The sequence below is a fragment of the Phaseolus vulgaris genome, chromosome 9 (genome assembly GCF_051622355.1).
Source record: "Phaseolus vulgaris cultivar YP4 chromosome 9, ASM5162235v1, whole genome shotgun sequence".
Classification (NCBI taxonomy): Eukaryota; Viridiplantae; Streptophyta; class Magnoliopsida; order Fabales; family Fabaceae; genus Phaseolus; species Phaseolus vulgaris.
This window is the reverse complement of record NC_143506.1, coordinates 13,485,732-13,556,033: the sequence shown is the minus strand read 5'-3', so window position 1 is coordinate 13,556,033 and position 70,302 is coordinate 13,485,732. Positions and strand designations below refer to the sequence as shown.

The 70,302-nt window shown below is 31.3% G+C and overlaps 9 protein-coding genes across 15 annotated transcripts; 4 read left to right on the top strand and 5 right to left on the bottom strand.

Annotated features, from left to right (window-relative positions):
* Positions 1-4,551: 4,551 nt before the first annotated feature.
* LOC137820037 (DCL-like protein) lies at positions 4,552-8,942 on the bottom strand. Its single transcript, XM_090294995.1, has 3 exons — positions 8,400-8,942; positions 6,726-6,840; positions 4,552-4,995 (listed from the first exon to the last, which is right to left on the bottom strand). The coding sequence occupies exons 1-3, from the start codon at positions 8,762-8,764 to the stop codon at positions 4,819-4,821; spliced, it is 657 nt and encodes a 218-aa protein (XP_090151121.1). The 5' UTR covers positions 8,765-8,942; the 3' UTR covers positions 4,552-4,818.
* A 3,378-nt stretch (positions 8,943-12,320) lies between these two features.
* Positions 12,321-17,020, top strand: LOC137821870 (Polyketide cyclase / dehydrase and lipid transport protein). Its single transcript, XM_068626661.2, has 4 exons — positions 12,321-13,191; positions 13,774-13,969; positions 16,247-16,378; positions 16,705-17,020. The coding sequence occupies exons 1-4, from the start codon at positions 12,905-12,907 to the stop codon at positions 16,813-16,815; spliced, it is 726 nt and encodes a 241-aa protein (XP_068482762.1). The 5' UTR covers positions 12,321-12,904; the 3' UTR covers positions 16,816-17,020.
* A 623-nt stretch (positions 17,021-17,643) lies between these two features.
* On the bottom strand, positions 17,644-20,413 carry LOC137820035 (Thioredoxin superfamily protein). Of its 3 annotated transcripts, none has more exons than XM_068623810.2 (4): positions 20,275-20,413; positions 19,032-19,938; positions 18,285-18,338; positions 17,644-17,973 (listed from the first exon to the last, which is right to left on the bottom strand). In XM_068623810.2, the coding sequence occupies exons 2-4, from the start codon at positions 19,485-19,487 to the stop codon at positions 17,845-17,847; spliced, it is 639 nt and encodes a 212-aa protein (XP_068479911.2). In that variant the 5' UTR covers positions 19,488-19,938; positions 20,275-20,413; the 3' UTR covers positions 17,644-17,844. The 3 variants fall into 3 exon arrangements, with proteins under 3 accessions (XP_068479911.2, XP_068479913.2, XP_068479915.2); XM_068623812.2 differs by having other exon boundaries at positions 20,031-20,287; XM_068623814.2 differs by lacking the exon at positions 20,275-20,413 and having other exon boundaries at positions 17,644-17,990; positions 19,032-20,272.
* Positions 20,414-21,615: 1,202 nt separating this feature from the next.
* Positions 21,616-24,746, top strand: LOC137822815 (Tetratricopeptide repeat (TPR)-like superfamily protein). Its single transcript, XM_068627817.1, has one exon. The coding sequence runs from the start codon at positions 21,731-21,733 to the stop codon at positions 23,819-23,821; it is 2,091 nt and encodes a 696-aa protein (XP_068483918.1). The 5' UTR covers positions 21,616-21,730; the 3' UTR covers positions 23,822-24,746.
* An 11,219-nt stretch (positions 24,747-35,965) lies between these two features.
* LOC137821642 (Vacuolar import/degradation, Vid27-related protein) lies at positions 35,966-39,696 on the top strand. Its single transcript, XM_068626328.1, has 2 exons — positions 35,966-37,825; positions 39,158-39,696. Exons 1-2 carry the CDS (start codon positions 36,209-36,211, stop codon positions 39,437-39,439), a joined length of 1,899 nt encoding a protein of 632 aa, XP_068482429.1. The 5' UTR covers positions 35,966-36,208; the 3' UTR covers positions 39,440-39,696.
* A 307-nt stretch (positions 39,697-40,003) lies between these two features.
* On the top strand, positions 40,004-41,525 carry LHCA5 (photosystem I light harvesting complex protein 5). The gene is made up of 6 exons (XM_068626329.1): positions 40,004-40,273; positions 40,354-40,486; positions 40,628-40,740; positions 40,836-40,940; positions 41,059-41,147; positions 41,239-41,525. Exons 1-6 carry the CDS (start codon positions 40,062-40,064, stop codon positions 41,379-41,381), a joined length of 795 nt encoding a protein of 264 aa, XP_068482430.1. The 5' UTR covers positions 40,004-40,061; the 3' UTR covers positions 41,382-41,525.
* A 1,648-nt stretch (positions 41,526-43,173) lies between these two features.
* Positions 43,174-49,307, bottom strand: LOC137821641 (protein WEAK CHLOROPLAST MOVEMENT UNDER BLUE LIGHT 1). 4 transcript variants are annotated; one of them, XM_090294772.1, is made up of 4 exons: positions 49,224-49,307; positions 48,716-48,792; positions 46,492-47,573; positions 43,174-45,514 (listed from the first exon to the last, which is right to left on the bottom strand). In XM_090294772.1, the coding sequence occupies exons 3-4, from the start codon at positions 47,533-47,535 to the stop codon at positions 43,640-43,642; spliced, it is 2,919 nt and encodes a 972-aa protein (XP_090150898.1). In that variant the 5' UTR covers positions 47,536-47,573; positions 48,716-48,792; positions 49,224-49,307; the 3' UTR covers positions 43,174-43,639. The 4 variants fall into 4 exon arrangements, with proteins under 4 accessions (XP_090150898.1, XP_068482426.2, XP_068482427.2 ...); XM_068626325.2 differs by lacking the exon at positions 49,224-49,307 and adding an exon at positions 48,908-49,134; XM_068626326.2 differs by lacking the exons at positions 48,716-48,792; positions 49,224-49,307 and adding an exon at positions 48,365-48,690.
* Positions 49,308-54,420: 5,113 nt separating this feature from the next.
* PGSIP3 (plant glycogenin-like starch initiation protein 3) lies at positions 54,421-59,216 on the bottom strand. The gene is made up of 3 exons (XM_068624570.2): positions 58,773-59,216; positions 58,018-58,648; positions 54,421-55,459 (listed from the first exon to the last, which is right to left on the bottom strand). Exons 1-3 carry the CDS (start codon positions 58,962-58,964, stop codon positions 54,510-54,512), a joined length of 1,773 nt encoding a protein of 590 aa, XP_068480671.1. The 5' UTR covers positions 58,965-59,216; the 3' UTR covers positions 54,421-54,509.
* A 714-nt stretch (positions 59,217-59,930) lies between these two features.
* Positions 59,931-63,945, bottom strand: TIC22-IV (Tic22-like family protein). 2 transcript variants are annotated; one of them, XM_068624571.2, is made up of 8 exons: positions 63,486-63,945; positions 63,351-63,413; positions 62,646-62,720; positions 62,380-62,427; positions 62,028-62,087; positions 61,831-61,902; positions 60,488-60,523; positions 59,931-60,391 (listed from the first exon to the last, which is right to left on the bottom strand). In XM_068624571.2, exons 1-8 carry the CDS (start codon positions 63,816-63,818, stop codon positions 60,302-60,304), a joined length of 777 nt encoding a protein of 258 aa, XP_068480672.1. In that variant the 5' UTR covers positions 63,819-63,945; the 3' UTR covers positions 59,931-60,301. The 2 variants fall into 2 exon arrangements, with proteins under 2 accessions (XP_068480672.1, XP_068480673.1); XM_068624572.1 differs by having other exon boundaries at positions 62,041-62,087; positions 63,486-63,880.
* Positions 63,946-70,302: the final 6,357 nt, after the last annotated feature.

Genomic DNA, 70,302 nt, shown 5'->3' with positions numbered 1-70,302 from the left:
AAAAAAAAGATATTATTGTGTTGCTTGAAGAGTATATTATGCAGGAAGTCTGGAAAGGTCGAAAGTTGTTAGAACAGCTCATCAGTTTTTGAAGCAATGGAGTAAAAGACAGTGACATGAAGGGTACAGGTGTTGCAAAGAGAAGAGAGAAAGGGAAATTTAGTTGATTCTCAATTCTCCATTACCTTGTAATATTATGTTGGGACCAACAAAATGGGAACACAAACACGTGTCCAACCAACACTCTTTGCTACCTCAACCCATGAGTGCACGCCACATGCACAACCAACAAAACAAAGAATCTCAAATACTCAAATCTGTTACTTTTTATACCATTCTCCTCTCACTCCTTTTTTATATTTTCATCATTTAAAAACACACTTCTCACACTTTACAAGCTATTATTAACAAATTTAATATCTTTATTTATTTTATATAAAGTGGTTATTAAAATAGTGGTGAATAATTTGATCTTCACCATTTCTCTTAAATGTCAACATATGCACGTCATGAGTTGAGTAAGTCACATTCTGTATTTAATTGCATAGATGCTGAGTGGGTGTTCAAACTTGGGAACCAATCACAAGTGGACACTCAAGTCTTGCAGATTATAAAATCTGTTGCATAGTTTATCTCAAACACCAAAACACATTAAAAAAAGTAAACACTAAGTCAAGGATGCCAAAAGTGCTAAGCACATGAATGTTGAGATTATGAGATCATTTCTTACAAAAACATCATGGGTTTAATGTTTATTAGGTCCAAGTTACTATCTCAAAAAAGTCTTTTTAATAAACTTTATTGTAATTTTAATTCAATCAATATAAGGTGACACACTTTATTTAAAAAAATGTATGAAAAATATAAAATAAAAATCAATTTAAAAAAAAAAAATTAGTTGTTTTAGTAACTAAATTAGAGACTATTTTAGAAATTAAAAAAATTAATTTCTAAATTAGTTTCTATTATTGTTAAATAATTTTTAAATTATTATCTAATTAGCAACCAAAGTTTTAACTACCAATTATTTAATTTTTAAATGCGAGATTATTTGAATAAGTTTATAAAACATCTTACATTTAATTTCTTATATATCACAGTTATTTAAGAATTTTTTTCCAACTAATTGTATTCTTAAATATTAACCTACTTTAATTAACGAAATATTTGTGGTATTTTTTTAAAGTAAAATAAGATTTAAGACTTCACTCAAATTCAAAAGTTTAAATTATTTTTAAACATTATCAATCAATAATGTAATATTTGTTATCAACCAAACAATTTTATGAATAGAAACCTAACATATGAAGAGACATTGTAAACATTTTACCATTAACTCTCTCTTAAATACTGTAATAAACTCTAACGTAACATTTATAAACTATCTGAAAAGAATTGTAGATAAAACTCCTCCATATGAAATATGAAAATGCTTGAAATATATGAATTTGAATAGTTATTTTTTTAAAGTTATGAAATTCTAACTAAAATACTTTTGTATGAATATTTTTAGAAATATAAAAGGAAACCATATGTTATATGTTTTTTATAACTAGTTTTTAATTATGAGTTATTTATCATTTTTTTTTATAATTACGTCAAGATTTAATTTTAATTAATTATTCATAAATTAAAAAATTGAAAATAATAATAATAATTTTTAAATATGTGTGTTTTTTATAGTTATAATTCTATTAAGTTATATATTATTTTTGTAGTGTCCCAAAATTATTAATCAATATTCGTCCTTGTAAGTATCATTATACAACATTGTTATACCAAGTTGAATATAGACTAAGAGAAGAAAAAACACAAATAAGTTAATCAGTTGTGTTTGATTAGTAGATATGTCCACGTTTAATATTTGATAATTCTTAGAATGAATAAAAAAAATAAAAAAAGTGGATACCAACAAATTTTTAAAAAATATATATACATTTTGCTAAAGATTTTGAAGTTAAAAGAAAAGTGACAAATAAAAGTAAAAAATAATAATTTCAATTTTTTAAAATTTTCTTTCAGTTCAAATTTTAAAGTTGGTACTTTCTATTAATGGTTCCAGACACTCAGTTCATTTAAGAAACATATATTGTATAAACAATTTGTAAATGTTGCCATAAGTCTTCAATGAAACTTATGATTCGTTTTGGAATTAAAACATGATAACAGTAGTTATCGTAATGTTTTGTTTGAATATAAGGTGGAATATAAATGATAAAAATAGGAGGGAGGTTTAGTAAGAATATTTGTTGTTTGGATTGTGAAAAATAGAAAAAAGGGAAGAAAATATTTTCTTCATAGTTATTTAGTTTGATGAAAGGATGAAACAAAAATAAGTTGGATAAATTTTTGGGATTGTATTGTGGAGTGGAGCTGAAGTCAAAATTAAAAAAAATTGGTTCTTTAATTGGTAATAAATTTTATAAATTTGTAGTAAAAGTATCATGAAAAATTGATGAGGATAATAAGGTGGTGGAGGCTTCACGGATACTGAAAGTGAAGTTAGGTAAGTGGACCACTGTGATTCCTATAAGTCAACAAGTGAATGAACTTGTGAAATAAATAGATTAGGAAAATTGGTGGTTTGTGAGTTGGCAAGTAAGAAAAGAAAACAAAAAGTTAAATTGTTATTTTGAATTTTTTTAATAATTATTTACTACTTGAAATCATAAACAAGAAAACTATAAATGATTTCATGTTAAATAGGTTGACATATTAATATTATGTAAAATATAAATAACATGTGGTCTCATCCCATCTTTTACAATGATACTTTGAAGAAATTATTGATAGTGATTTTTTCACATAAGTTCGTGTAATGTGAATAGTGATATAAATATCATCAAATAAACCTATATGCTTTCTCGAAACATAAGCAAATATTTTGTTTTAAATGATATTAAATAAACACTTAATTATATTTTAAATACTTTATGAATTTAAGTATACTTTAAGTTCTTACTAAAAAATCATTCTATGTTCAAAATATTTTTTTAAAAATTTATTCTATTAAGTATTTAAAAAAAATTGTTTTCATTTAAATTAACGAGATATCATGATTGTTACTTCGATCTAAACAATATATCATTGTTACTTCAATCTATCTATATGAAACTCATAAATCAACTCATACTTTGTCTCTCAATCTCAATCTTTCAACTTGCAAGTCAACTTGTTTGTTAAAAGAAAATTTTCAGATAATTGACTGCTTCTTTATCTACCTCCTTACATTCTTGTGCCACCCCATACCAAATGTAAAAATACTTTTTATCCTTTTTGTGTCACCCCATACATAATATGGAAGATGTTTTTGAATTCAGAAATGTTTTTTTTACATTTATGAAATCCGAAAATCCTTTAATCTAAGATAAACCTATGAATTATGTAATCCAGAAGCTAATTACATGTTTGAAAAAACTACATTATCAACTTAGAAAAGACTTTCGGATTATGTAATTCGAAAGCTAATTGCCATCTAAAAAAATGGCTTTTAGATTACATAATTCGGAAGCTAATCTCATGTATAGAAAAGACTTTCAGATTATGTAATCTGAAAGCTAATCACAAAAGGTTTCTAAATTACATAATCTAGAAGCTCATTACAAAAGACTTCCAAATTATATAATTCAAAATATTAAAAAATGATATTTTTAGAATAAAAAACTTATAGAGATGACACAATAAAGTATGAAGGTACATGAAAAAACAGTCAAATCATTATATAAGTTAAAAAAGAATGGATAAGTTAATCGAGTATTAAGAAAAAGTTAAAAAAGATTGGGAAAGAATGGATGAGTTAATCATCTAATTGACGAATTAGAGAAGGAAAGACAAAAGTAATAATCCCATAAAAAAATCATGACAGAATACTAAGACAGCTAAAAAATATTTTAAACATCAATAAAATAACTTCCTGAAAATCTCAATTAAAAATATCGAATTTATAAAATATTTAAAATTTAATTAAATATTAAATAAATTAAACAAGTTAATCTACAAACTCATAATCAAATCTATGCAAAAATCTATGCAAACCCGCATTTAAATGATGGGGGTAAAATTGAACTCCAAGAGCTCTAATTGAGTCAGTCCATAAACCTAATCAATAAACATAGACATTAGTCCAGTATACTCATATCTTCAAGTCATGGTACACTTCCGCACGAAAAAAAATGTGACCCAACTTTCCCAATCCCATAATTTCTTTGTTCTAACACCTTCTATTCATTTTGAAATCAACATTATAAAATATATTTTTACATTTCAAAAATTCTATTCCAAAATAAATAAAAAGTGCAAAAATATATATGTAAGCTGAAAAGTAATGAACACTGGACCAAATAAGTAAACTACAATTCCCATTCCATTCCTAATTTCACTTCTAAACAAATAATAGAAGATTTATTTTTACCTTTTTTCTCTTTCTCTAAGAATTTATTCTTTATTTTCCTCTAAGCAAACAGGTTGTAAACGGTATAAAATAAACTTCAATTCTACAAAATTGAAAAAATATTTGAGCTGAAAGGTATACTATCATCAAGGTCTACTATATACATAATCTACATTCCCATATTTTTATATCACTACGAATATTGTCAATAATAAAACAGGAATGAAGTCCCTCATTGATGGCAATCTTTTGTATTGAGTCGCTAAATGCCAACCACTCTTCTCATCTCCAAAAATATTTGGACTCATTTTTCTGAGACCTTTAAAATAACATACCAGCAATAAGAGATCACAAAAATCAAAAGGATTTAAAAAAAAGAAGCGAACTCTAATATAAAATGGTCCAACCAGCAGAATACAGTGTTAACTTCACAAATTACGACTCTTCTTCCTGAAATGTCTGAGAATGAAAGTGTCTGCATATAATGGATAGTTCTTTCTGATCAAGCCCTTTATACATTTCCAATATGAAAAATCAACCACCTGTCCATCTTGTCGAACTATGAACAAACACCTAGAGCGCTCAAAATCAGGATGATATCCAATCTGTCATTTTTAAAGAGAAAAATAAACTTTCAGCAACATGAAAGATCACAAACCAAGTGTTATAGTTACCCCAAGAAAAACAGATTGGATGTAATTCAATTCGAGAGACTATGAATGCAATGAATACATATTTTATTGATTTTTATAACTGTTTTTTCAAAAGCTAATATTGGAAAGTGATGGAAGACAGTTAGAGAGCATAGGCCAGTCAAAGCACTATGCACAGGGACAAATATAATGCTTTCATTTTACATGCTTTTCATCACCTAAGACAGGAATAACATTATTACACGTGATGGTAACACCAAGGCCATAGGACCTATTTTGGCTAGCCAGGGAGGGCTTTATATAATGTAAAACCAGTTGAAATCCAACAAATTATATGAATCGGATTTTAAAACTGGTTTGGTTTTGGTCGAACCAGTTTTAAACTAATTTTGAACTGGTTTTGATCCCAATTGAGTTTTTAACGAAAATTAGTTTTCAAACTGGTTTTAAAGTAGTTTTAAAATTTGTCTAGGATCTGCTTTGGCTAAAATATTAGCCATAACCAGTTTTAAAAGCCAACTGTTAGTTAAAATCAACTTTGAAAACCAGTTAACTGAATTATTTTCTAAAAAGTAAAATTTTTTGTTTAAAATCCTATTTACAATATTTGGAATTTTTTAAAATATGATTTAAATTCAGGTTTATTTCGGTAGAATTAATTTTTTACACGCCTCAGATGGCTAGAAGCAAAAGACTTTACAGGGCTAAAAATTTCTAAATGCATTTATTACGTGGATTCATAACTACCATGGAATGAGAAAAAGATTGAACAAAGCAGCCAAATTTGGAGCACTAAATTTATTGGTCTAATGGAAAGGGGGAAATCAATACAACTTTAGTATGAAAATCCTGAAAGAACTTATCTGTACCAGAGGCTGAGAGACAGAAGAGATACTTAAGTTCAGTTATTAACAAATCAGGTGGTGTAAAAACTATCCAATTAGGAAAATAGATTACCAATATTAAGGATGAAGTCCTCTAATCGCAAGGGATCATTTTTTTGCCAAATGAAATGTAGAGTGGATCACCAACGATGAACAAATCAGTGGCATAAATTTTCATAAAACAAAATCAATCAGATAGCACTCCATGAATTAACAAAAGCAAATTACTTCGTTTCCCCATCAATAACTATCAACTTGCACTATTGCACTCTGCATTTCATCCGAGACAGATCCTACTATTAGTGGGGCCCCACTCTTGGAATTTAAGCTTAGGACCAAACTCAATTCCAAATCCAACTTATCAGTTGAAAATTATCCAAAACTTATAATCACAACTTAAGATACATCACTAGATGACATGGGACTAAACACACCGTCTCACATCCAACACAATGAAGGTGATGGACGCTACAAATGCAATGAAAGCATCCCACCTTCTCCCATCAACCAAGGCAGACTAGGGGTAACCACAATTAAGCTGGCTTTCCAACACCCACCATAAACCAGAGCCATTTTAATTATTTTAATGGATGAAGATGAAGGGTGAAATATTTGCAGTAGGTCACAAATGATGTAATGACCATATATCTAATCTAGGAGACTGCTAAACTAAACATACAAAATTTATCACCATTGGACCCAACTGAAAGAAAAGTAATATTGAGAAGGCCTTTTGTCAACAAAAAATAGTGCAAATATTGTGTGTTGAGAGAAGAAGAGTGGATGTGAGAGAGATACCGTGATATAATCAACTCCACAACCGATCTTTTTCTCAGATTCTGGATGAAAGGGAAGCAGCTTCTCGATAATGGTTTTCTCATGCTCTTCACTTAGTCTATCTCCACTTTCATATCTATGAAAGAATTTGCAACAAGGTATTATCAGAATTCCAACAGAAATGAAACCAGGACATGTATGTCCAAATCTGAGGCAAGAATTTGTAACAAGCTATCATCAGAATTTCCAAGATAAATGAAAACAAAGCATGTATGCATATCCATCAGTGTTTTAAATCGCAAATAGCAGCGCATAGCAACTGGCCTCAAAAACTCTATAGAGGAGGGATAACAAATAGTGGGATAGCCACAACTCTGAAAATTGTTGTATAGTTTATATAATGTAAACTATGTACATAAATTATCAAAAATTATAGAAATTACTCAAAATTCGTGCATTTATAAAAAAACAAAAACAATAAAAAGTTGTATGTATCTAAACATACAAGTAACTACCAACAAAAGTCAAATACAAGTTTCCTAGATAAGTTTCATTGATCATCATCTTCTATATCCAAGTCTTCTTCTTTATCATTTTCACTGCTATTACAGCTATAGATTTCGTTTTGGAAATTGAAATCCCCTGAAAGGCCAAATGTGGTTTGGAACTTTGGGTAAAAAAGATTCCCACTTGCCTGGCACTTTTCATATAGCCAAGGTTCTGTGTTTGAAACCCAGACAATATTGAAAATGGCAGAGCGCTAAAAAAACAATCTCAAAATTTAGGCCTGAGACACAAGACAATATCCGTCAGTTACCAACAAAGAGGGCATTTCCAGCACCCATATAAAAGTACCCGCTCCTTGATTTTCTTGTTTGTAGCTATATTGTTATGCACAGAACCCTAGATGCATGCAGTGATGGGATTCGTCAGTTCAAACACCCAGTATCATCAATTGTGGATAGCAGAAAATGGTGGAAAGTCAATAATCTGTTATATCCTGTGGTGGATACCATTGTGTGCAAATAGTGAAAGTCACATAATAGGTTAAATATACTATATATAAATATATATGTGTGTGTGTATGAAAAATTAAGATGTACGTAAATAAAAATTGGCATAATATTAACTTAAAAGTTCAATAGCCCAGAGATAACAACAGGATGCATGCCACAACCATGACACCCTAGCAGCCACAGTAGCAGACGGAGTACAATTGCGAATCCAGGGAGACTCACAAAGCAATATCACAACAATAGTAGCTATTTAAGAACTCTGAACACCCAGATTTAAATACAAGAGGTGACAAGGAATTAAGTTGGAGAATGAAATTGAAGACTCCCATGATACATGAATCTCCCAACTTCCTTAAACACCCTGCCTATATCTTGTTTATGCATTTTTGCAGCTCTTTCTGAACGTATAGTTCTGAATTCATATCACAGGAATCAATATGAAACTTCAGAGCAGGTCTTGAGAGTGCTCGCTGGTAATTGAACTGTTTATCGTGATGAGTCGAGGTTAAGACAATCAAATGGTAGAGTTAGACTGTTAGTATATGATCTGCATTGGATTTGAGTTAGACTGACCTACATATTGGTAGTTTCATTTGCAATTGCATAATAGAGTAATTCAATGTAAATATAGGTGTAAAGCAAAGTAAAGCAGGGAATTGGTTAGATGAGAGAAACATACTGTCCAGAATGAAGAATCATCCTGACGAAGCCAACGAGAGGAACTGTATCCTCCAAAATCTGGTCCTCCCAGTCAATCCATTTGTCGTCGTCGTCGTCTTCCTCGGAGGCGTGGCTTCCGTGTTCCTCCAAAATCCCCCTTCTGTGAGACACGAGGGGCTTGCTGCGCAAACTATCGCCGTCGGAGGAAGCGGCTTTGAGGGGGGAGAGAGGAGGAAGGTGAGGAGAGACGTGGAAACGGAAAGGCAAGATGAGAAGAGAGGGAGAGGAAGAGGAAGAGGAAGAGTAGGGGTTTGTGAGGGAAAGAAGATGCGGTGCCGTTTTGGGCAGTAAAGAAGGCAAAGCCATGGTTGAAGTCAAATTCATCACTCACTTCACCCAACCAACTATCCAACTAACATCGTATTCTATTATTCATCACTCACTCACTCTCTCTCGCTCTGCGGGGAACTCAAGTTTAGGATAAAGAAGCAGTCTCTCCTCTACCCATTTCCTTCGCTCAAAGGGGTTATCACTATCTCGCTTATCGTTTAAATCTAATATTTCATACTTTTTTATCTTTCCAACAAATACTAAAACCAAAATTAAGAACTCTGGATTACATGCAATAAATTACTGCAAATTACATCAAAAATATTTAGTCTAAAATGATATATGAATACAAAAAAAAAGCAATTAATTTTATATTTATTAAATATATTTGAATTTTAGCAAACATAAATAGGTAATTTAAATACATTTTAATTAGTTGTTTTCTAAAATGAGTATTTTTAATCATAGTATCTTTCAATTAATACTTGGATAAATTATTTTATTATGGACAAAAAATTATCTAAAGGGAACCGGTTTTTATTCTATTCTCCAATGTAATATACTCTTCCAACTAGGTAAAATGTTTTGCATTTTAATTTTCTTTAAAATGAAAACATGTGAAAAACATGAAAACAATAAAAGGTGTTGAATTGTGTCGTCACAACTTTTGTAAATTTTCACAAATATTCTTTGATACTTCGTAGTCAAAAGATAGATTTAGTATTTTATCAGACGAACAAATAAGAATTTTCACTAACTTGATTTGAAAAGTTTTGTCTTATTTAATTAACATGAATAACATATAAAGTAAGATATTAAAGTAAGAATAATTACTCAATATTTTTATACTAATTTTGTCTAATAGCACAAACTATGTATAATTCTTGACCAACCAGTTAAGTTTCATTAAGTACACTACCGTTGCGAAGTACAAATAAGTATTATTTCATCAAGCCACTCCTGACTCAACTCAAGTATTATTTCCACAAGTCATTTTTAGCTCAATCTAAGTATTCTTTCCACAAGTCATGTGTGGCTTAACTCAAGTATTATTTTCACAAGTCACTTGTGACTTAGTAACAAAATATTATTTGTCAAAGAGTCACTTTTGGCTAATACAAGGATTTTATCTATGAAGTGGTAAACATATCACTAACTTTACTGACTTATAGCTAGCCCACCCCATCCCTCTTGTGGTCCACTGGGCTTGACCTACTTTGTCATCCTTATTCTCATCTTCAGACAACATCTTTTATAATTGGTAGTACTTATATTTCCAGGTAGAACCAAACTATGTAAAAATGCACACCGTTCTAAACAAATAGATAGGCAAAGGTTGAAATGCGCTTATGTCAAAATAGTTGATGAGCAATGCAACCTTAGCTCGAATTCCGAGAGACATTGATACTGACTTGTCTTGAGCGCATATCATATTGACGACAAATGATGAAGACATTCTTCGCAATACAAATTCAAGCTATGGCAATATACTTTATGTTTATATTACCTTTAAGATTTTTTTGCACTTATCCTCTTATGTTCATCATCACCTCCTAATCAAACGAAGTGGAAAGTCTGTTGAGTGCTCTTATCACTTGTCAAATGAAGCACTTACACTTACATGATATTTGTCAAACACAACTACATACTGATTTGTGTTTTGTTGGTTTAAGCACTTAGTCAAAATCATAGGGTTATTGCAATTTTGCTCTAGGAAAATATTATCTTTCCTCTTGGTCACTTACTATCACATTGTCCATGCATTGCTTATAATTAGGAGGAAAATAAGTTATTCATTATAAACATAAAGCACACTAGTAGCGTGTGTTGTGTGATTCTACTATATTTTTTACACTTCATTGGATAAACATGGTAGGTGTGTGGTGACAATGTTGATTTTTACTAATTATTTGTGTATGAAACATAATGTTGATCATTAATGAATTATTTTGGTAATTTGTAATATTTCCAATGTCTAAACAAGTGAAAAAAAAATTAGTTGTATTGGGTTTACCACTTACACAGGGAAGTATGAATGCCTCAAACTTATGCCACAATAACATCCTCTTAAGGTCCTACTCAATCTCTACCATTTGAAGTTCAATCACAATCGAAGCTAGAGGTTCCTACACAACTACAACCAACTGAATCATGTCAATGATTTAAGAGAAAACCTACAAATGTTTCTTCAAATATTTGAATTCATTATAATAGGATAGATGATAACACAATTTGTAAAATATGATAGGGCATATAAGCTAGTAGTAACTAGGAATTGGAAAATGATGTGAGAGTGACCTAATGCCATGAATTTGAAACTTGTTGATTCAACCAAGAAAAACTCTTCTTGCACTTGTTAGAATGATACTATTAATGAACTTCCTTTTATATTTATTGAAAGTTTAACCCATTTCAAAAATTCCCTCCCATACGTAACTATAACTAAATATTACATGTTTACATTTAATGATGAAAATATAGACTTATATTATTTGTTTTGTGGAATTATTTGTTGTGGAGACTACAAATATTAAAATGTATGTCAACTCTTTCTACAAGGACAATTTATTTTGTTTCTAAATTTTCCACATTCCATTCATAAGTTTATCTTATTAACAATTGATGATATGTTTGTTTTGTTTGGTAATGTTTAACATTTTTTAAGACTTTATGTATTTAAATATTGTGACTTTTATTTAAACTTTAGATTATATTTAATTTATGTTAATGTTCATTTTGGGATTATAATTTATTATTTTAGACAAATTATATTATGTTTTTTTTTCATGTTTTGAATTAATTTGAACGAACTTAATATAACTTGATTTATGGACTTACTTAAAGCCTTAAAACTTATTTTATTTTTTAAATTTACACGTTTCATTTCATGTTTTGAATTAGTTTGAATAAACTTATTATAAATTGATTCATTAGTTTATTTAAATCCTTAAAATTTATTTTGATTATAAATTTTGCACATTTCATTATTTATAAACTTGATCTTGATTATATTTTTTTTTTCTTTCTTTTTTAGTATTTGATATTTTGAGAAGATTTTATTATCATGGTATTGTGACTTTTTATTTAAATTTTAAATTGTATTTACTTTATATTATGATAATTTTGTGATTATAACTTATTAATTTAAAAAAATTATATTATAAATAAATTGTGATATATTTTTGTTTTTATGTTTTAATTTAGTTTGAACAAATTTATTATGACTTTATTTATTAGTTTACTCAATACATTGAAACTTATCTTATCTTTAAATTTTACACATTTGAATAATAAACTTGATCTTACTAATAACTTAACTTTAGATTATATTTATTTTATATTGATGTTGATTTTATGGTTATAATTTATCAATGGTAGATTAGTTATTTAAAGTCTTAAAATAATTTTTAAAATTGTATTATTTCTTTTATTAAATTAATATTTAAAAATTACAACTATTAATATTTTTTTAAAGTGGATTAAACAAACTCAATTACAATTGTTTAATTAATAGTAAGTTGAAGAGTGAGTTAGATTAGATTCTGATTAACATAAACAAAAATTGTAAAAATCCGATCTTATATGCTTTTAGTGGATTAAACAGTATATTAGTGTGCAAATTCTATCTAACCGAATCGGAAACACTCTCGAATTGGTATTCTGATTTCAGACGAAAATAGGAAAATTTTTCAAACTTTCGATATCCAACATTGGACTAACAAAAAAGAGAGAGGGCGAATTTGAGGCGTGGACGACGGGTTTCCCTATTTTCAGTGACGCTGCCGTATCTATAAACGACGTCGCGTGGCGGTTCACAGAATATATGAAAAAATCAACCACGTGGCGCGGTTTCATGTTTGAATATTTTCTTGCAGGAACAACAATCATCAAATTTCCCCTCAAATTTGTTGTTGTTCTATACAATAAATTCGCAAACACATCCCATTCTCTATTTCCGTTTGAATTTCTTCTCAGGATATCGCGTATCCTTCCATTGGAATATTCTGCTGTTCTACGGTTTATGGTATCCTAGGGTTTCGCATTCTGGATCCGCGGTTCTCATTCCATTGCTTTTCCAGATAAGCCGTGGTTCTAGCTGCATCCTTATTGCAATCGTGGAAGGTGCATACTTCTGATTTTTCTCATAATTCCGAGTTTAATTAGTTAGGTATCCCAATTTTTTTCGGAGTTACTATGCCGCCGTTTTTGTCGACCTCGAAGGCCCTTTGCTCCTTAGCATCACGAAAAAGCGGTGCGAGTCAATTGATCAGGTCGAGCAAGAGCAGATCAATCACTGCGATTATCGGCCATCACATTCAGCCTTCTGTCTCTCGCATCGGCTTTTCCTCCGTCACAGGAGGATCTAGTAACAATAACAATAATAACAATTATAATGCTGTTCACAGTAGACAGTTTCTTGGATGTGGAGATGGTGAAGAAGGCATTCTATCCAAAACTTACGAGGAGCGACGCGTTTTGGGGTAATGGAGCATGTTTATGGTTGTGTTGTTTTTGGTTGTAGATTTTTCCAACGTTACTTTTCTACACAGTCAATGATTTAGAATATGTTACATTTTGTAAATATTTTCAAGTTAGCTCAAGTGGTTTCTTCTTGTAGGATTCATTTAAATTCTTAAAAGAAAGTTAGCCTCTTCTTTTTCTTATTTTCTTTTATGTCAGACTAGTTTCGTTTTGTTAGAATACATTCTAATAGTGACTGAAAGCTTGCTTTAAATTTTTTCTTTCTGTACGGAAATTATATGATAAATATTATGTGTTTGGATTCTAAAAGAAGCTTTATAAACTTGAGTTTGTCAAATCTTATTCTAGATAAACTATTATCCCCGTTACATGCAATCAAGTGTTGTTAATTTCGTTGTGTAAATGGAAAAACTTGAATACATGTTAATGAGAGATTGTTCGGGACCACTGGTGATTTGGAATAACCTAATAATCTGTCATTATCTTGGCCTTGCATGTAATTATTGCTGAATTCGGAACATTTATACTTGTCTGTCACTGTCATTCTTTGTGTGTTAACTGGTATATTTATTTATTATTAGGTACTCTCCGGAGCAATTATTTGATGTTGTCGCAGCTGTTGAGTTCTATCATGGTTTTGTTCCGTGGTGTGAAAGGTCGGACATAGTTAGACACCATCCAGATGGATCATTTGATGCCAAGTTGGAAATTGGATTTAAACTCCTCTCTGAAAGTTATATTTCTCATGTGCAAGTGGACAGACCAAAGCGAATAAAGGTATTCAATCTCCTGTAGTGTATGTATGCTAGTTATCTTTTGCTTGCATTCTGGAGTATCATGTTGTGATATTTTTTGGTTGGTTGTTGTTAGCTGTTAGTGCATTGCTTAAAATTCCGTAGGTAACAAGGTATATCCAAGCCAATGTTTGGTAATGAGTTGGCATTATTTTTATCTGGAAAATTTTGCAGCTTGGTGGTAAAAGCATTTTAGTGCTGATGGTAAATTGGAAATTATGATGGCTTTTACTGGCAATGGGTTCCAACTCCACATGTGTATTTTTAATTTCCTTTTCTTAACTTGGACTTAATTGCGCATGCAGAACAACTCTAGTGTAAAAAAAGTTGCATCCTTCTAGTTCAATCTGACCAATGTTGCTTGTTATCATTCAAACTGATGTAATTGAGTCCATTCACCAATGTCATTGCCATGGAGACGTTACACAGTTCCTCATAAACAATACAATTTCCCTGTGACCATCACTCTGAGGGACGGACTTATTAGCATCAATTTGAAATTTGGAGGGGAAAATGAAACATTTTTAAACTAAATAAAGTAAAACTTTAACTATGTCTATGAATTAGAAACTTACATTTTCTGTGGTTGGTCAAGCTGTCAAGTAGGATCATGCTCATTTTGAAAAAGATGTTGCTGAGGTTCAACTCATGTCTTAATGAGTGAAATTTTGAGCTTAATCTCAAAGGAGTGTAATAGATACTGATTTACTGTAGACATGGTAGGAAAAATTAAGAGAGCCAAGTTCAGATTAGAATGGAAATAGTAGAAAACTTAAATACAGAGGTAAATTACCTACGCCATTCCTTCTCTTCCCTGTGCCATCATCCACACCAAAACATACTGAAAGATGACACTACCCTTCACACATCCCTCCATTCCCTTCATATTCATGTCCCCTTTCATGATTGCTGCTTAATTTCCTGCTGGCGTGTGTCCCTTCTGCTATGTAATGCACAACATATTCCTCACTCAATCTCCCAAACTGCCTTTATTCCTCCTTTCCCTTGTACAGTATACTTTAATTGAAGGTCTATGATTTTGAGTTCCATCCGAGTGTCCATGCAAACTCTTATATGTAGAATAATATGTTGAAAAAATAAATTATTCAGACGAATTCTGTATGTGCTGCATGTTTGATCCTGTCTGTAGCCTGATTGCAATCAAGTTGTCAGGGGGCAGTTAAGAGTTAATCAAATATAACTGCATTTGAGTAATCGATAGTTAACTAGTACCCTAACCAGTAGCGGACGCGTATCAACACAATTAAGGTTATTATATATTCTAAGATCAATTATAATATTTAGTATTCTAACGTCGTAAAATGTTTTTGACATCTATGTCAGAGCTATTGATGCCTCATTGACAGATTTATTTCATAATTAATAGGCTATATAGTTAAAGTATCTGTTTCCAATTTTGCTCTATTTTGTTTCCTGTTTTCCTGATTATTAGCTTTAAGTGTGTGGTAATTTATTTGATTATTAGGCCCTTAGTTTAAGGGAGATATTTGAGGAAATACATTGTTTATATATTGAATACCCAGTAACAAAATTAGATATATCACTGAACAAAGACTTTTTCTCTGGTTTTTACATGTAACTTATATATTGTTCTGGCCTCGTTTATTTTAGCATGATAAAGCTATGAGCCTGGTAGTAAAAGTGTAAATTCTCAAGCTTGACTTGTTCATTAAATGAATTTCTCACATGTCTCAGTCTCTGTTTGTTCGGAGACGAGACAAGCCAAGCCTGGACATTTTTTCCTTGGTAGTTTCTGATAGTATCTTTTCTCTGCAACTTTGGCTAGGTTTAGAGTATATTTTTGTAATATCATTATGCGATTGTGATGCTTGAGCATAATACATTCGATCAGTGGTATGATACTTCTGGAGTAGTAAATCCTTCGGAGAAAACTTCAACCTAGCTACCATGATGTATGTGCTGAAATGAGCATTGGCATATGAAATTCAGATTTTGGACAGCTGAGTTTAACGTTGCTAAATACTTTGATCGTTCTCATATCAAATAAATCTTTATAATTACTTGAGTGATTGGTTCTGATCATTTTTAGTAGAAGATTGAATGATTGGGTTTTAGATTCTTTACGCACAAACCAGTTAGATCAGTTAAATATGTTTTGATCATGAACCTAGATCTTTGCGTTTCTCTTCATTTCTTAATCTCTTTTTAAGTTTTTGTAGCAGAGTTCTGCTCATTAATACTTTGTTGTACTTATACTCTATCTTTATTTTGTTTTCAGACAACCGTGTCAGAAAGTGCCTTGTTTGACCATTTGATAAACATATGGGAATTTAACCCTGGCCCTGTTCCTGGAAGTTGCAATCTTTATTTCTTGGTGGATTTTAAGTTTCACTCTCCACTTTACAGACAGGTATAACTGTGTTATAATATATATGCTCTCCACAACTTTCTTTTGTGTCTTTAAAGTTGTCCTCACTTTTCCTTTTCTAGCACTGAACCGTGTACTTCGTTAGTGGATAAGGCTTTATTAGTAATACTTCTCAGTAGCATTACTAGTATTTTGGCATAGCTTTCCCTCCTATGCTCATGCATCTGCATTTCTATTCGTACAATTACCTACGCAAAATTCAATGCATCAAAACACTGCTAAGATTACAGAGGTTTTAGTTATATAACTTATATTTTGAACTTTTATTTTGTTTATGGCTAATCAAATGTTCTTTTATGGGTGATCAGATTGCTTCTATGTTCTTTAACGAGGTAGCCTCTAAGATGGTTGGTTCATTTACTGATCGTTGCCGTTTGATATATGGACCGGAAGTGCAGGTTCACGAAAACTCGTATTGAAAAAGGGCATAAAGTTGTTCTCACCAGTTCTTGTCTTGAACATAGTTGAGGTCAATTAACAGTTTCTACAGAATTGGGCGTCTTTTTATTATTGGCCGCTCAATGCCAAATGGTTGATCATTTCTCTTTTTGTAATTTATGATAGATGAATTATGCAATAGTCTGCGGACAATCTCCAAATTGACATGAATGATTTCTTTAAAAATGTCTTCTGCTGTTACAAACAGCTACCCCCCCCCCCCCCCCCCCCCCCCCAACTATTTTTGTCCATTAACAACTTATTTTCAATTAACTTGTAAATAACGGATAACATTCTAGAACATAATAAATTCTATAATGCTGCCTTAATAACTTAATCAAATTTTTCTCTCTAATGAAAAATCTCTAATAATTTAAAAAAATCTTCAATTTTCTCATAGCTCCTATTTTTTTATCCATGTAAGAATGATCTCTTAATTCTTGTATAAAAACTGTCACGTGAATCGCTGCTACACTAATAGGTTTGCATAAGAATATGTCTTAATTGCTTTTTTTTTCTATTATTTATTCTATTTTCATACTAATAAAAGATTTAGTTACATTTTTTTTATCTTGAAAGACGTAACAACGTAATTTCCCCCCACTAAATTATCAATTATGGTAAATGAGTATAAATCATTTTAAGTTTAGAATAGTTAGAATTTAGAACTAATGTATATTAGTAATTCATAAAACTAATACTGTATTTCAACATTGTAATGCAGTTTTAAGATTTAATTATTATAACGAAAGCTAGATAAGTAAATTTTTTATTTATAACCTCTACGGAAAGTAAAGGGTGTATCATAGTGGACAATAAACTCTTGAGTAGATACTTTGCAAGCAATATCATCCCAACAAAGTGAATTAGGGCAGATATGATAGGACTGAGGTGTTTTGTTGAGTATACAGCATGCTGTTTAATGAACTTTGTCTCGTACACAAAATTGACTAATTTCCCTGCAGTGCACAACCATCCCAGAGGGTACAATGATCCCATCCCTTTCCAAGTTAAGCTAAGATATCTTCAGCTTCAAGAGTTGAGTACTTGAGAATGGCTGCAATAATCCTTTCTTTGTCCCTGGTTGGGAATGCTTCCAACAGCACCCCATCTTTGTAGAAGTGGAAAAGAGGCACGGCCTGCATCAGTTTGTTTCCTTTTCAAATTCATCAGTAGCACAAATGATGCACAACATATCTATTGCCGATTGGAAGAAGATTGAATTAACCATAAAAGTGGTGAAGAAAGACAAGACCAAAACGAAAATGACATGGTGCACCAGCTAAATAGAGTAAACTAGAGAAATCATGCAAATGGAGACTAACCACAAAACATTGAAGAGAAGTTGGACAACAAACGTTTAGATTAAACCCATGGTTGATGCTTAGCTGTCTCAGTTTATAAAGATTAAGTTCCATTTGATAATCAGTAATCAATAAAAGAGAAATACCCTGATTCTAAGTCGATCAGCAACCTCGGATTGCTCATCATACTCATCCATTACCTGCAAGCAATAGCGTATAAGAGTCTTTATGCATGAACCTTTGACATGTTTAATCTAATTATAAATCAAATAAAACCTCTGTAAAGAAAAAAAATCAATTTCTTTGTAAATTAGAATTAGTTTATGTATAAATTATAAATTAAATTTTAGAAAATCTATAAATAGATTATATAGGATAACATTGATATATTTTATTTAGTTTTTTATCCTAAAATGATGATGAATTTTTGTGTGGAGACTGTTTAAAAGTAAATATTAGTTTTTCTGAATTTCTTTTCCAGAAACCGTAGGGAAGTTTGTAAATTTTATGCACTTTTTGCTGTACAGAATTTTCCATAACGCTATAAACTAAGTAAAAATTTCATAACCGTTTCTGATTGGGCGACAATATAGAGATCATTCAAATGGTCACATACATTGTTTACTCAAAAATAAAATCTGAAAAGGACCTGAAACAAAAAAAATACATTCATAGTGTAAAGGTTAATGACACTGACCTCCAATTACGTACAACCGGGTGTATAAACTTGTCTTTTTATAATAATTACATTAAAAATCAAACATTAACAACTTTTGATTAATTAATAATCTAAAAATCTTTGCCATATATGTGGGAATTAATCTAAAAAAACTATTGTACAGGAGATAGGAACATAAATATTTGTCTGTAACTAAGAGAAAACAGATACTTACATTATGCTTTAGAAAGATTACGGGAGCTTCATGATTGCCAGATTTCTTGCACAACTTTGCAAAACCCTGCTCTATATACTTGCAGCTTCCACAAGAAGTGCGGAAGAAATCTACCACTACCAAAGATCCCCTTTCTTTAGCCTTCTCCAAAATTTTGCTGAACTCTTCATCACTGGTGAATTCTCTTACACATTCAACGGGACAGAGATCTTCGTCTTCATCAGACAACCCTTCTTGATATTCTTCAGCAACTCTTATCCTACTAGACCAGAATGTGTGCCTGATTTTCACTAGAGGTTCAACTTTTGTCTGACCAAGACATAGTTTGCTATGACTGTCCCTAGCAAATAAGCTGAAAACAACATTGGAAATTCTACACTTAACTGATTTCTGTATCTCTAGTCTAACACTGGCAAAGGACTTGCTAATCTGCCCGGAAATGACAACCTGCGGCATCTTTCGTATGCAAAATCTTACAATGCTCGTAACCAAGAGTTTGGAATAGAATTTTTTGACAAGTTAGCTGGTAAGCAATGCTGCCTCATACAAAAGGATGCTGAGTTTCAATTGATTCATGCACTTCCCAGGTACTTGTATGAGATAAGGGATAAGGTATCAATACTGTACACAAGCATCATAAAGTGAAAGGATAAAATAATCGATAACGAAAGTGACTTTCCCAAGGTATAGAGGTTACAGAAAAAAATCTCTAAAATGTGGACAATTTGGGAAGTGGAAAAAATGATTATAAATGGTTGTGATACAATGGACACAGATGTTTACATAAAAACACAAAGATTAGACATAGCCATGATAGTGTAAGGATTTCAAACAGGAAGCCAGAGAGAGTCCTGAAGGAGCAGATATCAGAAATGAAATCCCTATGACATTGCACATCCACTCAGCCCTGCTTTTGACAGCAAAAGGAAGATCATTCCATTCCAAAGTAAGAACAACAACATGTTATATAAATATATTGTAAATAATAATAACACCTACCATTGAGTGCAATTCAAGCATTTTTTTTAACTAAGTATTCATTATAATTCTAATTTTGAAGCTGAATTATAAATAAACGAAATCAATGAAGCAAAATTTGAGGCAAAGGAAAGAAATAAATGGTATGAAGCACTGGAAATGAATCAGAAAGAAAAATTATAGGAAAATGAGAGAGGAAGGGATAAGATTTGATTTTGATCAGTGGATAAGAGAAGAGATGAAGGAAGGAGAAAGAGTGAATTACCAAAAAGAGAGACACAGAGGAACTGTCCAAACCAAAAGCGCGCTTTTGCCATATCTCTCTCTGCAAATCAAACCTCGAATGAGGAGAAGACACGCACTCCCCATATCCACTCACTGTGGTTTCTGATTTTTTTAAAAATATTTATTTTAGTTATAATTAAGTAGGACTTATTGTCTCAAAATTTATTATTAATTATTAGTAAAAACGCTTACATCTTTGTTTATAAATTTTTTTATCATCATAAAAAAAATAATTACCACAACCGCATCATACTAAATTAAAAAAAATAATTACCCCCACATAATTCAATAAGATTAAAATAGTACTTTTAAAGAGAAGGAAATATATTTTATTACTCAATATGTCAATACACCAAATATCCCCTTCTTTAATTTCACTTCAATAATCCATAATCCATGTGTTCATGATAAGAAGTTAGGACCTAGAGAACTATTGAAAGTTTCATCTTCCTCCTTCTTTTGAGCAGGTTGATAGGACTCTACTGTGATCCTTCGTGTCGTCATGCTACTCATTCAGCTCTCAGTTTCGGGTGAATGCCAAATGGGGAGGTACAGGTAGAAGACACTCCGACGCTCAAGCAAGTAAAGAGGGTGTTCGACACTCGGTATGTGTACAGTAATAATGATGTACCTTATTTCTTAGAATGTGTGTTATTTATATTATTTTAATGGACTTACTTTATCGGACATGATTAATGGAATGAATCACACTTATGGTTACATTTATGAAGCTCAGACACTTCTCTTAAATGACGTGTCGGTGTCGGATACACGTATCGGACACCGACACTCTCGTAGGACACGTATCCATGAAATGTCCAATTCAAAAAATATTTGTTGAATTTTTGACAATTATAACACAATTTTAAAAAAGAAAAATACATTAATTTTCTAAAACTCAAACTTATTGTATGAATTTTTATTATGATTATAAAAATAAGAAACAAATCATTTTGAACCAGTCATAAATCATTTTGCTCAAAAAAAAATCTGAAACATACTTGTGCACATAAATCTTTGTTGTCAATTTATATAATTCATAATTATACAATATATAGATCGTGTCTTACATTTTAGAGATTATACGTATTTCTATGTCTCTATCAGTATTTGTGTCGGTGTCTGTGCTACATAAGGTTACATTAGCTAATGGTAATTTAATTTCATTGACCCTGATTTGAACATTAATAGTTATATGTGTCGATCGACTGGACCGATTAGGAAGACCGAGTATTGATCACCAGTACACCATGCATCTAAGTTTATTCCTTTTCAATTGTAAATAAATAAATAGCCTCCGGAGATCCAAATCTCTGAATTACAACTTTGAACATCATAATCTGATAATTGAATGGAGCAAAACTATTCTACAAAATTTGAGACTTTATCTTTTAAATTACTCTTCACTGATCGATGTAGTGTAGAAGGATAATGAAATGAAATTGCCTTCTAAACTCAATCTTTCTCTCTTTCACTCTCTCTTCCAAGATGCAAGTTGTCCGATCCTTATCTTCCGACAACTGTTACAGGCCAATGCCACCCCCAACGATGTTACCTTTTCGTTACTCATCAAAGCGTGCCTTTCCTCCCATTCTTTTTCTCGCGCTTCACCCTCTACGGCCCTACAAGCCAACCAGATTCAAACCCACTTGTTGAAGCGGGCCACTTACCAGTTTCTGTATGTAAACACCGCTCTCATTGACTTTTACATGAAACTTGGGTTCACCACCCACGCACGCCAACTGTTCGAAGATATGCCTTTTAAAGATGTTGTTTCATGGAACGTGTTGATTTGTGGATATTCACAAAATGGGCTCCCTCGTGATGCTTTTCAACTCTTTGTGCACATGCTGAGAGAGAGTTTTAGGCCTAACCAAACAACAATTGCTAGTTTGTTGCCCTCATGTGGTCGTCGCGAATTTATTCTTCAAGGTGGATCCATTCATGGGTTTGGGATCAAAGCTGGCTTTGGTTTGGATCCTCAGTTGAATAATGCCCTTACCTCGATGTATGCTAAATGTGATGACTTGGAAGCATCCCTACTCTTGTTTGTAGAAATGGGTGAGAAGAACGCTGTCTCTTGGAATACCATGATTGGTGCCTACAGCCAAAATGGTTTTCCGGACAAGGCGGTTTTGTGCTTTAAAGATATGCTGAAGGAAGGTTTGGAACCCAGTCCTGTGACCATGATGAACCTTACGTCAGCTAATGCGGTTCCGGAAACTGTCCATTGTTATATTGTCAAATGTGGCTTTACCAGTGACGCTTCTGTTGTAACCTCCCTAGTTTGTCTATATGCAAAGCAAGGGCTCGCAGATATGGCAAAATTGCTTTACAAGCGTTATCCCACAAAGGACCTGATTTCGTTAACTGCGATAATCTCTAGCTATTCGGAAAAAGGTGATGTAGAGTCTGCGGTAGAGTGTTTTACCCAAACTCTGCTACTAGACATAAGACCAGATGCAGTTGCATTAATTGCTGTCCTACATGGAATTACTAATCCTTCTCATTTTTCCACTGGATGTGCTTTCCATGGTTATGGGTTGAAGAATGGGCTGACTAATGATTGCTTGGTTGCAAATGGGCTAATAAGCATGTATTCAAGATTTGATGAGATAGAAGCTGCATTATCTTTGTTTTTTGACAGGAGTGAAAAACCACTGGCCACTTGGAATTCTGTGATATCTGGTTGCGTTCAGGCTGCAAAGTCAAGTGATGCTATGGAGTTATTCTGCCAAATGAACATGTGTGGACAAAAACCAGATGCCATTACTATCGCTAGTCTACTATCAGGATGTTGCCAACTTGGGTACCTGCGGATTGGAGAGACACTGCATGGATATATCCTTAGACACAATGTGAAAGTGGAAGATTTTACAGGAACTGCTCTTATAGATATGTATTCAAAGTGTGGAAAATTAGATTATGCTGAAAAGGTATTTTATAGCATCAATGATCCATGTTTAGCAACATGGAACTCCATCATATCGGGTTATAGTTTATATGGACATGAACACAATGCTTTCAATTGTTTTTCTAAACTGCTTGAACAAGGGCTAGAACCAGATAAAATCACCTTCTTGGGAGTTTTAGCAGCATGCACCCATGGCGGACTTGTCTACGCAGGAATTGAATACTTCCGTAGCATGACAGAAGAGTATGGTTTGAGGCCAACTTTGCAGCATTACGCATGCATAGTTGGTCTCCTGGGTCGGGCAGGGTTGTTCAAGGAAGCAATGGAAGTTATTAACAACATGGAAATTCGGCCTGATTCTGCTGTCTGGGGAGCACTGTTAAGTGCTTGTTGCATTCAACATGAAGTAAAGCTTGGGGAATGCTTTTCAAAAAAATTGTTTCTGTTGAATTACAAAAACGGTGGATTTTATGTTTTAATGTCGAATCTTTATGCTATTGTTGGGAGGTGGGATGATGTAGCAAGGGTGAGGAATATGATGAGAGACAATGGAGGAGATGGATGTTCAGGTGTTAGTGTTATTGAAGTGACACCCCAAAGAGAAAATAAGTGAGGTCTATCTTTTCATGCATCAGAATTTATAAACAAATAAAAGTATAAGAGGCCTTGTCCCTAATATACATGACTCCCATTTTGTCTCCAAGCAAAAAGCGAGCAATCTGGGGCAGGACAATGATTCCGGACTAAAAGGGAGTCCTATGAGTGGCTTCAAATTCAGCTAACCAACCATCACACGCATTTTCTTCTCTAAGAATTTGCTTGAATGGAACACTCTGAATCCCTGCTAAGAAAGCTGTTGAATAAGACAAACCAAAGGAAAATATGGATGGAAATCTCCATGTGATTGGCTGATGAGTTCTGCTAAGCTTTAGACAGTTTCATAGATTACAAAATGAAACCCATGATTCCGCGCTTGTTGGAGACCATGATATATGGCAAGAAGCTCTGCTCTAAGACTCCTTGTAATCCCGCAACTTCCAGCAAAGCAGCGAGACTATTTCCACAATGGTCACGTATAGTCCTTCCAAAGGAGCTCGAATCAGAGTTGAGTTTGACCATATTTTGCTTGGGTGGTTCCCAGCCTTGTTCAAGGTGGTGACGTGATTGAGAGGTTCAGCTAAAGCAGGTTGAATTGTCAGAGTGTAGAATTGGGATCATATTTATTACTTGCCATATCTTCAAATATGGCTTTCTTTCTTGCATTCCACAGTATCCAACAGACCACAATGACAACATGCCAGAATGGCCTTGAGAATTTTCAATCATCCAATATAAGTTGTCTGCAGTGTAGAAGTTGTTGCTACAATCTAAACGAAGGTGATGCCACACTCGATGAGACAAGCTACAGTCACACAACAATGAAACAATCACTTTGATAACTTATTTTTAAGGATGATATGGTCATTAAAAAAACTGTAATCATGAAGAAAAAAGAGAAAAAAAATATATCAACGGATGATAAAATACCGTTCCTCTTATAATTACTTTGCAACTTATACAAAGTGCCACCGTGTTTAAATTTTATGAAATTGAGTAAAATTTCGAAAACTAACAAAGGTTAATAATCAAATCCATTGAGACTCATTAATCTAAAACTCAACCAACATCTCCATATTAAATAAAAAATTAATCTAAAATCTCACAAATTATTCTTCACAATTCAGTATCAGTCATCATAACCTAGTTAGAGGCATTACATTCACAAAGATAACATTTAATTCAAATAAAAAATACAATGAAAATTAAGAAAACTTCAAATAAAGATATTTATTCTTCAAATTTTGTTTTAGCCAATGATGTCATTAGAGGAATAATGGGAATTATTGTATCATTTTTTTTTATAACAATTTTGATTAGAAATGAACTTTTGCGACATTTCACTTCCTACTACTCAAAAATTTTGTAGAATACTTAAAAGATAGCTTAAAAAGTGAAATGAATAGTGAGATAAATTATTTATATAGATTGTTTCTCGTCCAATTCAAATATAAAAATAACATTGTTATAAATATAAAAAATAGTATTTTCATTTATTTATCAAAAGAGGAGTATTCTTTAAAATTCTTGATACCTGACATAATGGATGAAAGTATGCTTAAAGAAAAATAAGTATATGAACAATTCTTTGTATATATTTTTACAAGATGTTTTATTTTTTTATAGAAAAAAATTCGCTAAAAAAGGCAAAAAAGTTTTAAAATGTAAGTGAGAGGATTTGTTAAGTAGAAAAAGATAGATTTAAACCATCAAAGATTTGAACCAAGATTTCTAGATAGATAGAATAAGGTATTCATATATCTAATTTATAATTTAAATATTTAATTTATCTTTGAAAAGGGAAAAATTGAATGAATTGATTGTAAATTTTTATAAGATTTTACTTTTTCTAACTAATCCCCTCAAACTTAGGTTGTTTGGATTGAGAGATGATAGAGTGAATTTGTGAGGATGATTTATTGTAAGTTTACAAATTTATCTTTGTTATTAAAAAATATTTGAATAATGAATTATGATTTTTTTGTAGGTTTGAATTAATTAAATTTTTTTTGGACATATAATATCCATAATTATTTATATTTTTTAAGGAAAAATTAAAAATATAATATAAAATATTTTTGTGTTAAACTCAAATAAATTTATTAAATACATTAAAATTTATACAATATTTATTATTATATTCATTTGTTACTTTATATAACTATATATATATATAGTTGATATTATAATTTTATTTTTTATTTTATTATTTTCATTATTTATAATTACATGTTGTTATTAATAGTATAATTAAATATTTTTAAAATTATAAATAGTAAATAAATTTATGTAATATTTAATTTTGTATATTGTAATAAAATGCTTACACAAAAATATTTAGGTAAAATACAATAATTCTACATAATTCTCACAAATCTCTTCATTTTGTGAAGAGTGAAAAAAATCATTCACCCACTCCCCCAGATTGATCTTTCTCTTTGAAAGGGAGCGTTCAAATAAATTTCAATAATTTATTTTATTAAGTTTTTCCTCTTTATAAGAGAAAAGACTTCTCACATCTGGAGAATTGAAAGAACAATTTCCAAAAATCACATAGAATTTTGATGAGACTCCTCAAAATACGTTCAAGGAACTTGATATATCATTATCCTATAAGTCAATCCAAGAGATTAATTTATTAAAAAATAATCACTAAAAATCAACCTTCATATGATAGCAGACTTATTGTAGAGAAAATAAAATCTCCATGAGGACACTAAAACCGGGTAAATTCCCTATCTAGCATCATTTACACTTTTATTTCTCTAACTAGCACCCTTTTGATTTTATTCCCTTATCTAACACCCTTTTGATTTTATTTCCATATCTAGCACCCTTTTATTTTTTATTTTCCTATCTAGCACCATTTCAAAAATAAATAAATAAATAATAAATTATTATTTTTTTGATAATTTTAATTTTGAATGCATTAAAAAATAAGTATTTTTAATGTTTAAAATAGTTAGAAATATAATTAATAAATAAAGAAATGAGTTTTTACAAAATAAAAAAAAGTAATAAATTAAAATTATTTAGTTTAAAATTATTTTTTTAAGAATGAAGAAAATAAGAAATTAAACCCTACAACAAAGTTGAATCTATAAACATAAATTAGTCTTTCATAACATGAAAGATCTGTTGCAATGTTGCTGTTTTTATTTTCTATATATATTTATTTTTACATTTTTCTTTTTCTCATTTTTAAGCATTAAGTGTAGCAATTGCATTAGTTTTTTTTAAGATTTTGCATTTAGGGTAGATCACTTCAATATTATTTGTGCGTTCAATATTAATTAATATTAATTGACTTTGATTTTTTTATAATTATGTCCTGCATTTTTTATTTGAAATTAACATGATTACATTATCAATAATAACAAAAATAAATACTAATTTATATTTATAAATTCAACTTTTATGTTGTTGTATAGTTTAATTTTTTATTTTCTTCATTCTTACAAAAAAAATTAAACTAAACATTTTTAATTTATTACTTTTTTATTTTTATTTTGTAAAAAATCATTTCTTTATTCATTAATTATATTTCTAACATTTTAAACATTAAAAATACTTGTTTTTTAATATATTCAAAATTAAAATTATAAAAAAAAAATTATTTTTTATTTATTTTTGAAATGGTGTTAGATAGGGAAATAAAAAATAAAATGGTGCTAGATAGGGAAATAAAAACAAAAGGGTGCTAGATAGGGAAATAAAAACAAAAAAGTGCTAGGGAAATAAAAGTGTAAATGGTGCTAGATAGGGAATTGAGCCCACTAAAACCTTCTAATATTATTTAAAAATAAAAATTATAATTATAACCCACAAAATATTTTTGTTAATGATGTTTAAAGGATTGCGCTTTCTCTTTGAAAGCAAAAGTTTAAATAAATTTCAATAATTTATTTTATTAAGTTTTTTTCTCTTTATAAAAGTCACATCTAGAGAATTAAAAAAACAATTTTCAAAAATCACATAAAATCTTGATAAAACTCCTCAAAATGCGCTCAAAGAACTTGATATATCACTCACTATCTATAAGTCAATCCTAGAAATTAATTTATTAAAAAATAATCACTAAGAATTAACCTTCAAGTATAGACTTAGGAGATACCTTAGATATCAATATCATTAAATAGTTTTTTTATTAAGTATGCTGAGAGACACTTTTTTTCTTAAAATACAAAGTTTTTTTCTAATTCATTTAGCCGTCGGCAAAACATAATATGTATAGTATATGTAAAACAAATCCATCAATAGTATATTATATTTATATTAATAAGAAATATAAATATTATATAACCATGACTAGTAGTATCAATATTAACAGGTTTGTGAAATCTTTAACCTATTTGACACATTCTTTATAACCAAGATTTTGATTCAATTTTAAGAGTATAATATTATGTAATTGTTTTGTACCCTCAAATCAAACTTAATGTCATCTATAATATTTTTCCATTCAACTACACCTTAATTAAAAACATAATTATTTATTGTTTTTCAATAATATTCCATATGATCAACTATATTTCCTTCTTAAGTTCTAACTTTCCAAAATCTTGTCAAAAGCTTTTTTATTCGTAAAATACTATATTTTGTCATAAATTAATTTTAAATAGAAACGATATTTCTTCTCCCTTAAAATTTACTTGGCAACTATATATGCCCCTTTATATTTATCTATTTTCTTCTTAACCTATTTTATCTGTTTGTTAATAATATTCTAGTATATAAACTCTGCAAAGTAATTTCTTTAGAATCGTGGTATTTAATATCGTACATGTATTATAGATTAAGAACTCTTTAATATATAAACTCTACAAAATCTTTGTTTTTCACTTACAATAAAGGTATATTACCAAAATTATAGAAATAATTTTGTTTTCAGTTTGTGAGATATTACCATGAGCCATGGTCACAATTTTATATAATCCTTTTGATACACAGTAATCATTATAATTTTTCTTCACCAAAAAATATATAAATATCATAGTTATCAAAATATTATTTATTTTTAAATATGTCGGTGCGTATAGGTACCGCAATGGTTTTCAAATTTATTAACATTATTGACTTAAAAGATCGCAACATCATTGCTTAATAATAATGTTACAATCAATAAAAAACTCAATATATTCTTAAATCAATCATTAATTAAAATAAGTTTCACCAATTATAATTATAATGAAAATCAAATCACGCAAACATGATCCAAACATCAACGACTAAGATTATCCAAAAGAAAGCAATTGACGGCTTTTGTGTGTTTGCGTTGGTTTTATTTTATGGATTAAAATAAAATAAATAAAAACTTGGTATTATCCATTCTCGATAAATCTTAGCAACAAAGGAAGATGACTCACGGAAACTTCCTCGGCACGTCACCCAAATTCTATTTTTCTCCAAAAGTTCTTTTCATAAATACAATGAATTATTTATAAATTGGTTTATTGTTATCAAAGGAACTTTCTAGATTGTGCAGTGATGCCAATGATTTTAAATTAAAGTAAACATATTCAGCCTTATTGATTAAATTACAATATTTTTAAGATATTTTTAGTCTAAGATTTATTAAATTACATGTATTTTTTAGATATTTTTACTGATTTGAGATATTACATATTAGTTTTTATTTTTATAAATATAGGACAAATAGTTGTATAGAAGAACTCTCAATATTTTGATTTATTTTATATTTTTACACTAATAAAAATTAAATTGTGAAAACAACAAAAAAATTATTTAAAATCTCATAATTAATGAGATTTATCATTAGAAAAAAATAAAATAAAATATTAACACATTACAATAAAATCATAAAATAAAAACCAATTTTTAGAGACCAAAATAATTAGTTGCAATAGTAATTAAATTAGAGACCATTTTAGAAACTAAATAAAAAATTAGTTTCTATTATTGTTAAATAGTTTCTAAATTGGTATCTAATTAGCAACCTAAGTTTTAACTATCAATTATTTAGTTTCCTAAATTTGGTCTCTGAAACCTGGGTTGCTAATTAGATACCAATTTAGAAACTATTTAATAATTATAAATTAATTTATAAATTAATACTTTTTTTTAGTTTTTAAAATATCTCTAATTTAGTTACTAGTGTAACTATGTTTTTTAATTTCTAAAATGGTCTCTAAAAATTGGTTTATATTTCATGATTTTCTTGTAATGACAAGACTCACTAAATAAATAGTATAAAATTAAAAAAATTATAATTTTTCAACTTATATATACATTCCTATTTTTTAATTATTACTGGAGGAAACATGTAGTTTAAAAAATGAATGCATGTACAATACTCTTAAAATTTGAGAAGATGTATGTGTAAGAGTGTAATCGTCTTAAAACATGAAGAGATTTGTGCAAAATTTTAAAATTTTATATGTTAAAGTAGTTCGACAAAACTTTAGAAACTGTGAGTGTAATTTTGTATTTATATTTTCGAAATCTTTTGAGCCTGCATATATCTTATTAAAGGCATTCCATTTTTTTATTTGTCAAAAATTTCTAAAATTATATCTTATTCTAATAATTTTTTATAACTTGTAAATTATTTTAAATCGTCTCGTATATTGTTATTATTCAAGGGATATAATTGTCATTTTATCCATTTTTAACCCCATGAAAAAAAAAAAACTTACTTAGTCCACTATTCTAAGTCAAATTATGTCTCGCAAAATTTTGAAATTCATATTCAATTCTTAAAGAATAAATAAAGATTAAACAGAAAAGTAATCCATTGAATAAAAAAGAGAGGGTTGAATTGATTTTTTTCGGGAGGTATTAGTTGTGTGTACAAATAAAATAATTGTTTTATATTCTTTTTATGTAAAACAACAATATTTTTGAACTTCTGAATTTGTGCACATAATTCGAAATTATTACTAATACGTTTGTACTACTGAGTCAATTTTAGTTTTACTATAATGCTGAATTTTTAAAACTTGGCATGAAAGTTAAAAATAAAAGTGAAGGTATATGTACTTTAAATTGATACTAGGGTGAATTGAATTGTATAAAAAAAATATTATTAGATTAAAATTGGATTGAATTATACTAGTTTATTTATAAAAAAAACTGAGCTGTATCTACATAAAATATTTTGAAATAAATTTCAATATTATTTAAGCGATTGGAAAATAAGCTTTAAAATGATATGTTGATGGATAAAGTTCAAATAATTAAATAGTTCGGGAAATTTAAAAACAATTTAAAATAAATAACTTTGATTAAATTCACTCAACGTTCCAATGTAATTAATTAAAACCATTATATAATTAGGTTTTATTTTACTACTTTTAAATTTTATTCAGATTTATAATAGTTTAATTCAATTTATACATATTTGGTTCAATTCTAACTAAGGTTGTGTTTGGATTAAGGAAATAATTTGTGAAAAAATTGAGGAAATTGATCTATGAGGATTTGAGAGGGAAGTGTGAAGAAATTGTGTTTTTATTGTGATACGTTAAAGTTAATTTATGAGAAAAATTTATTGAAATTTATGAATGATGTGATGGTTGTGATAAATTTTTTAATTTTTTTAAAATGTGTAAAATGTAATTTTACAAATTTACTCTTATATTTAAAAATATTCAAATAATAAAATATTATGCATTTTAAGTATAAATTTAATTAATTAAAATATTGTAAATTATTTTTGATACTGTTAAATACTTTATTTCGGTACCGTTAAATAATTATTTAAAAAAAAAAATACAAGTGACTTAATATTGTCGAAACATAGAAAGAGACTGATATTATCTAAATATATACAAAATTATCATTACATTTATTTACACATTTTAAAATTTTTTCTATTTTTTTAAATTAGATTGTATGTAGATGATACATTACCATCTAGATTTTAGAGGATATTTTATAGTGAAAAATATAATATGCATAGTGAATTGTACAACAAATTTTTTTATAAAAAAAATATATAGAACAAAATATGAAATATCATATACATGATAGAAAAATAATAGAAATAAAAAGTATTATTTTATATATTATTGCATAAATAACAAAGTAAAAAAACAAGGGTAAAATGGAAAACACCACCATCATACATGATTTTCCCCTCCAATCTTTACATATGAGGAAAATGAGACAAATTATTATTCACTTGGATCTACTATCCTTGCACATCCCTTGATTCAAACAACAAATATTTCCTTACATCCTCTTCAACAATGGAATATTTGAATTAAATTTTAATTAACACTTAAAATAATTTTTTTTTACAAACTTAATCCAAAAATTTAAAAAAATCTAAATCGTGGGAAATTATCAACCTACCTATTACAAATGATTTCTCTAAATTTGTGAAACTTGTTATGTCTTAATTTAAGTTTTATTAAAACTGTTTTCTAAAAAAAGTATAAGTTTTATTTGAATTTAAATTAAGAGAGTGAAATTGATTCATATGAATTTACTTATTTAGTTAAAATTGAATTAATTCAACTTGTTTCACTTTATGTCATAAAATTTTTAATCCCCTTAAAACTTATGAGTTTGAATTATATATAAAAAAAATATTATGCTCGTTTTCAAGATAAGATTGAGGTTTCTATTACTATTTCGGTTACTACAAATTTAACTTGTCTATTGAAAAATTCTTTTAAAGCTTCAATGAATAATGATATGTTAGATTTCAACATGATCAAGTCTTTTGGTATTAATACTCGTACTAGTAAAGTTCTTCGTCCTCTTCCTGTTAGATGAGAGTTCTGGTCTTGCTACTTGTTGAGGTATTTTTCGTGAGAGTAAGAGAGCATTTATTGGAGTTTTCTCTGCGTTTCTTGAAGTTCAAACTGCTTTGGTTGTTGAGTTTTATGGGGTTATACATGCTATGGAGGAAGCTCAAAAGATGAGACTTACTAATATCTAACTGAAATGTGATTCTTCTTTGGTTCGTGTTGCGTTTACTGCTAGGACCAATGTTCCTTTGATGCTTCGTAATAGATGAAATACTTGTCTTAATTATTATGAGAAATCAGGTTTAAGGTTACTCATATTTTTTGTGAAGGAGATGCGTGTGCTGATAAGTTGGCTAATTTAAGATTTATTTATAGAGTATATTTTCATTCATATAATAAGCTACCATCTAGTCTGTTCTTGAAATTTTTTATGAATAAATATAGTCTACCTATGTATAGTTTTTGTTAACATGTGGGTTTTGGTCTAGTCTCCCCATATTTTTGTATTCTTGTATTTTTTTTAATAATATTTTTTTGCATGTGATGACAAATCTTGTTGTTACTTGAAATGTTAGCATAGTTGAGATGTCAAGTTGCATAATAATGTCTAATATGAATATATAAAAAATATTATACATTCTAGGTCATTTTAAATTGGAAATGTCAATTTTTAACATTCATTAATTAGTATAAATTGAATTCAAAATATAAGAAATAAAAATCTTAGACTATTCAAACAACTCAAACATTATTAAACAATATTTGAGTATTAAAAAACAATTTATCAACGTAAATAATTAAAATTAATAAACAACTATAAAATAATAATCTTGTTATCCAAACACCAAAATGTAAATGTGATAATTTTGCAATAAATGAATTTTCTATCTTTTTGTCCATAAACGACGTTAAACTCATGATTATGAAATATATAATAATTCATTCTTTTAAACAATAGTACATGGATAGTTTCGCGAAGAATGAAACAATACTTTTTAAGCATATAGGCACAAAATGTTAAATGCAAACTCTTCAACTACATTGAAATTATAAACATTTAACTTTTAAAAAATTATTTTACTAAAGTTATGTTTCAATCAAATAAAGATTTAACTCAAAATTATAAGTGTCATCAGCATTTTAACTAATGTAATTATATATTCTTATAACTATACAATAAAAAGTAATATATTAATTAAATAATAACAACATATAAAAATAATGAACAACTTAAATTTTATAAATCAATCTCTTAATCTTTACCATTCTTGTTATCAAACAATTTGTGTACTGTAAGATGCAGTAGAGAAAACCTATTAAAATTAATCACAAAAATTGTGTTAGTCTAATATCCACGAACATTAAAACTCAACTCCTTTCTATAAATAAATAAATTAATATTATATTAAAATATGTATTTATTAAATACGAAAGACTATTCTTTTTGAACATTTTTATTGTTAAAATATAACCATAACTATCTATTCAACCTTTATTTTTTGAATGTGCTAATGTTTTGCGTATTTGGAATTGGATTCGACACATTTTTCCTACTTATGATTCCTCTAATAAGGATAATCTTCTTTCTTTTATTAAGAGTGATGGTAGTCCGTTGGTTAAATTGGTTAAGCTAGCTGTGATAACTATTGAGGTTTCTAGGGCTATTTTGGTTATTAAAGATTACTTGTCTAGTGGGTAATTCGTCTAAAGCTTCAATGAAGAATGATATGTTCGATTTCAATGTGTTCAAGTTTTTTTGTATTAACACTCGTACTGGTAAAGTTCAACGTCCTCTTCATGTTAGATGGAAGTTTCCTTCACCGAGCTGGGTTAAAATTAACACTGATGGGACTGCTAGGGGTTATTCAGGTATTGCCGCTTGTGGAAGTATTTTCCATGGGAGTATGGGGGAGTTTATTGAAGCTTTCTCTGCGTTTCTTGACGTTCAGACTGCTTTGGTTGCTTAATTTTATGAAGTTATATATGCTTTGGAGGAAGCTCAAAAGTTTGGTCTTACTAATGTTTGACTGAAATGTGACTCTGTCTGGTTTGTGCTGCGTTTACTGCTAGGACAAATGATGTTCCCTAGATGCTTCGTAATCGATAATCGATGAAATACTTGTCTTAATTACTGTGGAAAAATCAGGTTTAGGGTTACTCATATTTTTCGTGAAGGGAATGCGTGTGCTGATAAGTTGACTAATTTAGGATTTATTCATAAAGAATCCTTTCATCAGTATAATAGACTCCAATATAGTATGTTATTAAAATTCTTTATTAATAGGTATAGTCTACTTATGTATCGTTAACATATGAGTTTTGGTCTAGTCCTCCCATATTTTTGTATTTTCTTTCTTTTTCTTTTTTTTAATAATACTTTTTTCATGTGATTACAAATAATTGTTGTTAATTGAGGTGTCACCTAACTGAGATGTGAAGTAACATAGTGATGCCTAACATAAAAACTTTTTATATAAAAATATAACCTTAATTTGAGACACATGTTATTGAAAAAAAAAAACAGAAGGGAGAAAATAACAAATATTCGTGATCTCTATGACAAAAGAAAGCTAAAAAAGGAGGGGGGAAAATCCAATAAAGCATTAAAAAAAAAATAACAATCACTATATGTGGTAGCTGGTCTGAGAAAGGAAAAATAGAGAAAAAAGTTATATCATAAAAAAAATGATAAATAAACAAAAAAAACCCTAAATGATGAGACTTACACTTATTAATTCACCATATTTATCTAAAAAGTTAATTAGTTCAACCTAACTTATTTTATAATAAGTTAAAAATGTTTCAACTCACCTAGATTTATTATAAGGTGACGAGTTAAGTAAATTGACTTCCTAAATTTAAATATCAATAATATTTATTATTAATAACCTTTATAGTAATAATATGACATATTTAAATAGCTAATAAATATTAAAAGTCATAATTTCTTTATATTGTATCTTGTAATACAGAAATATGATTTTATTTTTAAGCTAAAAAATTGGGTGGACTTCTTTGATTTTACTAATAAGTTGGAACCATTTTTTACATTTAACTACTGATAAGAAGTTATTTATACAAATGAAAGTTGCCGATTTGATAATACCAAACACAAAAATTGCTAAACAGTTAGTTGTAACCAAGATATTTTTTTGGGGGGTTAGTTTGATTTGGGTTCAGGAGTAATATAGATAAACATTATTTTTTATTTTATTTTTGTTATATGAATGTTTAAGATAAATTAATTACATTGCTTTCGAGGAATATTTTTTTTATAAGATTAGTTTGTTCCATATATTTTTTTCATTTTTAAAGATATATAAATATTTTAAATAATGAAAATATAAGATGATGATTTCATATAGTTGTAAACGCAAATTATAGAATGCAATTTTAATTAGAGAAGGAGATTATATATTATTATATAAGCCATAATTTGGATTAACGGAAGAAGTGAAAGTGAAGGAGAATGGGATTTTAAGACATTGAGTAAGTCCCAGCGGTTGCTTAGGTCTATACACAATCAAGTGGCCCCACTCTACACGCGTTCCCTTCCGTTGCGATTTAAAAACCCTAACCCCAAACGCTCCTTTTTCAAATTTTGAACTTCTCTCTTTCAGCATCTTCTTCTTCTTCTTCGTTTTCCCAATTTGCAATTCCAATCTCATATCGTCAAAATCAACTCCATGGGAGCCTCTCACAGCCGCGAAGATCTGTTGGAATCGTCCGATTCAGAGCAGGAGCAGGAAGACACCTACCAAGACGCCGCGGGAGGAAGCTCCGAACGGCCATCAAAAACGCTCTCAACTCCGTCATCGCTTGATGACGTTGAGGCCAAGCTCAAAGCCCTCAAACTCAAATATTCCTCTTCCAGCACCCCCGCCGTCAAAAACGCCGTCAAACTCTACCTCCACGTCGGCGGCAACACCCCCAAAGCCAAGTGGATAATCTCCGACAAACTCACCACGTATTCTTTCGTCAAAACTCACTCCGATGCCGACACCGACGACGAAAACGAGGATACGGACGACGACGACGACAACGACAATGAACAACCATTCTGGGTTATGAAAGTCGGTTCCAAAATCAGGGCAAAGGTGGACCCGGAGATGGGCCTGAAGAGTTTCCCCGACCAGCGGCGTGTGGACTTCGTGGCGCGCGGCGTGTGGGCGATGAAGTTCTTCACGGAGCAAGACCAAATCGACTTCATTGATTCCTTCCAGAAGTGTCTCTTCGAGAACACGCACGGGGTGGAGGCGACGGAAGCGAACAAGCTCAAGATCTACGGCAAGGATTTCATGGTGTGGGCCAAACCCGAATCCGCGGACGATTCCATGTGGGAAGACGCAGAAGAAACTTTCTCCAAAACACCCACTCCGGTTAGGGAAAATCGGGATTTGAAAGAAGAGTTCGAAGAAGCTTCAAACGGTGGCATTCAGAGCATTGCACTGGGTGCTTTAGATAACAGTTTTTTGGTGAGTGATAACGGGATTCAGGTTGTGAAGAACTTCGCTCATGGGATTCACGGGAAGGGTGCTTTCGTGAATTTCAGTGATGGATATAAAAATGGGGGTGGGGGTTCTTCTTCCTATTCGACTCCGAAGAAGACGCTTCTTATGAAGGCTGAGACGAACATGCTTCTGATGAGTCCAATGGGCGGAGGAAAGCTTCATTCCACGGGGCTTCATCAGCTTGATATTGAGACTGGGAAGATGGTTAGTGAATGGATGTTTGGGAAGGACGGCACAGAGATTACAATGAGGGATATTACCAATGACTGTAAAGGAGCACAGTTGGATCCTTCCGGGTCTACCTTTCTTGGGTTGGATGATAACAGACTTTGTAGGTGGGATATGAGGGATCGCAATGGGATGGTTCAGAACTTGGCTGATTCGAATGCCCCTGTGTTGAATTGGGCGCAGGGACATCAGTTTTCGAGGGGGACTAATTTTCAGTGCTTTGCCACTACGGGTGATGGGTCCATTGTTGTAGGGTCCTTGGATGGGAAGATAAGACTGTATTCGGTGAACACGATGAGGCAGGCGAAGACTGCGTTTCCTGGCCTTGGATCTCCCGTTACTCATGTGGATGTTACCTTTGATGGCAAGTGGATTGTGGGCACTACTGATACATACTTGATTCTTATTTGTACCCTCTTTACTGACAAAGATGGAAGGACGAAGACTGGTTTTTCTGGACGAATGGGGAACAAGATTGCTGCTCCCAGGTTGTTGAAGCTCACCCCTCTTGATTCCCATTTGGCTGGAGCGAATAACAAGTTCCGGAATGCACAGTTTTCGTGGGTAAGTGTGAATTGAATTCCCTGCTTGCTTCGCTTATTGTTGTGTGGCAAATTAAAAACGTGATAATTATAATAACTTTTGCTTGTGAATTGTCATGGTATCTAATTAAATGGTGTTATTATCATTACTGTTTTATTGTTCTTCTCAAATGAATCCTTTATTATGGAGTGTCTTTTGACTCATTTTGTTAAGTTTGCGCCCCGCACAGTATTTTGACAATAAATATATTGTTGACTTACAGTCTAACCGTATAGCAATTTACAGTACAAGGACATATTTTCCTTATACATTGTTGCATGTTTTCTATTGAACAGTTAGCCTGTATTATGTTGGAGTTACTTGTAAAGCACAATACAAGGAGTTATTACACCATTATGAATATTTTTGCAAATGAAGTTTTTACTATTGCTTCAGGAGACCGGTTTAAAGTTGAAAGTTATTGCCTTATGAAGTTTTGCATTTTTTTTATAATATGCTGCTGTGCTCTTATTTTGTTTTGTTAACTGAAGCTTTATCGTTGTACCTAGTCGTGAGAAGCATTATCATGGATTGATAGAACTGGAACAGAAAAAGCTGAGAAGTAGTACCGTATTATAACTAAAACTATGCTCTTATAACATGTGATATCAGTAATCGCTTCCTCTCTCTGAACTGATCTGATTGAAATTAAAGATATCTCAGATTCTTGGAGGGAGAGGCCTGAACTCTCCCACCTATCTCTTCACTCAATAATGTCCTCTTCTACCTCCTTTGTTTTCTTGCCCTCCATCTCACAACTAAATCTGTTCCTTTCTTCCCACACTCCTGCTGCCACATGTGCAGTATATTGTTATATGAAGTCAGCACTCTCGACCCATCTTTTCCTGAAATACACCTTAGTCGTTTTACAATACTTAACGCATGCACTTTGAGGTTTTTAATCTATGTGAGGTTTTTTCTTCCTAGTTAAAGTGTATCCCGTGTTTTGATTGGCAAACTCATAACGCTTATCATGTTAATTTTTTTTGGTTTTCAAAGGAATGCCATGTTTACTGGTGTTGAAAACATGGGGATTTCCCCTTGGCAGTTCATGCATGAGTATGGTGCCAATAAGCGCAACCAATAATAGATTCAAGATAATTGCGATAACTTTAGCTTATACTTAAATTATTATCGTAATAGTATTTGAGCCTGAGTTTTGATTGGCTATATAGGCACTCTTCCCAGGCAAGAATTCTTCTTCTCCTTGAGGCTAGATTGTGTCTGTTCGGTTGCTACATCTGCTCAGAAATGACATTTCTTGGTTTTTATTGTCTCTTTCATATTTTAATCTCGTGATTCTTGGTTGATTAGGTGACAGAGAATGGGAAACAGGAGCGGCATATAGTAGCCACTGTGGGAAAGTTCAGTGTGATATGGAACTTCCAGCAAGTCAAGGATGGTTCTCATGAGTGCTACCGTAACCAGCACGGTCTTAAGAGCTGCTACTGCTACAAGATAGTCCTTAGGGATGATTCCATTGTTGAGAGCCGTTTTATGCATGACAGATTTGCAGTCAGCGATTCTCCCGAGGCTCCACTGGTCATAGCTACACCTATGAAAGTTAGCTCATTCAGCATATCTGGCAAGCGATGATGATACACAGCCCGTGAACAGTTGTTGCTCTTTTAGCTTAACTAATACCGTTTCATATATTTCATTTAAAGACTTTTCAGTTGTACGTAGGATGTTTTCAGGTCTAGCTGATATTAATATCATTTCGGATATTAATACATGGAAATCAGTGATTTGGTCCAATTGTACCAGCATGTTCAGTTATCTCTCAAGAAGATAATATTAGTTGATCCCAGAATTGTATCATTTTTATATCAATTTCTATTTCCTTTTTCTCATTTACCAGTTCCTTTTTATTATTTTAAGCGCCTCAATTACTGCTGGTAGAGCGAACTTTTGATTTGCGTGTTTTGGCTTAACATACTATATCAATTAAAACATAAAAGGTATGAAATAAAAAATAAAAAAGAGACTTGGATTGTACAAATTGGGGAAAGTTCATACCTCTATTTGCTCCAACGGAAGAAGCTGAGTAATTTTTTACCAAGAAGCCTTAGAAGCAGACGTTTGTTATCCAACTTCTATCTGAGTGGATAAGTGGGCCCCTGTATTTTTTTAACCTTTAAATCAATAATATGTATGCGTGGTTGTTGTGAAAGTCACAAATTTGAGGACGGGCACAGAAGCAGATAATCAGAAAACAATGGTGGCAGTAGCAATAGGAAGATGCCTCCCCATTCAACCCCGCACTTTATTCAATAGTAAGAGCACAGATAGAGGTTCACCAGCAGGGAGATTCTCGTGGCTTGGGCATGCTGCTGCTGTCACTCCACTTTATAGACAAACTTGTGTAGCAGCGCAACAGCGACCTACATGGCTGCCAGGACTTGATCCCCCACCATATCTTGATGGAACGTGAGGATATGATTCCTAGTTCCACTTCTGCTACTGCTACTTTCTCTGTTCAAGTTTTCATATAACGATATGCTTTTCAGTCTGGCTGGAGATTTTGGATTTGACCCACTTGGGCTGGCAGAGGATCCTGAAACCTTAAGGTGGTATGTGCAGGCAGAGCTGGTTCATTCCCGCTTTGCAATGCTTGGGGTATTCGGAATTCTAGTGACAGATGTGAGTGACAACTTGCACATGTACATATAATAAATTCAATGCAGGAAACATCTTCATGATAAATTGATAAAATGTATCAAGATTCAGTAGTTATTACTAACTATTAGAGTCCTAGCCTGAAGTAGTGGGTAATCTGTGCAGCTGCTTCGCGTCACAGGAGTTAGTAAGATACCGATTTGGTATGAAGCTGGTGCAGTAAAATACGATCTTGCCAATACAGAGACACTCTTCATTGTTCAACTACTTTTGATGGGGTAGAATTTTGGTCATGAATTCGGGCTTTCATAATTTCATTATTCTTTGGAGAATTAAGAGGCCAGTGCATATGACTTCATTTTTTCTTGCACAGGTTTGCCGAAACAAAAAGGTACATGGATTTTGTTAGTCCTGGATCTCAAGCTAAAGAGGGGTCCTTCTTTGGACTGGAAGCTGCACTGGAAGGCTTAGAGCCAGGGTATTGCCATTTTCAATAACAATATATATATATATATATATTCTCTTAATTTTTTACATTTTGATTTGACTGTTCTTGAATTAGTAGACATTGTGGTGTATATTCTTGTTTCAAACAGGTACCCAGGGGGTCCTCTGCTAAATCCTCTTGGCCTAGCTAAAGACATTAAAAACGCTCATGATTCGAAGCTTAAAGAGATTAAAAATGGTATATTTCTTTCTTAGTTCTTTGATGCTTATCAAGAAATGTATAATACTCCAAAAGCTCGTTACCAAAGTTGTAAATCTCCTATTTACAGGTCGACTTGCAATGGTGGCAATGCTTGGCATCTTTGTACAAGCTTCGGTGACTCACGTTGGACCAATTGACAACCTTGTGGAGCATCTTTCCAATCCATGGCATAAAACTGTTATTCAGACCATTGCGAATTCTAGTTCTTAGTTCTAGGAAGTGCAGTATGGCTTGGAATTATACATTAAACGAAATTACTTTTAATTTTTCCACCTTAACCTCACTGAGGTGAAGGATCAAGTTTAGAAGTAATTGTATTCTAATTCATTTTCAATCGACTTAATTGTTTGTTTAGTCTTTTTGGGAGAAATCAATTACTCAAAATCTGATGATTAAATTATTTTCCCTTTTAGTTCTTTTCGGATCAAATTATAACAACCTTCAAACCAAAAGTATATAAATTAACAATCAATGAAGTTTTTCACTTTTTATGCAAAACCGGTATTGAATCCTTCCTTGTTTTAGGATTTATAACGTTGTATGGAGACAATGTGAAAGATGTATGAAGATATAAATCAATTTAGGAAGGTTATTTTGGTATATAGAAGTAGAGGTGTAGAAAATGTGAGACCAGCTTTTAAAGAGTTCTAGTCTAGACACTAAAATTGATGCTAACATAGAGTAAACTTGAGTCAAGTGACAACATTTTTGACATAAACAAGTGGCCTAAAACACTTATTTATAGTTCTATAAGGGCAATTAATATTCATATTTTAACCTAAAAACTCTTCACTCTCATCATGGTAACAGATGACTTTCTTTCATTAGAGGAAATCCGTGACCTTTCTTTATTGGAGGAAAATCCTCTCCATTGAGAAGATGACATGTGAACCTTTATAATTTCCTTACCATGCTTAGGTAGACTCCTCATGCCATACTTGAATGTTCCATGCCTCTTTTTTTTACCCTAGACAACCTAGGATTGCATGCACCCAAGAATACCCAATTGTAATTTCTTTTTACTTCCTACTTTGCTAGATCCAATACATGATCCATGAAACTTAACTCAAATAAAACTCACTATTTGTACAATTTTTACAAGGTTAAGAAGAAAAGAAAAACCTCAATTATGGTTGTTCCTCTCTGATCAAGTCCGCCCCTTCTATTCTAGCTTTTCAGTCAATGCTTTTGAGACTGGATTGTTTCCTTCACTTTTGCAAGCAAATCAATTTACTTTAAGAAACTTTGTTAATTGTGGATAGAATATGAATTAAATTATTTTGATGTGTAGTTCTTAAGAATTTGAAATGAAATACTGCTAGGGAAGTTTCAATCTTAAAGCTTGTAAAACAAGAGTGAAATTGTTTAACCAGAATAGACGGGCCTCTGTCAGCTTCATTCATGCCAAACCTGGATCACTAGCAGATTAGGCCGAAGCCAGTTGGACGAACTTCCCCTTCTTTATATGCTTTCTATTAAATATATGGTAAGGATCTATGGAATGCTTCAGGTTCCACGACAGCAGTTGTCACAACTTTTATAAGAAAGGGATAACGAAAATTATTTCCAAAACCACAAGGATAACACTCTTACATTGTCAAGTTCATAAAAGGAGATAAAATTGGATCATTAAAATAATTTACAAAAATTTAGGAACTCTAGGTTTAAAGAAGGGGAAATAGAAGAGTGGAGTTTCTATTAGAAATTTTGTAGTTTCCTCCAAAATTGAAGAGAAACAAGAATTGGATTAGAAAAGATTTCATTTCTCTTTCTTCCTAAAAATGAAGCCAAACAAAATTAATTTATAAAAAATCCCTTCTTTTTACTTCCCTGTCCTCAATTTTCCTTCAATCAAATTCCATTCAATGATGAATAAGAAAAAAAATGCGGACAGAAGAAAGGATAAATTTATGACTGGCAACTCACTAAATTAAATCTGGATATAGGAATAAAAATATAAGCCATGAGATGAATAAGGAATACAGAAAAGCGGCGCTGAATCTGTAATGACTCAAAATTTGGCGAGTGATCTGGATAAATTGTTTGAAAACATTGGAGACTTCAGCCTATATACGGTATATTCCAGGCATCAGAAGATCTACAACATTCCAGGTATCTCCCCTGCTCCAATCTAATGAGGTGTATAAGCTCACATCATGTAGTCTCAGACTCGGAAACCTTTTCTTTCATTTGGTAAAATCTCAAACAAATCTTTACAAAAGCCGATGTTCAATATATCAGAAGCCTATACACAATACAGAATCATCTAATTTTCTCTTTCCCACTAAAGATAAATTTTATTTTTATGTCCACGTAAAACACTGAGCAGGCGACCATATACCAACCCTTCAGTGAGAGAGATACAATCAAATACAGAGGGCACAGCAATTGCCAACATTTACAGGTCGATGCAATTGAAGATTCCAGCATTTCAAGTCACTTTGAGATATCTGCAGTATAATTTGGGATTACCCTGACTTGGTTGAATGTGTTTTTCTTCTAGCAAAGAACATCAAAACCCTAGGGAAAATTGACCTTTTCTTCTTTTTCCCTTGTTTTACTTCTGGGGATGATTCACTTTCATCAATGTCTGGATGTACATTAGTCTTTGGGCTTGACAAATGATTTGCAGCATCAACACCAGTGCGCTCAAAATTATTTGCTTCCTGACTCCCCTCAAAACTACCCCTAGGACTTTTACTCTGGTTTACCGCTCCTTGGCCAGACTCTCCAGCCTTTCTTCGTTGTTCATTTTCAGCTCTCCACTTTCTTAATTCTTGCTCTACACCTAATTTACCTTCCTTTGCCTTCTCAGCCTTTTCCATTGCCAATTTCAAAGATTCCCTTCTAGCAGCTATCTCTCTATTCACTTCGTCCAACTTTTCAAAGGCTTTCAATTCAGAATCCTTAGCTTTATCAATTTCAGAATTAGCAGCTGCAACCCTCACATTGGCCCGCTCTTCTGCCTCATGTGCTCGTTTGCTAAGCTCATAGTACTCTTCCAAAGAAAGTGTTACCCCATTAGATGGGTCCACTGCATTCTTGCTTCTCGTTGATTCACTCTCTTGCAATGCTTTAATTGCTGCTATTGCCAAATTTTCAGACGCCTTTGCAGCCTCTATCTCCTTTTGAGATGCAAGTAATCTACTTTCCAAGGTACTTACTCCAGCCTTGGCTTGCTCTGCTTCTGCCTTTACTTTTTGTAGCTCTTCACGAGCTGCCTGAGCAAGCAAGTTGGCTTGATTAGTCTCTTCAGCTGCAAGTTGTAGCTTCTTGGGAAGCTCGGCCATTTTCTCTTTAGCTTCTTTCTCCTTCATCTGAACCAAAGCTATTTCTGATCTGGTCTTTTCCAATTCAGCTTCCAGAGATGCAACCGCAATAGAGGCCATTCCCTCCCTTTGCCTGATGGCGGCAAGAGTTGCTTTTTCTTGTTCAAGTTCTGATTTTAATGATATAGCAGCTACCTTCAAGCAACTAACCTCTGCGGTTGCTTTCTCTATGTTTAGAGTTACTTCCTCAAGTTCCTTTTTGGCTGATGCAACTGCTGTTTGTATGTTAGTGTGTGTCTTTTTCTCTGGTTCTTCATGTCCTCCTTTTGAGTTTCCTTCTTGATCACCTTCCTGCTTTAACTTTGATTCCATGTAAGAAGCTAATTCGGCTTTCAAATCAATCAGCAAACCAGAGGCTGTTTCCAGTTTAGATTTGAGTTCCTTGGCAGACAAAATTTGCTGGTTGAGTCTCTGGAGCTCTTCTTCTGTCTCTTTAAGTTCCTTCTCCCAATCGAGGGAATCTTGATCTCTTGCCATGACTGTTCCTATTCTTTGTTCCTCTGCTTCCAAGTGTGCACCGTGGGCAGTCTCCAATGATTCTTTTGCAGCAATTAGTTCGATAGTTAAATCCTCGACGGACTTCTCTACTTCCTTTGATTCAGCAACGGCCACTTCAGCTTTCTTAATAGCTAAATCTCTTTCACTTGCTAAGAAAGCAAACTCTTTTTGCAATGTTTCCAACTCCTCTTTCACGGCTATTATATCTGAAACAGCAGCTGTATACCTTGCTTTGGCAACCTGAAGTTGTGCCTTGGCTGCAACACTTGATTCGTCTGCAACACCCTGCTCCATCTCTTCCACTCTGAGCTTTGCAAGTTCTGAGTCCTGTCTTGCTTGACGCTCTTCTGTTTCTGCTCTCTCTAGGTTAAGTTTTAATTCTTCTATTAATCTCTTTGTGCTGTCCAACTCCTTTAGCATTCGGAATTTTTCCTGTTCAGCATCCTCTGCTTGTTTTCTGTACTCCGGGATCACCTCTTGTGCCTTTTCAAGCTCTAGTTCTACAAGATCACGTCTCTGTACATCCAGGGAAAAACTAAAGTTAACAGCAATTCCAACAGACAAACAAGTATGCATGGCAGGAAGAATGATCATCAGTATCTCTATTTTTCCTTAGAAAACAAACAATATTGGACATTAGAAAGCTCGTATATAGGCATAAAAGTACGTATAATTCATTTTCCAGTTCATCACAGGTCAAAAGGAATTCATCAGCAAGGCAATAAAAAATATAATGAATTTATCGTGTTTTCAGTATAATAAGTATTTTCCTTTTCAATAAATACTTCCTACTTTTGTTTTTTTTCATTAGCACTCTAATGCCACTCCATAGCATTTTCCTGTCACAAACATTATCTGCTTAACTTTAAGAAATTCAGCCTGTTTAACACACTAGACTGATCATAGCATACATAAATCTGCCTAATATTGGGTGACATACACAGAAACTGATATCCCAAAATAACAGAGTTCATATTCTAGTGGCATAACTTAGAGACAGGCAGATACTTCTAAAATAGAGACAATTGCATCAGAATGGCCTGCGACAAACTGCCAAGTCAGCATTTTTTACATATACAGCATATGTAAAGGCAAATTTGTAAATATGTCACTAGCATTGAGGGAATATGTAGAAAATAAAAGTTCCACATTTCTGCAACATGAGTGATGCCTCACTAGCAATAATTAGCCCTGTAATGTAATTTATGTTGGCAGAATATTTTACATTTCCATAATCAACATTAACATAAAAGCCCTGGTTAACCTTCTGCCGTTAGTGGATGTTACAACTGCCACTGTTAATAAAAGAGACTATTACTTTCATCTTTATACCCATAACAGCATTTACCTTTTGCCTATCATTAATGGATAGGTTTAGATTGAGAAGCAAACGGAACAGTCAATAGAATTTGAAATCATAAGAAAGAAGTGTGAAGAAGATAAATTGGAAATAACTGCCATAAAAAAAAGATGCTGAAAAATGCAAGATATACCTCCACAGTCTGGATTCTATGAGCCTTCCAATCCACAATTCCTCCAAACTTGGAAACAGCTTGCTTGACAGATTTAATGGGAGCTGTGGTATCGATAATGCCTCTTTTCTCATCAAAGATCTTGCCATGGGGGAGTGAGCCAACAGTTCCCATAGTCATCAAAAGTTCATTGTGATCATTTTGCAAATCTTTTGTTTCAGAAGAAGTTGAATGTCTAATCTCATAATCAACATCACTGTCAGCAGTGATATTAGAAACATTATCCTGCAATTCTTGCCTGTCAGAGACACTTTCTACAGCACCTGGTTTTGAATCTTCAACTGAAGTTACCTGCTGCCTTTTTTCTGTTACATCAAATGCAGCATCTGGGTTTGGAATTGAATTAAGTATAGAAACACACTGATCCTGCATTACAGTTTCACAATCATTAGCATTTGGCAAAACTACTTGTTCAGAGAACTTATCCACTGGCAAATGAGTGCCAGACTCCATTTTTGCATTTTGAAGTGCAACTGTTGGACCTTCGGTGGAAGAGTGATTGTTAGGTAGTTTTATCACTTCAGTATTTTCTTCAGGGTGTTCTACCAGTGTCATCTCTTCAGCAACTTTTGTAGTGGATTCAGAGGGTAGCTTGTTGACAACATGTTCTGCCAGTGGCGACTCTTCAGCAACTTTAGAAGAGGATTCAGTATTCTCTATCACATACTCGGCCAGTGGCGTCTCTTCAATTTTGGAAGAGGATGCAGACGGTGGGTTGCCTCCAACATGTTCTACCAGTGGTGTCTCTTCAGCAATGTTTGGAGAAGTTTCCAATGGTAGCTTGTCTCCAACAAATTCTGTTAGGAATGAAGTCTCTTTTTCAATTTTTGGAGAAGATTCAGATGGTAGCTTGTCTCCAACAAGTTCTGTTAGGAATGAAGTCTCTTTTTCAATTTTTGGAGAAGATTCAGATGGTAGCTTGTCTCCAACATGTTCTGCAAGCGGTGTCTCTTCAGTAATTTTTGAAGAGGATACATGGGGTATCTTGTCTTCAACATCCTCCATTGTAAGGAGCAGTCAGGAGCGCTAAAAGTGTCTAACCACTAAACAATAATAAGAAAAACGAGTCAGTGGAAAATAAAATTAAAACAAGAGAATTACAGCCTATGCAAGGCAAGCCTTTCAAAAAAATACAAATGAATTAGAAATTAAAAATCCCCAAGTTTAAGTTCCAATTGAGCAGGATTGCCGCTCACAAGAACAAGTCACCACTAGAGAATTGAATTCTACATACACCATTTAATTACTTTCCTTTTTCCCAATCATCCTCTCTATTGGTAGTTAAAATTAAATTTTCAAGGGGTTAACCAATTCCTGAATAAGAAAAAAACTGCTTCCCAAGTTCTCAGTGTTCAGACTCGGAAAGACAGATTGAGACTTATTTATGGATAATTGTAATTTCATAAATCACAACTAAATTCACTCAAATGGAAAGGGATGAAGCAGCGCATGTTAAAATCAATCCGTACTATTAACAGATATAAAGATCTCATTTAATTCAAGTTCCAACCATGTTAACTGCAATCTAAAGTTATCAACAACCCACAATTCTTGATGTTTGATCGACGAAAAAATAGTCATATAACAAACGGAAGCTCACACGTCTTTTCTCTTGAGACACGTTCTACGAATCCCATAGTTATGCAATTTAGAATGACAAACACAAAACAAGACAGAACATATCGGCAAAAAAAAAAACAGTGATCTAAACAATATTTACAACAGAAAAGAAATAGTTCCTGTCTCTAATTTAAAAGCCATACTAACATTGCCCCCGTATTTTTCCCAAGAAATAGAAATAAACCAGAACAATGCAGCATCTCTTGTGGCCAACCTTTTGAAAGCAAAGACTTCAATCATTAAAGATAGTACGCGGTCGGGTGCAGGGAAAGGACAAGGTGAAGAAAATTCTGACGAGAGAAAACAAAAAGCAAGCAAAAATACGGAAAAGTCAATTCCTGAGAGGACATTCATTCACACGCTCTGTTTCCTTCCCCATAATTTTCAGGCAAGTGTGGAAGCGTTTGGAAAACATGTCACACGAAGCTCTAGATACTCATAAATACTTGCATGCCACGATGTGATCACAGAAAACAGAACAGAACAGAACGGAGGGAGAAATTAAAGAAATAAACGGGTTTGTGAAGTGAAATAGGCGTTGAAAGAAGAAGAAGAAAGAACATACCCGATTAGGATTAGGAATAATAAGGGGAAAATTGAAAGTGGGGAAGGAGAGATAGATTCGAAATACCCCTGCAAAATCTGAGGAGGAAATTAAAATTAGGTTGGGGAAAAATAAATGGAGGTTGAAAAAATTTGCAGCCAAAATTAGAAGACAGAAAAATAGGGAGAAAGATACAGAGCTTGTGGAGCCTACCTCATCACACAGATTAGATCCATCTGTACCCTCCTTTTCTTTCCCTCTCATCTCAATTACCAATTTCCTTCCTTCAATCAAACTTTTTTTATTTTATTTTTCATGAACATCACTACTATTATTACTCCCAGTTACGCCGCTACAATCCTTTTCGCAACGGAACATTCATTTCATTAAATTATTATTACATTACCAATTAATTAATCTTGCTTAGTTGGTATTGGGTTAAGTTAACTCAAAACTAGTAATTTAATTAATAATATGATTCAGATATGAGATGAAAGTTTTCCACTCCTAGCTTACCCACCTTGCATACCTTTTTCTTGGTCGGTGGTCCATATTCTATTTCTCCTTTTTCTTCGTGCTCTTCGTTTTCTATGATCACCTAAAAATCAAACCATTCATGTCAATTCATCATACAATTCAATACAAATAAAAGAAGTAACTTAGGGGAATTTCAAAAATGTGAGAAGTTAATAAAAAAGTGATGCAGATTCCATTAATGCGCACACTATCAATAATAAGCATCAATTAATCACTTTTCTTTACTCTTTTCTTTAAATTTGAGTTTTAATGCCACGATTCACGTTGCTTTGCATGTAACCCGATCTCGAATAAGTGGACCTCGTTAATTGAGCCTTGGGCCCAAAAAAGTCCAGCAAGTTTTCGTCCGTTGGATGTTGTGGAGTGGGGTCCACGTTCAGTAATTGCAAGATAACGTTACGCGAGGGATTATTTTATTATTAGCACATGCACATCTTGAATTTATAATATATTAATTTAAATCTATGTTTTAACTATATGCTATCATTGACTCTATTAAAATTTGAAACAAAAATTAGCCACTCAATAATGATGTATGCAGTGTACTGTGTTCTTGAAACGAGGAAAATAATAAGTCACCATCATCGTATCTGTAAATTTAGGTCCAACAAAATCATTATTTTATGTACTGTAATAACTAAGTGTAGAATAAATTATTTTGATATTCGGAATTATAATAGTATGCAGAATTGAAATAATGAATGTATGTGAAAAGAAGTTGTGGTTATTGAATTTTTGGGGGCCCAAGTTTATTTTATTCTTTTGGTTTTATGGGTTACCAACCCAATGGTGCCACGTCCAAGGTTGCTTTGAAAGAAAAGTTGGGTTTAATATCTCCGTAAACTTTGGCTTTTCCTAAAGCATCATTGTTGGGTGGGGTTAAAGAAGTTTGTGATCACTTTTCAACTAAATACATAAAAGCAAGCCACAAAAACATGGTTGCGGGGAATATTTCATTATTTCTTCTCTTTTTTTACATCACTTTTGGAATTAGTTATAATTTTCCGTACTATTTGAAATATAAATATCATGTTTTAAATTAGGGATTTCATGTTTACAAAGATAAAATCGAGTTATTGGATAACGAAATCTTTTATCATGAAAGAGAATGTGTGCTTCTTTTTAACAAGGAAAATGGTTATTATTGTGTTCTAGAGTTTTTGGAATTAAGTCACACCTCTTCCTCATGTTTATCTTACATTTCACTAAATATTATTTTTTTAATTTTTAAAATTATTTTAATATTTTATATTTTACCTATATTTTTATTAAGGATATTTTTTTATTTTTTAAAATTTTATTTATTATAAATATTAATATTTTGTTGTGGATGTAAAAGTTTACTCTTTAAACAATTTTCCAGTTCAACTTTTTTATAATTTTAATAAATCAACTTCTACATATATATTGTCAGTTTTTTGCATCTTAAAATAAACTAAAATATAAACTATTTTGTTGCTTGATGATCAATCTAAAATTAAGATGTCAAATATTATATTTATTTCTATCAGAAATCGTTACATTTTTTTAAATACTTATAAAATTAAAAAAATATGTGTTTGTAAACTATTTTTCACTTAATCTACATGCTTTTAGATATTAGAAAATGGTGTTTGTATAAATCCACGACATTTTGAAAGTGCCCGTTTCCATCAATCTAGGAATCATCACACAAGTTGGTGAACCTTTTCTTCTTTCAAACTACAAAAACTGGGTGCAGTGCTTCTCTCTTCTTCTTTTAGCTTTTTTGTTTTTGGGTGAACAAAAGATTATAATCAATAATATTTACCACATTGATTATATCGTAGCTTTTTTATTATATTTATGTGTAATTAATTACGTTATAAATATAATTAATTATATTTAATATAATTCACTATTATTATTATTTATTATATTTTTATTACAGTAAAATAAAATTAATATAAAATAATAAATAAATTTAAATTTATTAATTTAAAGTTTCATATTTGTAAATTAATTTATTTTAATATACTTTTTATTTTGAAATAAATTTTTTATTTATTTATTAAAACTTTATAATAATATTTTTATTTTAGTGTAAAAAAATAACTTTAATTTATATTTTAATTTTGTTTATATCAAATTAAAATTTTAAAATTGATTATAAATTTTTTTTCTATATAATTTTTTATTATTATATTATATCAATTAAATCAAATCAAATATATGTTTTCTATTAATAATTGTTTACTTTTAAGTTATTTTTTTATTTTCTTTTTAATTCTTTCACTTTTTTCCAATCCTTATTCAATCTAAACAAAAAATTAATGTAAGTAATTGACATTATATTTATTTTTTATTTTAAAAAATTAATTTGAGTGCTAGATAATTGTTTAATGTTAAATTTTATAATATAAATTTGAGTATATTTAATCTTGTTTCACTTAAAATATAATTAATTTGATGTAACACTCCTTAAAATAAAATAAATTTTTACATATTTACTCAGTATATTACTAAGAAACCATCAAATAAAAAGAAATATTAAATATATATATATATTATTTTTTTATTTTTATTTTTTTGTGTGGTCAACTGCCTTACAAAATATAAAACCCTAAAACCATCCAGAAAGTCTAGTTAAATACACATTGGAAAACCGAGAATTAAATATTTTCTCGAGGTGCATCATTAGCGTAATCAAAAGTGTACAAAATAGTTGTCTAATACTATCATTAATTCGATAACTCGTGTCCATATTGACCTCATAAATACATGCTCCAAAACAAGTCAAAGATACATATTTTTCAACATTTATTATCTTCAATCACTAAATAGTGAAAACTAACCTGAAGGTCAGATGATCTCTTACAGGTATCCCTCCCACCTGGACCAAAGACTAATAATGTTTTTGTTTACATAAGGAAGGAGGGAGGGGAGATTATTTGTGTTTGTTTCAAGGGTTTTGAGGGTACGGAAGTGGATGGGGAGAGGGTAGATGATTTTTTTCATTATTCATAAAATGAAGAGATTTGTGGGGATTGATTAGGATTATTGTATTTTACCAAAATATCTTTGTGCATACATTTTATTACAATATACAAAATTAAATATTATATAAATTTATTTATTATTTATTATTTCAAAAATATTTAATTATACTATTAATAACAACATATAATTATAAATAATAAAAATACAAAATATAAAAATAAAATTATAACATCAACCATATATATATAATTATATAAAGTAACAAATGAATATAATAATAAATATTATTTTCATAAATTTTAATGTATTTAATAAATTTATTTTAATTTAACACAAAAACATTTTCTATTATATTTTCTATTTTTTATTAAAAAATATAAATAATTATGAATATTATATATTGAAAACATTTAATTAATTCAAACATAAAAAAAATCATAATTCATTATTTAAATATTTTTTAATAACAAGGATAAATTTGTAAACTTACAATAAACCATCATCACAAATCCACTCTATCATCCCTAAATCCAAACAACCTCACATATCCCCTCACACATCCTCTCTAATCCTCACAAATTCATTTCCTCCCCTACTCACAAATCCCCTCCTCAATCCAAACAGAGCCTAAGTATTGTGCGAAGTCAACACTTGAAAGACGGAAGAATAAACATAATCGTGAGAACGAGAATTTCTCTGTTATATATAGTTTTATAGTATTAATTGTTATTATTCACAATATGTATTCTAATAAAAAAATTTAGTTTTACTACTTGATATTTACATTTTTTCCTTACTTGTGTTTAGAGTTTTATTTATAATCTCTCTTATAATTATAATCAAGTATAAATTGGGGTTTGTAATATCTTATTTTCTTCTACATATTAATTTCATTAACCAAATTGTTAATTAGGTTGATTTAGTTATTTAAAAATAAATCATTTGAATAGGGTTTTCTCAATACCCCAAATTCATCATGTTTTAAATTTAAATAAATATACTTAATCAATGATTTTTGGATTATATGTATGTGAATCTTCTCATAATAATCTTGTATTTTCTTTAATAGACACATTGAAGGGGTGATTAATAGGTTGGGATAATTTCTACAAATCATAAATCTCAATCTTAACTAATAAGACTATATAAAATATCATAATAGGTACACAACCTTATAGTCTCGAGTGTTCTTCTAGTCTTGAGTGTTAGAGAGATTAAGATAGGATTAACCGATACAAATCCCTTTAAAATTGTTGTAAAACTGTTTAATTGTGGCTAAATAGTTGTTCTCTTTGACTATTTTTATATGACTTTACCTCTCATGTGTATACCTTTTTCTCGTTATAACAAAATTAAAATATTTCATATGTTTATTTGTTAACATATTTTATCATTTTTTATATGGATATGTTGTGTTAGTAGGTCCAACATTGGTTAATATTATTTTTTAGTCATTATTGTATCAATTCAATGTCCATTATGATTTACATGTATAGGTTGATTATTGAAACCAATTTTAGGAACAACTATTAAATTAGATGTTATTATAAAGACTAAAAAAATTATTAATTTCTAAATTAGTTTATATTATTGATAAATAATTTTTAAATTAATATTTAATTAATATTGATATGATTTTAAATTTGTATTCAGGTCTCGGTTAAATTAAGATCTGAGACACTTACTTAGGGTTTCAATTAGCCCTAAACGTATAAGATGAGAGAGAAAGGGAGATGTTACAAGTTACACGACAACATGTAGAAAGTAATGAAAGAAATGTAGAAAGCGTGAATCTTACATATGTCATCATCTTCACTCATCTGCCATTTCTACTAGGATTTTGAATTCAAACTTTTTCACCCATCTCCTCTGGATATCCATAAAGAATGTCCTCTCAGGTATTTAAATTAGTAATAAAATGTTATCCAATTTTAATTATTTTATTTATTCTACATTCACTCTTAGGCCTAAACTTTTCTTCAAGTCCTAAACTTTTTTTTTTCTCGTGAGTTCACCTAGCCTCTCACCTGCATAATTCTTCCTTTTCCAATTCACTTACCCAGTATTCTTCAATCCAAACTTCCGCAACCATTCTTCTTCCATTCATTATCCAAAGAATCAAATCATAAATGAGACTACACGGTGGAACATGGAAGTTGAGGTTGCAGAATTTATACGATGAGATGAGATTAGATTTTAGTAGAATAAGAATAAAAATGTGGAGAAAAGACAGAGGAGAAAAAGCTTAATGTTTATTAGTTTATCAAGTGAAAGTGAGTGACTTTAAGAATTATTAGTGAGAGAAGAAAGTGTTATTTCTCTAATGGATGAGAAGAGGGGGAAATCGTCTGGGATCGGTGATATTGATTTTCCAATGTCCATCAGAGAAACCCATCTTCCTCGCCTTCCTCCTCTCCCACTTCAACTCAGTGCGACGCCGTTTCGTCAACCCACATAATCTTTGCAAGCCCTGCTTCATGGCGTCGTGAACCTTCCACCATCTCCGGTGCGCCACGTCACTGGCGTACACCCTCTGCTCCTGGGTGTCCCAGTTGCAGTCGTAGTCCCTGTAACAGTGCCAGGGCTTCCACCCCAGGTAGTGAATCGCATACACCTCTGCCGGCTCCGCCCCGAACAGCGCATTCTTCTCCCTCGCCTCTGCACTCGTGTTCGCCCAGAAATTCTTCAGAAGGTTCACCCTCCGCGGCAGCCTGTGCCACCACACCAACACCTCGTTCAGAAACCCCTGGTCCCCTCCATTGTACGAAACGATCACATCGCGAAGCCGCATCAGCACGCCGAACGTGCAGTTCGAAGGTTCGATCACCATTATCCCGGAGTTGAATACTGATCGGTCGTTCCCCGTGGCGGATATCTGCGGTAAGCGGAAGAGGATGTCCAGGTTCCGGAGTACGATGATGTCGGAATCGATGAAGATTATTTTGTCATAGTCGGTGAGCTGCCACAGACGGAGCTTGCTGTAGTTGTATTCATTGTAGCTTCCCTTCTTTGCCCTTGGGTTTCGGATCCGGGTCATCATTCGGATCTTCCAACCCGCTTCCGATAGGGCCTGGCGTTTGGGAACGGAGATGGACTTGTCCGCGAGGAGGATTAGGTGACGTTTGGTTCCCGTTTGGAGGAGGGTTTGTGCTAGTGTTATTGCGCCGCAAACGTATGTTTCTGAGGAATGCAACACTGTGGCATAGGCTTCGCGCTTCATTCTCATTCTGCTTTCAACCTTCTTCTCACTCTTCCCCAACTCCTTCCTTCCTGCACATTCACAACTTCAATTACCTTCTTCTCTATCATTAATTTTCTCAATAATTTTTTTTTAAATCTTAACAAAACTCTTTCCTTAGTTAAAATGATATAATTAATTTCATAATATTTTTTTATTATTAATATTATGTGAAAGACATACTTGTCTACGTGTATGTATTCTTAATATAGTAAAAAAAAATATTTTAAAGTTTTTAAATGAATAATTTTGTAAAAGCAATTTTAAAACACTTGAGTTGAGAAATAAAAACATTTAACAGTATAAAATAATTTATTTCTTAATACTTCAACTTTGTACTGGATGTTTCTGAACGAAGATTTTGTGTAGTTATTTTTTAATAGAAAAAATTTTGGATTACTATTTTTGTACTTTTATGAGATAAATAATATACGTTCAAACTTTTATATGATAAAATACAAAAGAGATACAGCAGAAAGAAATGATAAAAAGTTGAGAAAAGATGTTAAACGCAACAATGTAAAATAAAAGGAAAAAAACAACACCACAAGGATGTTATAAAATATTGGATGGATGTGAAACTCATCGCTTTTTCCGGATGCGAATTTTGATTGAAAACTGTAACTGATTTTGTTTAAGCTGCGAACAAGGACAAACAAATGCTACTAAGGTAAAAAGAAAAGAAAAAAATATGGTGGAAAAAAGCTAGTTAGCTAAAATTAAATGAAAATTGAAGTTCCGAAAGTTGAAAGAAAAATAAAAAAGAGAGATGGAAAAAAACTAAAAATAGTAGAAATTGATGAAAAGTATTACAAAAGATTCTATTATTTATTTAAAAAATATTTTTCTCCACTCCATCTTTTACTAAATATATCCCACATTTTGACATCTTTACCCATTTTGTTGCATCCTCTGAATGAAGCAAACAATAATAGGTATTGGTGGAGGCATCAAAATCTAGTAGTTGGTGGTTTACCTTCACATCGCAAGGATGGAAAAGTGAAGTGGTTGCAAGGTTGGTATGGGTTGTTGAACCACAATTCAAATAAACATGCTTTTACTAATACATAATGATGACCAACACATAAAGAATTAACTATTAGCTCATTCATTGCTCTGAAAATTGCTAAGGAATTTTAAAATTTTACTCATTGAGCGTATGCATTTATTGTTTGTTTGTTCATTTCTACGAAACCTAACTTAGTGGAAATAAAGGTTTTTATTTTTGGATGGCATTCTTTGTTGAATTTAGATTAAAAATAAATGAAAAGTTTAGTTGAAAATGACATTAGAAATAACGAGATATTTGAAATATTCTAATCGAGATGTATCATTCATTTTCATCCTTTTCCAACTCAGACATGATAACCATTCAATGACTAATATTACCAATTCATATCCAAAAACATCAGTGTTTATTACTGAGAGATCTCAGGTAATGTTTATTGTGATTAGGGGGGATAAGTTTCCTATTTGTTATCGAAAGATTCAACCTACAATTAATGATCTCTAAGTAGCTTAATTTTAGATAAAGACACACTTAAATGCTTTTGAAATAAATGGTCCCAAAGACTAATGTAGAATCTTATATTTGGTACTAAAACAAATCATTTTCTTCATGAATAAAGTCTAAATGGAAAAAATATAAAAATAAAAATGTTTTCTTTTTGACAAATCAAGAATTATAAATGCAGTTAAAATAGTGCAAATAATTACATCAAAATGACATATCTTAAATTCTTTTTGGAATTCTGATGCAAGCCAGTCCAACATGAAAACACACCCTTTGTTCATATGGGGCCGTTACGTGAACAAGGTTTAAGGACAACACAGATGGCCTGTCATGAACTCATGAAAAATGGCACAATACAAAATCCGTTATGATGAACAGTGGGTTATAGTTAAAAAAAATTAACCAATATGGTAAAATTATAATCAGTCACAGCCAGTGGCTCCCTTGCTTTGTGTTTTCTAATTTTAAGCATAAAAGGTCCTAGGTTTAAGGTTTTTTTTTTTGTATAAAAATGATGTATTTTTTTTCTTCTTCTAAATTTAATAACACAGATAAATCTTAAAAGAATTATATAAATTATGACTTCACTTTTTGTTTTCTTGTTATGTATAAGTAAGTGATGAAAACACGATTTTTCTTTATATATATAAAGGTGGTAACAACGCTCCTCAAATGAAGTATGATGTTTTTTGTTAGCTTCAGGGGTAAGGAAACCCGTCACGGGTTTCTTAGCCATATGACTGAGGCTTTTGACGTGAAGGAAATAAATGGCTTTTTAGATGATAAACTTGAGAAGGGAGAAGAAATATATGGCCAGCACTTGTTGCTTCTAAATACTACTTGTGTATCTTGGTAATATTTTAAAAAATTATCCCTTCAATAAATTTGGGAAAAAATTACATCACTTTCATAAAAAATCCTTGGTAAAGCCTGCTTGCGAACGTTTTAGTTGTTTTTAATAGACGTGCTTATATATTTAGCTGTGTGAAGGAAAGGCAAGCTAAGGAGGATAAGAAAAATAACAAAATAATATATGGTGTGTATATGCAATATATAGCACGTATATTTTATATATACCTTGTTCCCAGAGAGGCAAGGCCAACTTGCAGGACCCAACGGGCAATGAAACTTTGTGTTCTAACTTCTTGATCTCAGCTTCATAGTACCACCATTCACCTTCCCGCTTAACCAAGTTGTCGCATGGAAACAGTTCCATCATTGGTCTACACTTGCTCCAAAACACTACTCTTGTCTTCCCTCTCCAATCCCTCTTCCCATTCTTTGAGGCTAAATTCGCAACTATAAGATGAACTTGCAACCGAAAAACGTCCCTTTTCCACCCTTTTTCGGGATACCTGCATGGCAGCTTGGCAACGATAATGTCCATGCTTCCATATTCTGAATACTCTGGCATAGGTATCTCCGGACATGATGGCACATCATTCTCTTCTTCCTCGTCTATCCATTCGGGAAACAAGTTTGTCCAGTTCAAAAACTGTGATACCCTCTGGAAATAAACTGTCGTGGTTTCGCCATGCGTGTTCCATTCACTCACAAAGTCTTCTTCCATGTTCACCATTCCTATCCTTCCTTTCCCCATCTCGCCAAAAAAGCTTGGTACTACATTGTTTACTCTCTTATTCTTTTCCCCGTGTAGGTTTGCTTGAGGTTCTTCCAATACTGCTTTCATTTTGAAGCTTTTTTCTGCCTACAAATTTTGAAGATCGGGCAAATAATGGCCGGTAAGAATGCGTCATATCAACTGAAGTTTGAATTGTGCTTATACAAACAACGGAAAGAAAAAAAATGATATGCCACTAAAGTAGGCTCACCTTCTTGTGATGACATTCGCCCAAGGAGCACCTCACAAGGGAGCCTGCATTCTCGAAATAGTCAGAAGATGGATGGGGAAGAATGGTGGCATAAACAAGCAGAAAGACAGTGAGGAAAACAAAATTGGTTATGGTAATCAAAGCTTTAGATGGCATCGTCTTCAGCATCTTTTGGACACTCAAACCTTGCATCCCGTGAGTAGTATGATCAGCGATGCCCGAGTTCAGAGGACTAGACTACATATTTAAATGAACTCCCCAATAATCAATTTAGGTGTGAATTATGTAGTAGTTACATATAGGGAAGAAAATAAGGAGTAAGGATTGGTAGTAGTAGTTGCAGTGTAGCAGTTAGAAAATAAGAGTAAATCTCAAATCGAGGTTGAACATTTACGTAGCTCCGAGTGTGATTTCCTTGCTTTGATATTTCCTTTCGAATGAGACAAATGAATCGGAACAAAACGGCTTACTTATATCACAGCCAATGGTCAACTGAATTTCTAGACAGCAAAATTTGAAATTACCCATATACCACTGGCTATCAGTAGCTTAGATCAGTTAAGAAGCGCAGGGGTAGAGAAGTAAAATTCTTAAGTCCATTAGCACTGGAAAATACTCAACTGTAACGTGTAAGGACAAGGCTCGCCAACTATTTGGTTGATACGTCACTCTCTTACATGCAAAGAGAGATTGCTATTCTTTGTTCATCAATTGCGAGTCTCCACCAATTCTTTATAGTTTATAATATATATCAAATGAGAAAACTTTTAGCTTGTTCAGAATTGATATAAACAAATGTTTGCAGGTTATGCGTGCGCACATCATAAATCACCAAAAATGATTACCGGGGAAGTTTTGCAGGGCTACATCCCAGTAGCTGTTAATCTATCACATTTATGTGCCCACGTCCAAGAATGATCAGATCAAATAAAAGTGGGGCCAATATATGTGAGACCAATGGGGTGCTCCATATTTCAATCATACAATGAAATGAAGAGTGGTCAACCACACTCGCTTCAGGTGGTGAACCAATCCCATTATGAACCGTGCTTGAAATGTGATGAATCTTGTTAGTCCTCCTTAATTTCCACCAAAAAAAAATCTAGATCTCTTCTCTTATCCAAAAACAGATCGGATATTGAATGTAAATGACGACCATTTTCTTCCCTGAACTAATAAAAATAGAATTAAATGAAAAGCATTACAGCTATTTCCGATCTGTACATGTATGAGTAAGAACACCCTTCACACAGCATGCTCAACTACAGTAGAATGACCTCATAACTGAAATGTACGTTAGCCTTTATGTCCTCTCACATTCACATTTTCCTTACATTACATCCACTAAGAATCTTAATGCAGCATTCGCATCAGAAGGAATTTCTATTGAGAAGACAGGAAGGAATAATAACTTGAAGGCAGAGGTCCTGGCATCTCACCAGCCGACTAAATTGCCACAACAAATAACATCCAATTTTCTCAAGGAAAACACATGAAATTATGGTTGGCTTAAGTTTGCAACCTGGGAATCATTCAGTAATTTCTTGTATGTGTTGAGAGTGACTTTTTCCTGGCGGAATAAAAATCAAATCCTCCCATCCTGTACTTCTTTCACTCATCTGTTTAAGAGAGAGAGAGAGAGAATTTATCAGAATGCAAACTACTGCCAAGCTTATAAGCTACAGAACTTGTAAGCAGAGAGGTAACTTAACTACCTCCATTTTTTTCAATACATCTTCCAAGCTACCAACCTGTTAATTTATAAAAATAAAGAGAGAAACACAAGTTTCAAATATATTACAAATGATAGATTAAGAAAACAAATTCACTGTAGAATGCAAGTTGTTGTATTATTTAAACAACACAAGATATCGAACAGAATATCAGGATTGATATTAGCAGACAGGAACCATGTGGTTATTCAACACACAAAAATCTAAATCCAGTTTATTTAAAAAAACACAAGTTTCTTCCTTTCCCCTTAACCCGTTTTGATGGAAGACAGATTACAAGAGTTTACACATGATCATGCTTTGTTTGGTTTGGAAAAATTCTGTGTCTTCATTTCTTATTTTCAGTAAGAATTACAAAAAATGATAGTTTTGTTTTTAATTTGTTTCCTGCTTTCAAAGATTAATACAAAAAATGGTGAAAACAAATCTAAATCTAAATCCAGTTTATTTAAAAAAACACAAGTTTCTTCCTTTCCCCTTAACCCGTTTTGATGGAAGACAGATTACAAGAGTTTACACATGATCATGCTTTGTTTGGTTTGGAAAAATTCTGTGTCTTCATTTCTTATTTTCAGTAAGAATTACAAAAAATGATAGTTTTGTTTTTAATTTGTTTCCTGCTTTCAAAGATTAATACAAAAAATGGTGAAAACAAATCTTCAATCTATCCCCCAAAGCTTTCACCATTTCCTATACAAATATTTTCCAAGCAAGGAATACAGTTAAAAACACGACCATTATTGTAATTATAAATGAATATAAAAAAAATATTATCTTCAATCAAACAAACCCTTAGATTGCTATTTTTACATTGAAACCATCCATTGAAAGATGTTTTGTTTACAATAAAGATTGAAAAAGGAATTCGCAAAACGTAAATCATTTAAAGGGCTAAAACTAATTATTCCATCGGCATAATTGTTTCCTAGCCCATTTCGATTCAAAGCAAAATTTAAATAACACAAGGATCTCTTACCTTAATCATTTCCTTAAAAGAAATTGATGTCATGGTTATCAGGAAAACATAGGACACAGACCACTATGATTCAACCAAATATTCAGCAAGTTCTCATGTTGATCATACAGGAAGTTATAAGTTAATATTTATTCTAGACTCAAGGTAAGTTTTTCACAAAACACTTGCAACATAAAATTAGCCTTTTGAGGGTTTAACAAAATATGCCACTGCTTGTGATAATTAAAAAGATTAACAAGCTAGCGAGCAACTTTGACCAATACATTGCAATTCAAAAGTATAAGAATTTAAACAGAATACTTTAAAAGATGCTTCCAAGTAACAAGGGTAAGGATGGAGGATACTATACCACTATATGCTGAGAAGCACCAGGTACTCTAGATGTCCTGGCAACTTTGGACAGTTCCTGCTCAATATCCTCCTGTCCATTTAACCAGAAAAATGATAAAATACTATATAATTATATATTATGAAGCAAAATGAAAATAACTAATGATGCTAGATAGTGAATGTGAAATGGCAATAAGATCAACGAATGAGACAAACTTTAGAGAAATACACAGGGCAGTAACGCTTGTTCTTCTTCTTCACAACCAAAAGCTCAGACTGTAAGCAAGCATTTATGGTTATTAGTCAACAACAGTATCAATTTACCACAGAAGCAAGGAATTACTAAAATAATGAAATGGTTTAAAGTTATCAGCCAGTCTCTAATATTTATATGTATTCTACACAACAGTTGCAGTTAGTTAGTTGACAAATATTTCAGTGAGAAAAAAGTGAACTGAAGTATACTGTTAAATAATGTATAGATGAAAAGACAAGCTAAAACCATTTTTGCGAGTTCCAACAACAAACCATCTAAAGTTGACAACAAAAAAAAGAAAGGAGAACACACCTGAAAAACAGGAACTCCATCAAAGCCTCCCTTATTGGCTGGTTTCAGCTGATAAACATGAAATGGAAGTTACATTCAACATAATCTAGGAGCCCTATGGTTCACTAACATACATGCTACATGTTTATGTATAATTTAGTTTAAATTAATGTCATAGAATAGAACTATTTCCCACACTTCAGCTAACTTGATCAAAGCATTTTTTTCACCCATTATTGTCATTGCCATTGAACTGAAATGGCCATGCAAAAATTGTAGATGCTAACCTCCAAAGCATTTTTTATTTGAACTGGATCAGGCAAGAATCGAAATGCAATGCCTTCTACCTTCAACATGTATACCTGTTGCACGAGAGTAGTCATACATGAAATGTACACGATAAACATTACGATTTTGCAGTCAGTAGCATATCCTCCCTCGTTGATAGTAAAGGTCAAATGTGTACAATAAGATTCATAGTTGCAAAAAGTTTCTAAATCTAATAAGTGACATGGTCATTGTATAAATGCTAAAAGTCACATAACCATGTCAGTAAGAATTCAAAGGGTGATTTAATTTCGGATTGTCTCACTTATATTGAGCCTCAAAGTTAAATAGGAATTCAACTTTTTTCAAAAAAAATTGTCCATATTATAATAGATTACTTAATTCCTACGTGGCTTTCAATATGATAGAAGTCAATCCACATCTCTATTGAATGTCAAACATGGATAGGTCGGGTAAAGTATAGAGGTCCACATTGTCAAATAATCATCTAAGAATCAAAGTATTGTTGCCAATATATGTTATTTTTGACGACACAATACAATATCATACAGTAATAGTAGTAACAGAGAAACATCCAGGCATCGATTCAATTTCAAACAGCATTAACTAAAAGGCAGAGCATAGTTAAGAAATCCGCATTAACATTTATTTATCGTTTCAGAAAAGCAGCATTACGACGAGACAGTTGAGAAATTGAAAAACACCTGGTCGAGAGTAATTGGAACAACCCTAGCCTTGCTTCGAAGTTCTCTGCTCCTCGATCGAACCTAAACAGTGAGTAACGAATTAGGAGAATGCAATTAAGAGGAGAAAAACAAGAGAAATTGGAAGGAAGAAACCTGAGCGAGGAAGGCTTGGGCATCCTCTTGGCGAAAGCAGAGCAATCCAATGGACTTGGCTCCGTCGGCGTCGGAGATAAGAACGAACTCATTGTTGGAATTGCTGACGGTGTAAACAGAGGTGCCGACGAGGGACTTGGCGACGTGATGGGAACCCAATGTGGCAGTGGCGGCGAGGGCATGTTTGGGGGATAGAAGATTGTGATGAGCTTGAGCTAGGGCTCGCCTCGTGTCATCCAAACGAGTGGCAAGGTCGGCCCCGACACGGACGCAGTGTTGATGGATGAAGCTGGAAAACGACAGAAGCGGGTTTGAGTGTCCGCGGGACTCCATCTTAGCCTTCCCTTCACTCGATCCCTTCGCCTTTAGTACATAACCATAAATATCCCATTTCTTTCTTATCTTAACTACCTTAACTACGCATTAATCCGTTAATAATTTCGGCCCATCACTGTATACTGCTTCACTTTTGCCCCAATTCTATATTTAACCCATCACTAATCACAATTTTACCGTTACTTGTCTGTTAGAAAAATACAAAAGGGACATTAATTGTCCATGGGCCAGGGATTATGCAGACCAACTCTTTTTTTCACCCCCTTTCTTGTTATGTTCACTCTCTCACTACTCTTTTTATATTGTGATACAAAGTTATTTTTAACTATTTAATAATTTGAGAGATATAACTTGAGATAATCAATATATATATTAAAAAAATAAATTAAAAGAAAAAAATATTTTAACAAACCACTTTTTTACTTCCATTTACCAACTCTATATATTAATAAAGTATTGAATTAAAATATAAATTAAATTATTAAATGAAATATTAGTAAAAGTTTGAAGATATATATCCCAAATTAAAAAATTCAAGTCACCCCACATACACCTTCCTCCCAAACTCATTTGTGTTTCCTTTTCAATCTTACTTTCGCTCCCATGTCCCTATCTTGTTAACTATTAATAAACAAAAATGTTTTTTTTACACATTTTCCAATATACAATCCAATAAATATTAATATTTTAATTATTTATAAAAAATTATATTTTTTTAATTTTAAAAATTATTTTAACACTTTACATATTAATTTTTATTATAAATATTAATATTTTATTGTGAATATAAGGTGGAACAAATATCGAAATATCATAACTCATTACAAAAAGAGCTAAACTTAGATTGCATCACCAAGCGTTTCTTTTATTTTATTTTTTTCAGAATAAACAAGTGTAGATTTTTTATCGACTAAAAATAAATTAAATTAAAATTAATTATTTAAAAAATGTTTCAATCATTATATAAAAAATATATGATGACCTTCCACCGGAAACTAAAATTTGTTGTAGATCCTCAAGAAGTATAGATGATTGTCTGAGTAAGGAACAATATACAACAGTTTATTAATTAAGATTAATTTTAAGTTAAAGTTTTCTCTCAATTATTTGCATAGGAGTATGGAGATATATGATTGAGAAAACATATATGATATAATAAATGAGGCGCGTAGGTAATAAATACACTTTTAACATAATTTTTTTCCCAATTCATTCATTATTATTAATTAAATTAATTAAAAATAGAAACTCAGAATAATATTTTTTTCAATAAATTTTATTAATAATAAAAACATATATTTAAAATAACGTGCGAGTGTGTTGATGGTGGTTTTCATATAACAACCATAATAAAATTAAAATGAAGTGAAGTTATAAAAAACAATAAAAACGTTTAAGGCATGTGTTGGGGTGTAGATTTTTGATACAAAATGAGGAAGGTTGATCGAAGAGAGATGAGTTTTGGCGTGCATGGTATATGGACAAGTTATAAAGTGGAAATGTAATATTGTATACGTATTTTGATACAAGTATTATTTTAGTGTTTGCATAATAACACGTTCTTTCGCCTTTAAACGCAACAAAGCTTTAAAGCCCACAAAATGGCCTTTTAATAAAATATTTAAAATCCTCTTGAAAGACATTCTATAATGAATGGCAAGTTGCATTAAGAGAGAATAAAGACGTTATTATTAATTAAACAAAGAGTAAAAGCAGTGTTTAATTGAAGTGAATAATTAATCCAACTAGAATCATGATGATTATCTTTACAGAGGGATACATTGGATACATGCCTTATTCCTTATGTATTCCTAAATAATCATAAACAATAGAATACGAAAGCAAATGTGTGGCACTATAAATACCCAACCCAAGCTTCAAAGGTGATAACGACATACACATAATTAACATCAACATACTATGGCGTTCATAGAGCGTAATGTGTCGAGTGATGGAAAGCGTGTGATGACGTTGGAGCAGTTTAGACGGTGGTTGACGACGGCATTTGACACAAATGGAGACGGAAGAATCAGCAAAGCCGAACTCCGTCGTGCCGTGCGCCTCACCGCAGGGCTCTTTGCGTCGTGGAGCAGTGGCCAGGCCTTTAAGTCCGCAGACGCCAACAACGACGGTTTCATCGATGAGAAGGAGTTCAGAAACCTTGTGCAGTTTGCAGACAAGCATTTCAATGTTAAGATCACTCGCTAGTTTTCCCCTTCTTCTCTTCTGTGTCTCTTCTTATCACATGCATGTGAATCTCATTGTTTTCCTTTAATATACCTTTATTCTTAGTTTTTATATTTTTATTAATATTAAGAAAATAGAAAAGGAAAATAATATTTTTTTATGATAATAAAAAATTAATAAATATGAACTACTTTATGATTGATTATCAAAATGAGAACCTTAATCACTCGTCGTAGACATATTCTCTTATATACAAAACACTTATAAGTTAAATCAAAGAAAGTTATCTGACATACCAAGTAAATATCTTATAAGATAGGCAAACCATCGAGTTTATACACCAATCAAAAAAGAAAAAAAAACACAGACGGTTACTTGAATGAAACTCAAGACCAAATCTTTAATTTCGCAAAAACCTCCACAATATATCTATTACTTCCCTTTAAAATATATCTATTACTTCCCTTTAAAGATAACTCTATTTTTATACCTCAAACCTCATTATTATTATTATTAGTGAAAATGAAAATGAAAATGGCTAACATTTTTTAATATATGCGCAAATGACAATAGCATATTACACTGAAAGGACAAATGTAATAAATGCTATTGTGATTTTTTAACACTCCAAATACAATTACAGTGACAATTTGAGTGTTGTCTAAAACCATTTTTTTTTAGAAACTTCAGAAGTATAAAAGAAATAAAAAAAAAATCTGTATCTGACTGAAAAAGTTGATGGAAGTTTAAGAGAAAGCTATGCAGAAATTTAACAATGTACCTTTCAACTCTTGTACGTTGCCTAGAACGTCACGACCATGTAATTATTTGTGTACGAACATGATACATCGACACTTTTCAAAATTTATAGTCTCATTGAATAATTAATTTTATTAATTTTTATTTCGTAATTTAATTTATATTTTAATTAAATAACTTAATTTAATATTTTATTATTATATATAATCATTAAATAGATGTAAGAGAAAATATAAGGTATCAAAATAGTTTTTTCTATTTTTGTATTCAATAAATTTTTGTATTCAATAAAGTTAGGAGTTGTAAAACAATTAATCCAATTTTTTTTTCCTAATCCATCATTTGCTTGTTAAAAACGAGATGGATTGAGTTGGTTCCTCTAAGTTATACGAGTCGAAATTGTTTTGCAATTTTTTTAATTTTTTTTAGATCTAATTATTTGGTTGCATATATCCTTTTTTAGACAACACAAATACAAAGGATGAATAATAAAATTGAATCAAACTTTAATTTTTTAATAAAAAAATTTAATGCCAAAAAAATAAAGTAAGCATCAATAATACTTTAATAAATCAAATGATTTTTAAAAAAATTAATATAAATAAAATTTTATATATAATATTATCATCATCCATCTTAATTCCTAGAACATAAAATTTCTCTTTAAAAATATAAAAAAATAGATTGAGAGACTAACTTGTCCTGCTCTACCTAAATAATAATTGGTTGGTGGTCGGATCAGTCCACCAAATCCGATCCACTTTATAATTTCTATATAAAATTACTCAAATAACTATCAAAACAAAATCATAAGATTTCTCATAAAAAATAATAAATAAATTTTCTTATGATTGATAATTTATGTTAATTTGCGTATAAAATCAATAACATTTATTACATTATTTAAAAAAATATTTTTTATTAATTATTTTAAACAAATATTATCTTATCATAACTCACTTATTTTTAGTTAAATTAAAAAAACTTATTTGTATATGAAATAAATCGTGATTGATTTGATCCTCCATGGACTGATATACCACTCTTATACCTCCAAAATATACTCCAATATATAACAAAATCTTAGGCATTATATCGTGAATTATTAGGATTTGTGTAATTTTATTTTCAAATTTACTAAAATGATTTTTTTTAATAAAACTATTAAAAAGGTAAATTATGCTTAAGAAATATGATTTCAAAATAAGAATTCGTACTTTCATGATTTTTGTATTAAAATAGAAATTACGTTTTGATTACTCGACTTTTATTTTGTATTATTTTTGTTTGTATGAAATTATATATATAGTATATGATTTTTAATTTTTAGAACTTGCGTATTAAGAGAGTGATTTTTCTCTTTTAATTTTTTTATTTGAAAACGAAAGAATACATTTAACATGAATTAGGTATAAGCTACAGACAGATGGAATCTGCACTGGGATGGCCTTGAGTTACAGAAATTGCATATGTAAAAAGATAACCTTAATAAAAGGTAAAGTGGGGAAAAAAAGTGCAATATAATGTACTTTGGATTTAACTTTTTGCAGCTTAAAATACAATCCCAGGTTGGAACACAACTACTTTTATATTATGTCATGCCAAATCTGACTTTGTTGGGAATAAAACTTCTAACATATGTCACTAACAACTTATTAAAGGAAATGGATAAGTAACGATGTTAATATTAATTTTTTCTAATTATTAGTTGTTTCTCTTCGTAGAGATGAATCACTTTTATTTTGTCGTTATGATTTTAGTATTTATTTGATTCGTTATTTCTCTCTTTAGCTAGACCTAAAATGAAAAATGAGAGTGTACCGCTTGTATATATTCAAACTATTTGTTTTGATCTCAAGAGAATAAGATTAAAGATATTCATTCTCATATCATTTGTCTCCTTTTATTATTTTGTTCATTTTTGTTCTATTTTATAATATGGTATTAGAGTCATTTAAAACTTATCATATCAAGTGTTTGTTGGACCTATCGTGTCATCCGCTATCGGGTCGTTATCAGACTACTCATAATATGTTGTCCCACGCACGAGCGGTCACTCTCGACGTGAGGGTTGTGTTGGAGATCCCATATCAACTAGAGATAAAAATATTTCATTGTATATAAATGGGTGCAAACCTCATCCCATAAATCGATTTTATGGGATTGAGTTAGGGTTAAAGTTCACTTCGTAATAAAACTCTTGATAAAAAATGTGATGTTAATACATGGTTCCTAGATAGGATCATAAATCTAGGATCTACACATATGAAGGATGAAGATGAATAATTTTATGTTTGTATTATATATTTCCAACTTGCAAAAAGAGAATATAAATTATCAGATCACCATCTGTGCTTATGAATATGCCAATTAACAAAAGAGAGAGATAAAGACTTAAAAAGCAATGTACAGCCAACCATATTCCTTAATTTGGATAAAAAATAATCCAAATCTATACAATAACACTACAGGTTGTGTTTATGCATATATACACTGTACTAGCAAAAGAAGGGGAAATTCTGTACATTCTAGAATTTAGATCATACAGATCCTTCCTTTTAATTTCTTAAAATATGATCATTGATTTTCTATTGTTCCACAAAGGAGGCAAATTAATAGATTGAATATACCTTCCTATGTCTTTATAGTTAATTATATATAGGTGCCCAATATCCCCTGTTATATATACTATTACAAATGTTTCCAATGCAATTTGGTTCAATTTTTAGTTAGTTTATGTATAAATTCTTTTTATATTTTCCTTATAGTAAATAATGGTTAATATTTTATGGAATTGTACAGGCTTCTCCAAAATAGTTTCAAGAGAAAACAAACAAGAAAAAAAATTAAATGATCTCATCTACAAAATAAATTTAGTTTATACATAAATAATTTGTTTGGATAAGTTTTTCAATAAGCACTTCAAAGATATTTTTTTTTTGTTTTACAACAAGATTTTTAAGAAAATCTTGTAGAAGCTTATTTTATTTATTTATTTGATTGTTCATGAAGACACTTGTTTAAATATAAATTTATCTAATTTTTTTTTTAACTTTGTGAATAAATTATTTTTATTTTGTCAAAAAAGTTCATTTCATTTTTCTTTTTCTTTTATTATTTTTAAAAACATTTGCTATGTATTTAGAAGTGATAATTAACTAGTTACACAAGAATGAAGAGAAATACGAAATCTACAACTATTTACTTTTAATATCCTAAAATGTCTAAATACGTGTTTTGCAAAAAAATAATTATTAAGAAAGCTACAAATATTTGTTACACATATAAGTAGAAAAAAAAGAAGTAAAATGAAAGTGAGTTGGAAATGTTGTAATAGAACCATATATAATAACTTTAACTGAATAATTGAAATCTATTCCGGATCCTCCCTTGACATCACCCATCTCTGATGTATCAATTCATGAGATTAATTGTTATACATTGTAGATTAGTTTAACTTTTTATTTACTTTTGTAATTTTTCAATTATATATATATATATATATATATCATTTAAAATAATTTATTTTATGTTT

Coding starts and splice junctions, on each gene's coding strand:
- LOC137820035 (XM_068623810.2), bottom strand. CDS start 19,487: ATGCCGCAGGTTGTCATTTCCGGGCAGATTAGCAAGTCCTTTGCCAGT. Junction 18,339..19,031: donor TAATCTTTCTAAAGCATAAT/GTAAGTATCTGT, acceptor TATTGCTTGCAG/GTAATGGATGAGTATGATGA. Junction 17,974..18,284: donor CTGATCGACTTAGAATCAGG/GTATTTCTCTTT, acceptor AAACTGATGCAG/GCCGTGCCTCTTTTCCACTT.
- LOC137820037 (XM_090294995.1), bottom strand. CDS start 8,764: ATGAATTTGACTTCAACCATGGCTTTGCCTTCTTTACTGCCCAAAACG. Junction 6,841..8,399: donor ATGATTCTTCATTCTGGACA/GTATGTTTCTCT, acceptor ATTCTTTCATAG/ATATGAAAGTGGAGATAGAC. Junction 4,996..6,725: donor GTGGAGTTGATTATATCACG/GTATCTCTCTCA, acceptor TAAAAATGACAG/ATTGGATATCATCCTGATTT.
- LOC137821870 (XM_068626661.2), top strand. CDS start 12,905: ATGCCGCCGTTTTTGTCGACCTCGAAGGCCCTTTGCTCCTTAGCATCA. Junction 13,192..13,773: donor GAGGAGCGACGCGTTTTGGG/GTAATGGAGCAT, acceptor ATTTATTATTAG/GTACTCTCCGGAGCAATTAT. Junction 13,970..16,246: donor ACAGACCAAAGCGAATAAAG/GTATTCAATCTC, acceptor TTTTGTTTTCAG/ACAACCGTGTCAGAAAGTGC.
- LOC137821642 (XM_068626328.1), top strand. CDS start 36,209: ATGGGAGCCTCTCACAGCCGCGAAGATCTGTTGGAATCGTCCGATTCA. Junction 37,826..39,157: donor GGAATGCACAGTTTTCGTGG/GTAAGTGTGAAT, acceptor TTGGTTGATTAG/GTGACAGAGAATGGGAAACA.
- LHCA5 (XM_068626329.1), top strand. CDS start 40,062: ATGGTGGCAGTAGCAATAGGAAGATGCCTCCCCATTCAACCCCGCACT. Junction 40,741..40,835: donor GTTCAACTACTTTTGATGGG/GTAGAATTTTGG, acceptor TTTCTTGCACAG/GTTTGCCGAAACAAAAAGGT. Junction 40,941..41,058: donor CTGGAAGGCTTAGAGCCAGG/GTATTGCCATTT, acceptor TGTTTCAAACAG/GTACCCAGGGGGTCCTCTGC.
- TIC22-IV (XM_068624571.2), bottom strand. CDS start 63,818: ATGGAGTCCCGCGGACACTCAAACCCGCTTCTGTCGTTTTCCAGCTTC. Junction 62,721..63,350: donor TTCCAATTACTCTCGACCAG/GTGTTTTTCAAT, acceptor CTCGTGCAACAG/GTATACATGTTGAAGGTAGA. Junction 62,428..62,645: donor AAATAAAAAATGCTTTGGAG/GTTAGCATCTAC, acceptor CATGTTTATCAG/CTGAAACCAGCCAATAAGGG.
- LOC137822815 (XM_068627817.1), top strand. CDS start 21,731: ATGAAATTGCCTTCTAAACTCAATCTTTCTCTCTTTCACTCTCTCTTC.
- PGSIP3 (XM_068624570.2), bottom strand. CDS start 58,964: ATGCAAGGTTTGAGTGTCCAAAAGATGCTGAAGACGATGCCATCTAAA. Junction 58,649..58,772: donor GCGAATGTCATCACAAGAAG/GTGAGCCTACTT, acceptor CAAAATTTGTAG/GCAGAAAAAAGCTTCAAAAT. Junction 55,460..58,017: donor CTTGCCTCTCTGGGAACAAG/GTATATATAAAA, acceptor GTGAATGTGCAG/GAAGGAAGGAGTTGGGGAAG.
- LOC137821641 (XM_090294772.1), bottom strand. CDS start 47,535: ATGGAGGATGTTGAAGACAAGATACCCCATGTATCCTCTTCAAAAATT. Junction 45,515..46,491: donor ATAGAATCCAGACTGTGGAG/GTATATCTTGCA, acceptor CTGGATGTACAG/AGACGTGATCTTGTAGAACT.